The sequence below is a fragment of the Anomaloglossus baeobatrachus genome, chromosome 8 (assembly GCF_048569485.1).
Source record: "Anomaloglossus baeobatrachus isolate aAnoBae1 chromosome 8, aAnoBae1.hap1, whole genome shotgun sequence".
Lineage (NCBI taxonomy): Eukaryota > Metazoa > Chordata > Amphibia > Anura > Aromobatidae > Anomaloglossus > Anomaloglossus baeobatrachus.
The window spans coordinates 215,575,987-215,648,075 of record NC_134360.1 but is presented as its reverse complement, the minus strand read 5'-3'; positions in this window follow the sequence as shown (position 1 = coordinate 215,648,075).

Genomic DNA, 72,089 nt, shown 5'->3' with positions numbered 1-72,089 from the left:
TTCATTGATTACAGGTTAACGAGGGAGATGCCTTCAGAGTTAATTGCAGCCCTTAGAGTCCCTTGTCCAATTACTTTTGGTCCCTTGAAAAAGAGGAGGCTATGCATTACAGAGCTATGATTCCTAAACCCTTTCTCCGATTTGGATGTGAAAACTCTCATATTGCAGCTGGGAGTGTGCACTTTCAGCCCATATTATATATATGATTGTATTTCTGAACATGTTTTTGTAAACAGCTAAAATAACAAAACTTGTGTCACTGTCCAAATATTTCTGGACCTAACTGTATCAGCAGCCCATCGTTGTTGTGGTTATTTACATGTGTAGGTGTGGTACCTGGTTAACTTCCAATGTGTTTATGGGCACAGAGCTAAGAACCACCACAAGATGTCACCAGTTCCAGGTTCCTTAGTTGTTGGGGAAATATTAGCTTTCAGGGCAGGGGCAGGAGTGATGGTTAACCGTAGACGTCGTCCCACAGTGAGGGGAATATAGTGGAGGGTATTTCTTGCGTTTAGAAGTATTGTGTAGGGTAAGCCATGGAAGAAGTAATTTGTAGGAGTTAGCAGAGGTGACTGAAGTTGAATTGTAGCTTAAGCTCCATGGAGGTGTCTTGAGGGACAAGAGAGCAAGTGAGTGTGAATGGTGCGGACAGTGGTAGATCAGTTTGTCACAGGGACCCTTTAGAGAAGAGAAAGAGGCCACCAGGCTGAAGGCCACTGGCACATGGGAACAGAATCTAGGAGTGACCTTGGAGAAGTAACATAGCTGTGCAGGGTACTCGTATCACAGTGGTACACATTGACCCGTGTGGTTAGATACCCAGGGACAGAGATGAGCCGACCCCCCTTCCTTGGTAGCCGGTGTGAACATGTCTGCACCCGTAATGGACGAGCTGGTCTGTACTAAGATGTTAATGCCTTGTGAGAAACCAAGTTTGAAGCCTGTCACAAGCAAAGTAGTGCAATGTTTGAAACTGAAAACCTACATGAAAAAATGTGTGCTAAAGACCAAAATCAATATAAAAATATTTATTTATTGAATAAAATACAGAAAGAATGATGAACTAATATTGCAAATGGCCACAAGGTGGCACTGCAAACAAGACACTGGGATGATATATACAACAAATTGATATCGCAAACAGGATAACCTGTATTCAGAATAGTATCGACAAAAAAGTGACCTGTGCAGAATATCAAAAATTATTACCGCATAAAGATAGATAGTGATATGTGTAACAATAATAGTAGTAACAAGGTATCTATAGCCATAACACTATCTTTGAAGAAAAAAAAAAAAGGAAAAATTGATAAGGTGCAGAGGTGCTATTAGTAATATGACAATTGACGCCCCGGAAGAAGGCACAGCACCGAAACGTGCGTAGGGGTTGTAGTACTGTTCCTGACGCAGGTATTATGCTATAATTTTGCTAGTTTTGGTACCTTACAAACTCTCGTTGCCATTAATGATATATTGCTGTTTGTATACTCCAGCACCTTACTGCTAGCAAATGCTGTACTACCTTAAGCATTGATGCACTTTGTTAACCCTTGCTATTATGTAACTCTATTTCTATATGAGTGCTGCTAATATAGTGATCATTACCATTATATTATTATACACTATATTTTATATAATTTAATATATAATCAACTTTTGCTGCTATTTTTTTTTTATTTCAAAGATAGTATTATGGTTATAGATACCTTGTTACTACTATTATCTTTACACATATCACTATATATCTTTTGCGGTAATAATTTTTGATATTCTTCACAGGTCACTTTTTGGCAAAAGTATTCTGGAAACAGGCTATCCTTTTTGCAATATCAATTTGTTGTATATATCATCCTTGTGTCTTGTTTGCAGTGCCACCTTCTTGTGGCCATTTGCGATATTAGTTCATCATTCTTTCTGTATTTTATTTTAGTCAATAAAGAAATATTTTTATATTGATATTGGTCTTTAGTGCACATTTTTTCATGTAGGTTTTATTGTATGGTGCTTGGCCATTTATTTCAGTCCATCTATACATACAGCGTTTATGTATGTACAGTACAGACCAAAAGTTTGGACACACATGCAAACAGTTTTCTTTATTTTCATGACTCTGAAAATTGTAGATTCACATTGAAGGCATCAAAACTATGAATTAACACATGTGGAATGAAATACTTAACAAAAAAGTGGGAAACAACTGAAAATATGTCTTATATTCTAGGTTCTTCAAAGTAGCCACCTTTTGCTTTGATTACTGCTTTGCACACTCTTGGCATTCTTTTGATGAGCTTCAAGAGGTAGTCACCGGAAATGGTTTTCACTTCACAGGTGTGCCCTGTCAGGTTTAATAAGTGGGATTTCTTGCCTTATCAATGGGGTTGGGACCATCAGTTGTATTGTTGAGAAGTCTGGTGGATACACAGCTGATAGTCCTACTGAATAGACTGTTAGAATTTGTATTATGGCAAGAAAAAAGCAGCCAAGTAAAGAAAAATGAGTGGCTAGCATTACTTTAAGAAATGAAGGTCAGTCAGTCCGAAAAATTTGGAAAACTTTGAAAGTGTCCCCAAGTGCAGTGGCAAAAACCATCAAACGCTACAAAGAAACTGGCTCACATGAGGACCGCCCCAGGAAAGGAAGACCAAGCGTCACCTCTGCTGCTGAGGATAAGTTTATCCGAGTCTCCAGCCTCAGAAATCGCAGGTTAACAGCAGCTCAGATTAGAGACTAGGTCAATGCCACACAGAGTTCTAGCAGCAGACACATCTCTAGAACAACTGTTAAGAGGAGATTTTGTGCAGCGGGCCTTAATGGTAAAATAGCTGCTCGGAAACCACTGCTAAGGACAGGCAACAAGCAGAAGAGACTTGTTTGGGCTAAAGAACACAAGGAATGGACATTAGACCAGTGTAAATCTGTGCTTTGGTCTGATGAGTCCAAATTTGACATCTTTGGATCCAACCACCGTGTCTTTGTGCGACGCAGAAAAGGTGAACGGATGGACTCTACATGGCTGGTTCCCACCGTGAAGCATGGAGGAGGAGGTGTGATGGTTTGGGGGTTCTTTGTTGGTGACACTGTTGGGGATTTATTCAAAATTGAAGGCATACAGAACCAGCATGGCTACCACAGCATCTTGCATCGGCATGCTATTCCATTCAGTTTGCGTTTAGTTGGACCATCATTTATATTTCAACAGGACAATGACCCCAAACACACCTCCAGGCTGTGTAAGGGCTATTTGACTAAGAATGAGAGTGATGGGGTGCTACGCCAGATGACCTGGCCTGCACAGTCATCAGACCTGAACCCAATCGAGATGGTTTGGGGTGAGCTGGACCGCAGAGTGAAGGTAAAAGGGCCAACAAGTGCTAAGCATCTCTGGGAACTCCCTCAAGACTGTTGGAAAACCATTTCCGGTGACTACCTCTTGAAGCTCATCAAGAGAATGCCAAGAGTGTGCAAAGCAGTAATCAAAGCAAAAGGTGGCTACTTTGAAGAACCTAGAATATAATACATATTTTCAGTTGTTTCACACTTTTTTGTTAAGTATTTCATTCCACATGTGTTAATTCATAGTTTTGATGCCTTCATTGTGAACCTACATTTTTCAGAGTTATGAAAATAAAGAAAACTGTTTGAATGAGAAGGTGTGTCCAAACTTTTGGTCTGTACTGTATATGTATACAGTTAGGTCCAGAAATATTTGGACAGTGACACAAGTTTTGTTATTTTAGCTGTTTACAAACACATGTTCAGAAATACAATTATATATATAATATGGGCTGAAAGTGCACACTCCCAGCTGCAATATGAGAGTTTTCACATCCAAATCGGAGAAAGGGTTTAGGAATCATAGCTCTGTAATGCATAGCCACCTCTTTTTCAAGGGACCAAAAGTAATTGGACAAGGGACTCTAAGGGCTGCAATTAACTCTGAAGGCGTCTCCCTCGTTAACCTGTAATCAATGAAGTAGTTAAAAGGTCTGGGGTTGATTACAGGTGTGTGGTTTTGCATTTGGAAGTTGTTGCTGTGACCAGACAACATGCGGTCTAAGGAACTCTCAATTGAGGTGAAGCAGAACATCCTGAGGCTGAAAAAAAAGAAAAAATCCATCAGAGAGATAGCAGACATGCTTGGGGTAGCAAAATCAACAGTCGGGTACATTCTGAGAAAAAAGTAATTGACTGGTGAGCTTGGGAACTCAAAAAGGCCTGGGCGTCCACGGATGACAACAGTGGTGGATGATCGCTGCATACTTTCTTTGGTGAAGAAGAACCCGTTCACAACATCAACTGAAGTCCAGAACACTCTCAGTGAAGTAGGTGTATCTGTCTCTAAGTCAACAGTAAAGAGAAGACTCCATGAAAGTAAATACAAAGGGTTCACATCTAGATGCAAACCATTCATCAATTCCAAAAATAGACAGGCCAGAGTTAAATTTGCTGAAAAACACCTCATGAAGCCAGCTCAGTTCTGGAAAAGTATTCTATGGACAGATGAGACAAAGATTAACCTGTACCAGAATGATGGGAAGAAAAACGTTTGGAGAAGAAAGGGAACGGCACATGATCCAAGGCACACCACATCCTCTGTAAAACATGGTGGAGGCAATGTGATGGCATGGGCATGCATGGCTTTCAATGGCACTGGGTCACTTGTGTTTATTGATGACATAACAGCAGACAAGAGTAGCCGGATGAATTCTGAAGTGTACCGGGATATACTTTCAGCCCAGATTCAGCCAAATGCTACAAAGTTGATCGGACGGCGCTTCATAGTACAGATGGACAATGACCCCAAGCATACAGCCAAAGCTACCCAGGAGTTCATGAGTGCAAAAAAGTGGAACATTCTGCAATGGCCAAGTCAATCACCAGATCTTAACCCAATTGAGCATGCATTTCACTTGCTCAAATCCAGACTTAAGACGGAAAGACCCACAAACAAGCAAGACCTGAAGGCTGCGGCTGTAAAGGCCTGGCAAAGCATTAAGAAGGAGGAAACCCAGCGTTTGGTGATGTCCATGGGTTCCAGACTTAAGGCAGTGATTGCCTCCAAAGGATTCGCAACAAAATATTGAAAATAAAAATATTTTGTTTGGGTTTGGTTTATTTGTCCAATTACTTTTGATCTCCTAAAATGTGGAGTGTTTGTAAAGAAATGTGACAATTCCTACAATTTCTATCAGATATTTTTGTTCAAACCTTCAAATTAAACGTTACAATCTGCACTTGAATTCTGTTGTAGAGATTTAATTTCAAAGCCAATGTGGTGGCATGCAGAGTCCAACTCGCGAAAATTGTGTCACTGTCCAAATATTTCTGGACCTAACTGTATATACAGTATATACAGTATATACCCCTTAATGTTGTATTATCACTATGCATTTATTTATTTGAATATTTATCTGGGTCTGGGGTATTTTATATTAGTGTATATATACAGTGGCGTAACTACCGCGGTCGCAGCGGTCGCGATCGCGACCGGGCCCGGGCGGTTTGGGGCCCGCGGGGACCCGGCAGATCAGCAGCCAGCTCCTCTCAGTGAGAGAGAAGCTGCGCTGATCTATCACAGTGCACGCGCCCACTATATGACCCGTTGCCGCCCCCGACACCGGGCCCTCCTGCCCGATGTCAGCGGCGACACCGGGGCCCCCCTCCCCCGTCACCGCGCACAGTAATAATGAAGCAAAGAGCGGCCGGCGCCGCTCTGCATCATCATTCTGCCCCTGTGCCTGTGCGGTGACGTTACTCCTGTGCGACTGCTGTGCTGAGTGCACAGAGCGCAGGGAGGGAGGACGCCGCCGACCGCAGCACCGGGAGGACGAGCAGCAGTGGAAGGAGGAGAGCAGGGACTCGGGAGTACAGCATCAGTGGAACAAGGAGACGTCAGGACAGAGCAGCAGTGGAAGGAGGAGAGCGGTGAGTACTTGTTTTTTTTTTTTATATATATATATGAGTACACGGTGGTCAGAGGCCTGGAGTGGGGAGGCTGCATTATACTGTGCATGGAGGCCTGGGGTGGGGAGGCTGCATCTGTACATGGAGGCCTGGGGTGGGGAGGCTGCCTGATACTGTACAAGGAGGCCTGGGGTGGGGAGGCTGCCTGATACTGTACAAGGAGGCCTGGGGTGGGGAGGCTGCATGATACTGTACATGGAGGCCTGGGGTGGGGAGGCTGCCTGATACTGTACAAGGAGGCCTGGGGTGGGAAGGCTGGATGATACTGTACATGGAGGCCTGGGGTGGGGAGGCTGCATCTGTACATGGAGGCCTGGGGTGGGGAGGCTGCCTGATACTGTACAAGGAGGCCTGGGGTGGGGAGGCTGCCTGATACTGTACAAGGAGGCCTGGGGTGGGGAGGCTGCATGATACTGTACATGGAGGCCTGGGGTGGGGAGGCTGCCTGATACTGTACAAGGAGGCCTGGGGTGGGAAGGCTGGATGATACTGTACATGGAGGCCTGGGGTGGGGGGGCTGCATCTGTACATGGAGGCCTGGGGTGGGGAGGCTGCCTGATACTGTACAAGGAGGCCTGGGGTGGGAAGGCTGGATGATACTGTACATGGAGGCCTGGGGTGGGGAGGCTGCATCTGTACATGGAGGCCTGGGGTGGGGAGGCTGCCTGATACTGTACAAGGAGGCCTGGGGTGGGGAGGCTGCCTGATACTGTACAAGGAGGCCTGGGGTGGGGAGGCTGCATGATACTGTACATGGAGGCCTGGGGTGGGGAGGCTGCCTGATACTGTACAAGGAGGCCTGGGGTGGGAAGGCTGGATGATACTGTACATGGAGGCCTGGGGTGGGGGGGCTGCATCTGTACATGGAGGCCTGGGGTGGGGAGGCTGCCTGATACTGTACAAGGAGGCCTGGGGTGGGGAGGCTGCCTGATACTGTACAAGGAGGCCTTGGGTGGGGAGGCTGCATGATACTGTACATGGAGGCCTGGGGTGGGGAGGCTGCCTGATACTGTACATGGAGGCCTGGGGTGGGGAGGCTGCATGATACTGTACATGGAGGCCTGGGGTGGGGAGGCTGCCTGATACTGTACAAGGAGGCCTGGGGTGGGGAGGCTGCCTGATACTGTACATGGAGGCCTGGGGTGGGGAGGCTGCCTGATACTGTACATGGAGGCCTGGGGTGGGGAGGCTGCATGATACTGTACATGGAGGCCTGGGGTGGGGGGGCTGCCTGATACTGTACAAGGAGGCCTGGGGTGGGGAGGCTGCATGATACTGTGCATGGAGGCCTGGGGAGGCTGCATTATACTGTACATGGAGGCCTGGGGAGACTCCATTATACTGTACATGGAGGCCTGGGGAGGCTGGCAGCATTATTATACATGGAGGCCTGGGGAGGCTGGCTGCATTATTATACATGGAGGCCTGGGGAGGCTGGCTGCATTATTATACATGGAGGTCTGGGGAGGCTGGCTGCATTATTATACATGGAGGCCTAGGGAGGCTGGCTGCATTATTATACATGGAGGCCTGGGGAGGCTGGCTGCATTATTATACATGGAGGCCTGGGGAGGCTGGCTGCATTATTATACATGGAGGCCTGGGGAGGCTGGCTGCATTATTATACATGGAGGCCTGGGGAGGCTGGCTGCTATATTATACATGGAGGCCTGGGAGGCTGGCTGCTATATTATACATGGAGGCCTGGAGAGGTTGGCTGCATTATTATATACGGAGGCCTGGTGAGGCTGCATAATAAACATGAAGGACACCTTATACATTGAATATAGAGGTGTAATATATATAGAGGTCTATGAGGCTGCATTATACTGGAGGTCTATAGGGCTGCATTAAAATGGAGGTCGAGGGGGGGCTGTATAATACAAAATGAAGGGACACCTTATACATGGAATATAGGGGTGAATTATACATGGAGGAGTATGGGGCTGCATAATACCATCTGAAGTTTTATGGGGTTGTGTTATAATACATATAGGACTATGGGGGCTGCATTATAATATATGGAGGACTATGGAGGCTACCTTATACATGGACTATGGAAGTGCATTATAAAACATGGAGGACTATGTGGTGCAGTATAATATATGGAGAACTATGGGGTGAATTTTAATACATGGAGAACTATGGGAAATGCATTATAATTGAAGGGCTACTTTATACATGGAGGATTATGGGGGTGCATTATAATATATGGAGGGCTATGTATCTGCATTCTAATATATGAAGGGTTATGTGAGACCCTTTATACAATTATTTGGAAGGCTATGTGGGGGCTGTTATAGTATTTTGAGAACTTTATACAGGGGGGACAAAGATACAAGTATGGGATGGAAATGTTTTGTGCTGAGGGAAAAAGGCTCTTTCCCTCAGCAGCCAACTTTCCCATGCTCTGCTATACATCTCTCAGCACCCAGCTTTCCCATGTTCTGATATACATCTCTCAGCACCCAGCTTTCCCATGCTCTGCTATACATCTCTCAGCACCCAGCTTTCCCATGTTCTGATATACATCTCTCAGCACCCAGCTTTCCCATGTTCTGATATACATCTCTCAGCACCCAGCTTTCTCATGCTCTGATATGGGAAAGCTGGGTGCTGAGGACAAGATAAATATCAGAACATAGGAAAGCTGGGTGCTGATAGAGGGATTTCAGGGTGCTGTGGGTGAGAGCCAAGTGTCAGCGTCATTATCCTGTACCCCGAGTGTCAGTGTCATTATCCCTTACCCCATACCTCCCAACCGTCCCGGATACAGCGGGACTTTCCCGCTTTACGTTGTTTGTCCCGTTGCCACGATCGGGACGGCCGGCTCCCGGGCTCCGCCCACCCACTCTCTCTCCGCCTCCCTGCTTTTCCCTCCTACCATCCCAGTAGACGTGGCATAACAGAGAGGAGCGCTGCCTGTGCTGCTGCTGGTACAGTAAAATCTCCCCAGCGCTGATTTCCCTCCCTCCCCCCCCTCACCCCCGGCCGGAGCCTCTCTGTGCGGTCGGCCGGCCGCCTGTCTGTGCGGGCGCCCCCCGGCCGCCTGTCTGTGCGGGCGCCCCCCGGCCGCCTGTCTGTGCGGGCGCCCCCCGGCCGCCTGTCTGTGCGGGCGCCCCCCGGCCGCCTGTCTGTGCGGGCGCCCCCCTGCCGCCTGTCTGTGCAGGCGCCCCCCTGCCGCCTGTCTGTGCGGGCGCCCCCCTGCCGCCTGTCTGTGAAGGCGACCGGCCACCTCACTGTGTGGGCGACCGGCCGCCTCACTGTGGCTGCCTGCGTGTCCATGCTGGAGGCCCGCCGGCTGCCTGCGTGTCCATGCTGGAGGCCCGCCGGCTGCCTGCGTGTCCATGCTGGAGGCCCGCCGGCTGCCTGCGTGTCCATGCTGGAGGCCCGCCGGCTGCCTGCGTGTCCATGCTGGAGGCCCGCCGGCTGCCTGCGTGTCCATGCTGGAGGCCCGCCGGCTGCCTGCGTGTCCATGCTGGAGGCCCGCCGGCTGCCTGCGTGTCCATGCTGGAGGCCCGCCGGCTGCCTGCGTGTCCATGCTGGAGGCCCGCCGGCTGCCTGCGTGTCCATGCTGGAGGCCCGCCGGCTGCCTGCGTGTCCATGCTGGAGGCCCGCCGGCTGCCTGCGTGTCCATGCTGGAGGCCCGCCGGCTGCCTGCGTGTCCATGCTGGAGGCCCGCCGGCTGCCTGCGTGTCCATGCTGGAGGCCCGCCGGCTGCCTGCGTGTCCATGCTGGAGGCCCGCCGGCTGCCTGCGTGTCCATGCTGGAGGCCCGCCGGCTGCCTGCGTGTCCATGCTGGAGGCCCGCCGGCTGCCTGCGTGTCCATGCTGGAGGCCCGCCGGCTGCCTGCGTGTCCATGCTGGAGGCCCGCCGGCTGCCTGCGTGTCCATGCTGGAGGCCCGCCGGCTGCCTGCGTGTCCATGCTGGAGGCCCGCCGGCTGCCTGCGTGTCCATGCTGGAGGCCCGCCGGCTGCCTGCGTGTCCATGCTGAATGGGTGTGGATGGGGAGTGGATATGGGCGTGACTGTGAAATGGGTGTGGTTAGGGGGCGTGGCCTAAAAATTTGCCGCGGCGCGCTACGCACACCGCAAACTTTGTCCTTCTTTTCCTTCTTTAAAAGTTGGGAGGTAGGCCTTACCCCAAGTGTCTGTGTATGTGGAGGGGGGGCCCAGGTCTAGACTTTGCACCGGGGCCCATCCAACTCTAGTTACGCCACTGTATATATATATATATATATATATATATATATATATATATTTGTTTACAATGTTTGAAACTTGTTGCAAGAAAAGTGCATGCAGTTTTTAACCATTGTGGTCTCATCCTTAATAACTTTGAACACAGAACCGCAGTGTCCACCAGACGATGGGAAGGCTGGCCTGTGGCCAAAAAGTACCGGTGCAACAAGGTAAATGTCACATGATGTTTTGCTGTAAACTCACCGAGTGTCATGGCGGCATCAGACTCTGCTCAGACCACAGACTCTAAAGGCCATTTTACACGTTGCGACATCGCTAGCGATGTCACTAGTGCTCGCCCCCGTCGTGCGTGCGTCACGGGCAAATCGCTGCCCGTGGCAAACAATAATGCTCGTACGTGTCACACGCACATACCTTCCTAACGACGTCGCTGTGGCTGTCAAACAAACTCTATTTTAAGGGGGAGGTTCGTGCGGCATCACAGCGACATAACATGGTGGACCACCAATAGAAGTGGAGGGGCGGAGAGCAGCCGCATTAACGTCACTCCCACCTCATTGCCGGAGGACGCAGGAACGCTGTTGTTCGTCGTTCCCGGGGAGTTACACGTAGCGATGTGTGCTGCCTCAGGAACGACGAACAACCTGCGTCCCAAATGAGCAACGATATTTGGGAAAGGAACGACATGTCAACAATCAACGATTTTTGCCGTTTTTCGGATAGTTAGCGGTCGCTGGTAGGTGTCACACGCATCGACATTGCTAACGACGCCGGATGTGCGTCACGAATTCCGTGACCCCAGCGATATCTCGTTAGCGATATCTCTGAGTTGCGCAGGCAGACTCGAGCATCGACCAGCTGTGTTCTCATTAGTGATCGGACTGTCAGGAGTTAATTTCTGCTGGTTACCTTTTGGATCACATGTTACGGGAGACCTATCACAGGTAGTTGCCCACATTTTAAGATGGAGAAATTTGTCTCCCTGTGCCGACTATAGCTTCCTGCTAAACCGGTCCGTGTGCTGTTGTTTTCCAGTCTGGTGATTTACTGCGTGTTGTTTGGTGTGCAGTGGAATTCCTCCTGTCATCTGGTTATTTCCTCCCTGCTTAGTTTTCTTCATTATCTTTTGTTTTCTAATTACTCTGTGTGAGGCCTCTTTCACAGGTCCTTGAAAAACATGCACGTTTTTCATGGACGTGTCAAAGGTGCATATTGCCCTCGGTGTGCTGTGTGCATGGACTACGTGTGTTCTAGGTGTGTTATCCATGATAACACACGGAGAACGGGAACTTTCTACTCAACTGTCTCTGGTGTCGCTGTCCGTGGCGCTGATCTTCGGTCTCCGGTCCTGTCGACTCCTCACTGCTGCTGCTTCCGGCCGCAGTGAAGTGAATATTCAATGAGCATAATGAGCGGTGGTCGGAAGCAAGTGACAGCAGCGGCAGAGACTGCAGGGCTGGAGAAGGTGAGTAAAGTTTTGTTTTTTTTCTCACAGACACGTCTTTTCTCCGGTGCGTGTCACACGGAACACATCCATGTGGTCCGTGTGTGTTACGTGTGAAACGTTTGCGTTTCGTGTGATACCCGTGATGCCAGAGAAAAACGGATATGTCGGCGTGAGAAACACACGGACACACGCAAGTACGGAACGGACACACGTTCCGTTCAAAAATACTTACGTGTGTCCAAAACATTAGGAATACATAGGTCTACGTGTGTACGTGTCTCCGGTATGTGAGAAAACTGCCAAACACGTACCAGAGGCACGAACGTATGACAGAGGCCTGAACTGTTGTGTGATAGAGTTTTGTTTTCTCCTGTTTGTCTATCAATGATAGTGTTTATAAGCACCAGATTGGGTATTAAATGTATTATCCTGAGACTAATGGACAGACAGAGGGGATGAACCAAGAGATAGAGCTGTATTTGATATGTTGTGTTTCATCTAATCAGGAGGACTGGGTAGAATTTCTCCCCCTTGCTGAGTTTTCTCTAAATAACCATACATCTTCAGCTTACTGGGACCTCGCCTAATTTTGCTATGGGGGATTTCATCCAGTTTTCAAGAATTTTTCAAGTTTCCAGTCCTATGTACCAGAGGAGGAGAAATTTTCTTTCCAGTTGATTAAAGTGTGGAGGAAGGTCGAAAGGACTCTTTTGCTAACTAGTGACCGGGATGAGAAAACTGTGGACCGCAGACGTAGTAGTGCTCATATCTTTAAGATGGAGGAGTTTGTTTTGTTGTTCTAAAAAACTTTGCATCTGAAAGTGGCATCCAAGTTTGCTCCCAAATTTGTAGCTCCTTATATAAGACTAGAAGGTGGCCCGATTCTACGCATCGGGTATTCTAGAATTTACGTATTGTGTAGTTCATGTATGATTTTTGTTATATATATATATAGATGTTGTTGTGTGTAGTTACCAAGTGTTTGTGTAGGGCGCTGTACATGTTCTGGGTGTGGCGGGGGGTGAGAGCGGTGTTGTATGTGTGTTGCGTGTGTTGCGTTGTTTGTGGAGCGCTGTGTGTCTGTAGCGTTGTGTGTGTGTGTGTGTTGCGCGGTTTGTGTGGGTGTGGTGTGTTTTGGGGGGAGGTATGTTTTGTGCAATGTGTGTGTTGTGCGGTATGTGCGTATATTTATGTATGCCGCGGTGTTTGTGTGTTGGGTGTTGTGTGTGTGCGGCGTTGTCTGTGTGTGTGGGTGTCTGTGTATGGCGGTGTTTGTGGTTCCCAGTGTGTGTGTGGTGTGTTGTGTGTGTGTTGGGGGGAGGTGTGCACCTCCCATCGTGCTCCATCCCCCATGCTGCGCACCCCCCATCGTGCCCCATCCCCCATGCTGCGCACCCCCCATCGTGCTCCATCCCCCATGCTGCCCACCCCCTATCGTGCTCCATCCCCTATGCTGCGCATTCCCCATCGTGCTCCATCCCCGATGCTGCGCACCCCGCATCGTGCTCCATCCCCCATGCTGCGCACTCCCCATCGTGCTCCATCCCCCATGCTGCGCACTCCCCATCGTGCTCCATCCTCCATGCTGCGCACTTCCCATCGTGCTCCATCCCCCATGCTGTGCACTCCTCATCGTGCTACATCCCCCATGCTGCGCACCCCCCATCGTGCTACATCCCCCATGCTGCGCACCCCATCGTGCTCCATCCCCCATGCTATAATAGTTCTCCTATTATACTCAGAGAGGAGTATAATAGGAGGACTATAATAGGAGGAGTAGTCCTGGGGGGAGAGGAGTATAATGCCGGCTCCCTGCACATGTGTACCGGGAGCCGGTGTACGCTGGTAACTATGATACACATCGGGTAACTAAGGGACCTTAGTTACCCGATGTGTATAATGGTTACCAGCGTTCACCGGCTCCGTCACGATCCCAGCATCGCAAGGGTATGTCTGGCGCTGCTGGGATCGTGACGGAGCCGGTGTACACTGGTAACTATGATACACATCGGGTAACTAAGGGACCTTAGTTACCCGATGTGTATAATGGTTACCAGCGTTCACCGGCTCCGTCATGATCCCAGCATCGCAAGGGTATGTCTGGCGCTGCTGGGATCGTGACGGAGCCGGTGTACACTGGTAACTATGATACACATCGGGTAACTAAGGGACCTTAGTTACCCGATGTGTATAATGGTTACCAGCGTTCACCGGCTCCGTCAAGATCCCAGCATCGCAAGGTTATGTCTGGCGCTGCTGGGATCGTGGAAGGAGCCGGTGTACACTGGTAACTATGATACACAGCGGGTAACTAAGGGACCTTAGTTACCCGATGTGTATAATGGTTACCAGCGTACACCAGCTCCGTCACGATCCCAGCAGCGCAAGGTTATGTCTGGCGATGCGTGCGGAGGGCCGGGGCGAGCGGCCAATCCATGCGGAGGGCGGGGCCAGGCCGAGGCGAGCGACCAATCCGTGGGGGGCGGAGCCGAGGCGAGGCGAGCGGCCAATCCGTGCGGGGGGGCGGGGCCATGGCGAGCCCAGCGGCCAATCAGCTTTGTGTCACCGTAAGGACACAATTTTGGAGCAAGACAGACAGACAGAATAAGGCAATTATATATATAGATTATTTAAAATCCTGAATCCTGTGACTGTTAAACTTTAACTCCCTGTTGCTTGGAAGATCAATCACCTTCCATATTTTTCTTCTTAAGAGGCTTGAGTGGACACCCGGTCCTCAGGACATAAATGGAGTGAATTTGGAGGAGGATTAGGAGTATGAGGTGGAAGTAGTTCTGGGATCGAGATGTCAGGTGCCAGATGTACTATTTAGTCAAGTGGAAGGGCTATGGTCCGGAAGATAACTCCTGAGTTGATGGGGATCTTCATGCAGATCGCCTGGTGAGAGAGTTCCATCAGCAACGTCAGAGGATGGGGATCTCTGAGGGTCCAATGGTCCCTCATAGAAGGAGGTATACTGTCATGCCTTGAGTTTGGTACTTGATCCATACTCAATGCAGTGACATTGTGCTGCATGGTCAGATTCCTCCCCTCCTGAGCCACAGCCTGTCGAGTACCTGTCCAAGTGCTGATGGTCTTTTAGCTTTGTTTTTATCCTCTTGGTTTGTGGTTATCAGGTGTTTTTACTTGCTTATTTTCTCTGTTCTAGCATATCCTGGGTGGGGCTATTTATACTCTCCTGATACCAGCCTTCTCTGCTGGCTATATACTGTACATTTGTGGATTCTGCTAAAGAGTTCCAGTCCCACTGCTAGGAATTTATTGCCTGTTAGACAGAAATCAGTGTTGTATTTGCTCTATTCTTTCTTGTTTATCCAACCTATACCTTTCTCCTGTTAGTTGTTAGGTTGGTGGAGGCTACCATAGCTCGCATTCGCTATATCACTTTTTTCTACTTGTGCATGTGTTTTATGTTTCCTCACTTTGGTTACCCTGCCTATGTAGTGCGTATCAACCTCCCCTCTTTTAGGCCTCTGTCACACGTTCGTGCCTCCGGTACGTGTTTGGTAGTTTTCTCACGTATCGGAGACACGTACACACGTAGACCTATGTATTCCTAATGGTTTGGACACACGTAAGTATTTTGGAACGGAACGTGTGTCCGTTCCGTACTTACGTGTGTCTGTGTGTTTCTCATGCCGACATGTCCGTTTTTCTCCGGCATCATGGGTGTCACATGGCTTGCACCCGTACCAGACGGATGTAGTGTGGATGCGGTCCCGTGTGACACGCGCCGGAGAAACACGTGTCATTATTTTAAAATAAAAAAAAACACATACTCACCTCCATAAGTCCTGCAGAATCTTCCGCTGCAAGCAGATGCTGCCGACTGCCACTCATTATGAGCATGTTAAGGAGAGGTGGGCATGATGTCATGGGCGCTAATCTCCGCCTCTCCGCTCAGCCGGAAGCAACATCAGCGGGGAGTGGGCGGGGCTGGAGCCGAAGATCAGTACCCTGGACAGCAGCAAGGACCACGTGAGTATTCAAATTACTGGTTCTCCGTGTGTTATCGCGAATAGCACACGTACAACACACGTGGCCTGCACGTACCGGAGACACGTACTTACCAAACACAACACGCAGGGAAAATACGTGTCTCGCGGCATGTGCGTGATTTGCACGTATGTGTGAGAGAGGCCTTAGGCAAACAGGTCCAAGTTATAGGTTTCTAATGTTGGAACTAGGGTTGTTCCAGCCTATGCAGGAGCAAAAAGGGTCTGTTCAGCTAGGGATACTAGTCTGTACAGGAATCAGTAGGGTGCAGGTGCGGCTGTTGTGAGATAGGCTATATTTCCCCTTTTACCTGTGTTGGAATACCTATGACACACACACAAAATCTCCATTTTTCTGTAGTGTGGCGCTGTGTTAATAAACCAGAACTCGTCCATGGCTACCACCCCAATCAACATTGCAAATGGCGTAGTTGGCAGTATGTGAGTCCCTCGCATGAAGAAAACAGGGATGTGACCAGCAAAATGAACCATAAGTTGACGAGGAGAAAGTTATCCTATTGTAGGAGTGGACAGTGTCTATGAGGGTGAAAGTCTGCCTAGCCCACAGCAGTGTGAGCCCAGAAGAGGGTATGTTCTTGGCTAGGTCCTTCCCCGAGGGATATCTGGCTATTTTTCCATTTCAAGACTCCTAACAGAGGCTCCACAAACCTTTTTGATTTGCATACTTCCCAGGGGGCAATGCACCAAAGATTTCACTGTATTGAGCGCCTTCGCTGGCTGCCGGTAGTGTTTTCTCTGGCTGGTCTTCTTGAGATTAGTGATTGTTTTGTCTCCCTAGACTCTGTCTCCGTATGACCCCTTGTACCTCGTCAACCTCCTGGTTCTGACTTCGACCTGTATGACCATCCACTTCTTCCACTGGGGGACTTGTGCCCTCTAATGGAGGATTGCTGTCAGCACTCTCCTGGTACACCGGCTCCTCCTGCTGATTTGTTAAGTCTAGTGCCATGTTGTGGGGAATCCCTACCTAGCACTCTCCTGGTTTTCCAGCTCCCCCTGCTGGTTCATTACAGCAAGTCAATTGGGAATACTTGCAATGTAACGAGTAACCGGAATTCCGCACTATTCACTACTCACATGAAAAGTATGACATGTGGGTTACTCATTACATTGCAAGAATTCCCCATTGACTTGCATTGCACACACTATTCGGAACGAATACGCGAGTATTAGACACTACAGTACTGGTTATGAGCATAGTGAGTACGAATAGATAGGTACTCGCTCAACTCTAATCATGCATACTTGCTCTCCATTCAAAGTCTATGAGACTAATGTATTTAGCTGAACCCTGTAAACTTTGCAAGAAGAAGCAGCACACATTTTGTCCATTGCTCTGATCAAACCGGGAATATGGGACCCCCATTCTTATGATCTGTAGGGTACCCTTAGATTGTAAGTGTCTTATTGAAAAGGTGGTTAGGTGTACACTTGTGTCACCAAATTATTATTTTTTTAAGTAAAATCCATACAGTAGATGTGACAGCAGATGGCACCAAAGCCCTAATGCAACGTAGAAAGTCTCATTTCACAGTTTAGTAAAGTCAAATTAGCAATAACTGTAGCTGACTGTAGAAAATAGCAAATCCTGTCAAGTCTCATTTAACCCCTTCACGCCGGGGCGATTTTTCGTTTTCTTACTCCCCTTCTTCCGAGAGCCATAACTTTTTTTTATTTTTCCATCAATATAGCCATATGAGGGCTTTTTTTTATTGTGGATAGAGTTGTATTTTTGAATGACATCATTCATTTTACCATATAGTGTAGTGAAAATGGTTAAAAAAAATAAAAATCCAAGTGCGGTGAAATTGCAAAAAAATTGAAATTTCACAATTGTTTTTTTTTGTTCACCATGTTCAATATATGGTAAAACTTACATGTCCGTGTGATTCCCCAGGTCGGTACAAGTTCATAGATACCAGACATGTATACTTTTATTTTTATCTAAGTAGTAAAAAAAATATTCAGAAGTTTGTAAAAAAAAAAAAAGAAAGAATTGCGCTTTCGTCGCCATTTTTTGAGACCCGTAGTGTTCTCATTTATTGATGGCTTAATTTTTGCATCTTAAGCTGACTTTTTTAATGATACTATTTTTATATAAATTCAACGTTTTCATTCCTTGTTATTGCATTTTAATGCAATGTTGCGGTGACCAAAAAATTGTCATTTTGGTGTTTGGAATTTTTTTCTCATATACCAATCAGATTAATTCATTTTAGATTTTCATAGATCGAGCATTTCTGAAAGCGGTGATACCTAATATGTGTATTTTTTTATTGTTTTATTTTCAATGGGGCAAAAGAGGAGTGATTTAAACTTTTATTTTTTTAACTTTTTTTCATATTTTTTAAAACTGTTTATTTTTACATTTTTTACTTATTTTACTAGTCTCCTTACGGGACTTTTTATGCCTACACACTTCGATCACTTGTACTGATCATAGTGATGCTTTAGGCTATGTGCGCACGTTGCGTCATAGTACCTGCAGTTTATTCTGCACGTTTTCCTGCCCTTGGTTTTTGACCAAATGGCTTTTGACAAATTTTTAGAGCTAAAAACACATGCGTATTTTCCACGTTTTTAGTGCGTTTTCAGCACTTTTTACCTGCTTTTTCACATGCGTTTCTGCAGATGCATTTTGTCTATCAAGACACTGAGAAATAAAGTTGGAATAGTTGAAAAGAATGAAAAAAGAGAAAAAAAATGATTATATTCACTTTTAATATAACTATATTTAAAATCAACAATTATAATGAAATTATAGCGGTTATTCACATTTTAACCGAAAAATTGGTGAAATTTATTATTTTATAACATTTAAATTTTCGGTTATTGTGTGTGGGTAAAGGAACATTAGAACCCTTTAATTTTGTGCCGGAAAAGCATGCGGTTTTGGAGCCAAAAACGCAGTGGAAAAGCAGGTAACAAGCACGGAAAACGCAGGAATTGTGCTTTTGGTTGCATTTTGCCATTTCTCATTGACTCCAATGTTAGGCCCCTTTCACACGTCAGTGATTCTGGTACGTTTGTGCTTTTTTTTTAAACGTACCAGAATCACTGACATACGCAGACCCATTATAATGAATGGGTCTGCTCACACGTCAGTGATGTTTCACTGACCATGTCTCCGTGCAGTGTTCACGCGTGTCCGTGATTGCCGCACGGAGACATGTCCATTTTTTCCTGGCATCACTGATATCCCACGGACCACACAGTGGTGTGGTCCGTGAAACACGTGCCAGAAAAAAACGTGCATATAAAATAAAAAACATTTTTACTCACCCGGCTTCAGCGGCGCTCTCTGCAGCCCGTGCAGCTTGCTGCTTCTGAGCCGGCTCATTACTGTCGCGCATATTGATGATGCACGACACAGCCGACCCGGAAGCAGCTGCTGCGGGGGTCACCGCCGGCCGGATGCTGCACCGCGGGAGCGATCAGCACCATGGAGAGCGGGAGCAGGCGCAGGTGAGTTGATTTCTAAGTGCAATCACGGGCCACGGAGAACGGAGCCCGGATTGCACTTAGACAACCCACGTGTGTCGTAATTCACGGCACACGGAGGGACATGTGCGTGTTTTACACGCCAGTGAAAAACGTCAGTGTTTTTCACTGACGTGTGAAACGGGCCTTAAGGAAACGCTGCAGAAATTGCAAAAACAACTGACATGCTGCTTCTTTTTCAGCATGGCTTTTGACCCAAAATATGCAAATTAAACGCTGCAGAAAAAAAAGCAAAGTGCAGACAGGATTTCATCTTTTCCCATAGACTTTGCTGAAAAACAAAAACGCATGCGTTTTAGCGCAAAAACGCTGCCGCTAAAAACGCTGCGGAAACGCGGGAAAAAACCGCAATGTGCGCACATAGCCTTAGCATTGCTTTGATCAGCAGAAATGCAGAGTTCCTGTGAATTTTGGTGCTTTGCTTAGTTTTGGTATGTAGAGGCATCTACCAGACACCCCCATTACTAACCCAGTAATTAAAATAAAAAAATAAAAACAAACACAAAAATACTTTATTATAAAAAGACACTCTCAGACGTTTTCCCTGGTTGACTAATTTATTTTAATAAAACCTCATGCAGATCCATCATAGTCCAGGGAATCCAACATAGTTAACAAATGTGAACCTTAAAAAGAAAACAATAAAAACAAGACTGTCCCTTGTTCTCCAATGTATTAGAAAGGACAGTTCCCATGCAAGTTCAACTTAAGGGTAATTTACACGCTGCGATCTTGCTAGGGAGATCGCTAGTGAGCGTACCCGCCCCCGTCATTTGTGCGTCACAGGCAAATCGCTGCCCGTGGCGCACAATATCGCTAACACCCGTCACACGTACTTACCTGCCTAGCGACGTCGCTGTGGCCGGCAAACAACCTGTTTGTAAAGGGGGAGGTTCGCGCGCCGTCACAGTGATGTCACACAGCAGCCGACCAATAGAAGCAGAGGGGCGGAGACCAGCCGCATTAATGACACGCCCACCTCGTTGCCGGAGGACGCAGGTACGGTGTTGTTCGTTGTTCCCGGGGTATCACACGTAGCGGTGTGTGCTGCCTCAGGAATGACGAACAACCTACGTCCACAACGACCAACGAGATTTTGAAAATGAACGACGTGTCAACGATCAACGATTAGGTGAGTATTTTTGATTCTTAACACTCGCTCGGAGCTGTTACACGCAACGACGTCGCTAACGACGCCGGATGTGCGTCAGGAATACTGTGACCCCGACGATATCTTGTTAGCGATATCATTGTGTGTAAATGGGCCTTAAGTCCAGCGCTTCCCACGCCGTTCCACGACTCTGTCGATCAAAGCATATGAAGCCTCACTGTGAGGCTCCATAGGCTTTGAGCAGCAGCTACTAGTGGCTCACGGTGGGCTCTGTAAGATCCGGCAACTGTGATGAATGGTAATGTTACTGATGTCAAAGCTCTGCACAGTTGTCAGGTCTCACCCAGCATGAGTCGGGAGTGAATAGTGCTCAAAGCCTATGGAACCTCTCAACGAGGCGCCATAGCGGTTGATCAACGGAGTCGTGGAACATCGTGGGAAGTGCTGGACTCATCAGATCATCAGAGAGATGTTCTATAGCCTTTGATCTACAGAGTCAGGGAATGTTATGGGAAGTGCTGGACTACGTCAGACCTGCGTGGGAACTTTGCTTACTAAAAAACTGTTGAATAAGGGACAGTCTTTTGTTTTTATATGTCTCTTTTTATGTTCTTCAAGTTTCTATTTGTAAACTATGTCGGAATCCCTGGACTACATCAGAGTCCCTAGACTACGTCAGACCTGCATTTTTTTTAATAACTTGGTGAATCAGGGACAAAGTTGGGGAGTGTTTTTTTTAGAATTAAGAAATTATTTTTGTGTTTTCTTTTTACCTACTGGGTTAGTAATGGGGGTGTTTGATAGGTACCTCTCTATTACTAACATCAGCTGTGTTTATGGACAACTCACAGTTGACCCAACTTCCATTATCTCGATTGCCAATGCACATAGGGAAGAACAAAGGTGATGCGCCACTTCTGCGGGCTGGAATTTTTTTAGGTTGGGACGGGCCCAATAACCATGGACCTTCCCTGCCTGATAACATCAGCCCGCAGTTGTCTATTGATTACCAAACATAGGGGGGACTCCACATTGTTGGTTTTTTTTTAATTAGTTATTTATTATGTTTGTTAAGTTAGTCAAACCTAAATACCCGTTAGTACCACATGAAAAATACTAAAGCACCATGATGTTTGTGCCTCTAACATGTTTCCCAGATAAAGACTGGAAGTGTTCTATTTGCTATCTGCTGTAGAAAGTTTGTAACACCTAGCAAATAAGAGGCTATTTTAATATCAACGTCTGGCTTATTCTTCCAGAAACTGAACGGTTCCAACTTGTCCCAAGATGCGGCAGAAGGTAATCTGAGAGGGACAGTAATTTCGCCCAGTACAAATGCACACAACCAAGGACCCATGTACACGGTGCTTGAGAATGCAGAAGTCTTTACACACTGCGATATCGGTATCGATATCACTAGCGAGCGTACCCGCCCCGTCGGTTGTGCGTCACGGGAAAATTTAGATTGTGAGCCCCAATTGGGACAGTATTCTTGATGTATGTAAAGCGCTGCGGAATATGTTAGCGCTATATAAGAATAAAGATTTTTTTATTTTTTTTTTATTTTTATTAACTATTCTAGTGAATTTATAAAAAATGAAACAAGCCGCATTCGAATTTAAATTAAATCTATTTCTGCGTCATTATAAAATTAGGAGACGTGATAAAAAAATGAAATTATAAAATTAAAAGTAGACTTTCTGTATTTATTTACTGACTTTTATTCGTTAATGACTTTCCAGTTAGTTCTTCTGTAATACCATTAAAATTAATAGCAGTTCCAGTGAGTTAATTGTAAAGCCACACATGTTACAATTGATTTATTTAATCATGATTACATGGCTTCCAAGGACTTTTGTATTATTTAAATGGCCGGATACACAAGTTGTTCTTTTTTTTTTTTCGTACATAAATATTTCATTTTTATTACTTTCCTCTACAAAAGACAAGACTATGAAATTCTTGTTTGTATAAAACCACTTTGCATTTGCTCTAGAGCTATACAAGTAGCTTACAAATAAATGCAGATATATAAACATTAACCCCTTAATGACCTGTGATGTACATTTGTCACAGTTTGCTAAGGGCTGTATTGAAAGGGGTCAGTAACTTTTACAGAGACCGCATCTGTCTGTACCTGCAGAGACCAGAGCTGAGCTCTGATCATTGCTGTTAACCATTTAGATGCTGCTGTCAATAATAGACAGTGGCACTTAAATAGTATGATTCACTTTGTGCTCACACATCACAGGCTGAACTTCATAAGTGAAACACAAAAAGCAAAAAAATATAAAACATTTTTTTAGGTGTTTTGCATATCAAAATGGCCTTTTTCATACCGGCCCAGTAGCCAGGACTCATATTGTTCACTTGTCTCAACTGTTTGGGACAGTTTTACTTTTTTAGTTTTTGGAATTAACTTGCCCAATAGATGGTTGTTTTTTGGGCGCATTTTAAAAAACAGTCCTTAGTATAATGACTCTTAATAATTAACTCACACTGATCAGATATCTAATAGGTGAATTTATATATATAAAGCAGAAAATGTCTGTTCTCTAATTTATGAAAACTGTCTCACAGTCAGACTTATATAGTTGTACCATAGCAACCAATCAGAGCTCAGCTCTCACTTTACCTGAGCAGCTTCAATGCTGAAAGCTGGACTGTGGTTGCTATAGGCAACCAGAATGATCTTACTGTGAGACCATTTTCGTAAATGAGCCCCCAGTTACTTCTGCAATGGCTATAGGCAACCAGAACGATCTTACTTTGAGGCAATATTCATAAATTAGGCCCCAGTTACTTCTGCAGTGGCTATAGGCAACCAGAACGATCTTACTGTGAGGCAACATTCATAAATGAGGCCCCAGTTACTTCTGCAGTGGCTATAGACAACCAGAATAATCTTACTGTGAGGCAATTTTCATAAATGAGGCCCCAGGTACTTCTGCAGTGGCTATAAGCAACCAGAGTGATCTTACTTTGAGGCAATTTTCATAAATGAGACCCCAGTTACTTCTGCAGTGGCTATAAGCAACCAGAGTGATCTTACTTTGAGGCAATTTTCATAAATGAGACCCCAGTTACTTCTGCAGTGGCTATAGGCAAGCAGAACGATCTTACTCTGAGGCAATTTTCATAAATGAGGCCCCAGGTACTTCTGCAGTGGCTATAGGCAACCAGAGTAATCTTACTGTGAGGCAATTTTCATAAATGAGGCCCAAGTTACTTCTGCAGTGGCTATAAGCAACCAGAGTGATCTTACTGTGAGGCAATTTTCATAAATGAGGTCACAGTTACTTCTGCAGTAGCTATAGGCAACCAAAATGATCTTTCTGTTTAGACATTCTTATAACTAAGGCCCCAATTACTTGTGCACTAGTTATTGACAGCCGTTGCTATAGTAACAGACTTTAGAGCAAGTTATCCGTTTGCCCCACCTTAGCAACTTTATGGTTGCTGCCCCTTTATGAGTGACTCTTTGGGTGCCGTCTCTTTAAGTCTTTAAGACCCTTTGGGCAAAAACTGTGTCAGCAGCTTCAATGCTGAAAGCTCCACTCTAGTTGCTATAGGCAACCAGAACGATCTTACTGTGAAGCAATCTTCATAAATGAGGCCCCAGTTACTTCTGCAGTGGATATCCAAAACAATCTTAGGCCCCCTTCACACGTCCGTGAAAATCACGCATGTGTTTCTACTTTTAATGAATTTTTCAGGCCGCATGGCACAATGGAAATATTACATATAGCGTAGGAACCCCCTATTGAGATTTGCCGTGACCTGTATTATTCTGTATATATACACTGCACAGTACCACTTCTCCTGTCCTGTATACTGGATGTAATCCTCAGTATCTGTATTATTCTGTACATATACACTGCACAGTACCACTTATCCTGTCCTGTATACTGGGTGTAATTCTCAGTATCTGTATTATTCTGTATATATACACTGCACAGTACCACTTCTCCTGTCCTGTATACTGGGTGTAATCCTCAGCATCTGTATTATTCTGTATATATACACTGCACAGTACCACTTCTCCTGTCCTGTATACTGGGTGTAATCCTCAGTATCTGTATCATTCTGTATATATACACTGCACAGTACCTCTTCTCCTGTCCTGTATACTGGGTGTAATCCTCAGTATCTGTATTATTCTGTATATATACACTGCACAGTACCACTTCTCCTGTCCTGTATACTGGGTGTAATCCTCAGTATCTGTATCATTCTGTATATATACACTGCACAGTACCTCTTCTCCTGTCCTGTATACTGGGTGTAATCCTCAGTATCTGTATTATTCTGTATATATACTCTGCACAGTACCACTTCTCCTGACCTGTATACTGGGTGTAATCCTCAGTATCTGTATTATTCTGTATATATACACTGCGCAGTACCACTTCTTCTGTCCTGTATACTGGGTGTAATCCTCAGTATCTGTATTATTCTGTATATATACAGTCATGGACAAAAGTTTTGAGAATGACACCAAAATTATATTTTCTCATGATCTGTTGCCCTCTGGTTTTTAATAGTGTTTGTCTGATGTTTACATCACATACAGAAATATAATTGCAATCATATTATGAGGACCAAAAGGTTATATTGACAGTTAGAATGAGTTAATGCAGCAAGTCAATATTTGCAGTGTTGACCCTTCTTCTTCAGGACCTCTGCAATTCTCCCTGGCATGCTCTCAATCAACTTCTGGACCAAATCCTGACTGATAGCTGTCCATTCTTGCATAAGCAATGCTTGCATTTTGCCAGAATTTGTTGGTTTTTGTTTGTCCACCCGTCTCTTGATGATTACCCACAAGTTCTCAATGGGATTAAGATCTGGGGAGTTTCCAGGCCATGGACCCAAAATCTCTATGTTTTGTTCCATGAGCCATTTAGTGATCACCTTTGCTTTATGGCAAGGTGCTCCATCATGCTGGAAAAGGCATTGTTGGGCGCCAAACTGCTCTTGGACAGTTGGGAGAAGTTGCTCTTGGAGGACATTCTGGTACATTCTTTATTCATGGCTGTGTTTTTAGGCAAGACTGTGAGTGAGCCGATTCCCTTGGCTGAGAAGCAACCCCACACATGAATGGTTTCAGGATGCTTAACAGTTGGCATGAGACAAGACTGGTGGTAGCGCTCACCTCTTCTTCTCCTAATAAGCTGTTTTCCAGATGTCCCAAACAATCAAAAAGGGGATTCATCTGAGAAAATCACTTTACCCCAGTCCTCAGCAGTCCACTCCCTGTACCTTTTGCAGAATATCAGTCGGTCCCTGATGTTTTTTCTGGAGAGAAGTGGCTTCTTTGCTGCCCTCCTTGAAACCAGGCCTTGCTCAAGCAGTCTCCGCCTCACAGTGCGTGCAGAAGCACTCACACCAGCCTGCTGCCATTGCTGAGCTAGCTCGGCACTGCTGGTAGTCCGATCCCGCAGCTGAAACAGTTTTAAGATACGGTCCTGGCGTTTGCTGGTCCTTATTGGGCGCCCTGGAGCCTTTTTGGCAACAATGGAAGCTCTCTCCTTGAAGTTCTTGATGATGCGATAGATTGTTGACTGAGGTGCAATCTTTTTAGCTGCGATACTCTTCCCTGGTAGGCCATTTTTGTGCAGAGCAATGATGGCTGCACGTGTTTCTTTAGAGATAACCATGGTTAACTGAAGAGAAACAATGATACCAAGCACCAGCCTCCTTTTAAAGTGTCCAGTGGTGTCATTCTTACTTAATCATGACTGATTGATCGCCAGCCCTGTCCTCATCAACACCCACACCTGTGTTAATGGAGCAATCACTAAAACAATGTTAGCTGCTCCTTTTAAGGCAGGAATGCAATGATGTTGAAATGTGTTTTGGGGGTTAAAGTTCATTTTCTTAGCCAATATTGACTTTGCAAGTAATTGCTGTTAAGCTGGTCACTCTTTATGACATTCTGCAGTATATGCAAATTGCCATTAGAAAAACTTAAGCAGTAGACTTTGTAAAAATTAATATTTGTAGCATTCTCAAAACTTTTGGCCATGACTATACACTGCACAGTACCACTTCTTCTGTCCTGTATACTGGGTGTAATCCTCAGTATCTGTATTATTCTGTATGTATACACTGCACAGTACCACTTCTCCTGTCCTGTATACTGGGTGTAATCCTCAGTACCTGCATTATTTTGTGTATATATACACTGCACAGTACTACTTCTCCTGTCCTTATACTGGGTGTAATCCTCAGTATCTGTATTATTCTGTAAATATACACTGCACAGTACCACTTCTCCTGTCCTGTATACTGGCTGTAATCCTCAGTATCTGTATTATTCTGTATATATACACTGCACAGTACCACTTCTCCTGTCCAGTATACTGGGTGTAATCCTCAGTATTTGTATTATTCTGTAAATATACACTGCACAGTACCACTTCTCCTTTCCTGTATACTGGGTGTAATTCTCAGTATCTGTATTATTCTGTGTGTATACACTGCACAGTACCACTTCTCCTGTCCTGTATACTGGGTGTAAGCCTCAGTATCTATATTATTCTGTATATATACACTGCACAGTACCACTTCTCCTGTCCTGTATACTGGTTGTAATCCTCAGTATCTGTATTATTCTGTATATATACACTGCACAGTACCACTTGTCCTGTCCAGTATACTGGCTGTAATTCTCAGCATCTGTATTATTCTGTGTATACACTGCACAGTACCACTTCTCCTGTCCTGTATTCTGAGTGTAATTCTCAGTATCTGTATTATTCTGTATATATACACTGCACAGTACCACTTCTTCTGTCCTGTATAGTGGGTGTAATCCTCAGTATCTGTATTATTCTGTATGTACACACTGCACAGTACCACTTCTCCTGTCCTGTATACTGGGTGTAATCCTCAGTACCTGCATTATTTTGTATATATACACTGCACAGTACCACGCCTCCTGTCCTGTATACTGGGTGTTATTCTCAGTATCTGTATTATTCTGTGTATATACACTGCACAGTACCACTTCTCCTGTCCTGTATATTGGGTGTTATTCTCAGTATCTGTATTATTCTGTATATATACACTGCACAGTACCATTTCTCCTGTCCTGTATACTGGGTGTAATTCTGAATATCTGTATTATTCTGTATATATACACCGCACAGTACCACTTCTCCTGTCCTGTATATTGGGTTTTATTCTCAGTATCTGTATTATTCTGTATATATACACTGCACAGTACCACTTCTCCTGTCCTGTATACTGGGTGTAATCTTCAGTATCTGTATTATTCTGTATATATACACTGCACAGTACCATTTCTCCTGTCCTGTATACTGGGTGTAATTCTGAATATCTGTATTATTCTGTATATATACACTGCACAGTACCACTTCTCCTGTCCTGTATACTGGGTGTAATCCTCAGTATCTGTATTATTCTGTATATATACACTGAACAGTACCACTTCTTCTGTCCTGTATACTGGGTGTAATCCTCAGTATCTGTATTATTCTGTATATATACACTGCACAGTACAAAATTCTCCTGTCCTGTATACTGGGTGTAATTCTGAATATCTGTATAATTCTGTATATATACACCGCACAGTACCAATTCTCCTGTGCTTTATACTGGGGGATATTCTCAGTATCTGTATTATTTTTATATATTTTTCTATACATGTCTGCTGATGTTGACAATTCCCAGAAGGCGACACTATTAGGTTCAAAATTAATTGGAGGTTCAAGAGTAATTTATTAATACGGCTGCAGCGTCTACTTCCTGTGGATATCATCTTTGCACTTTGAAAAAATCCTTTCGTTAAGTCTGAGGCCAACTGTTCATATGACCTCCAAAACCATTCATCACCTAGAAGTATTTGTCATAAGCGGTTGACATACGTTATCTATATCAAACAAAGGTGTATAAATCCTTTAACATTCATATCCAATATAACCAGAACACTAAATACATACACAAAACACTTCTGGGGTATGTAGATGGTTTCCTGTTAGGGGTACTTTACATGTTGCGACATCGCTGCCGATATATCGTCGGTGTCACGGTTATTGTGACGCACATCCGGCGCCGGTAGCGACATCGCAATGTGTAAATCCTAGGAGTGATGATGAACGAGCACAAAACAGTCAAAAATTGCTGATCTGTGTTACGTCGTTCATTTTCATAATGTCGCTCCAGCTGCAGGTACGATGTTGTTTGTCGCTCCAGCGGCGTCACACATCGCTGTGTGTGAAGCCGCTGGAACGACAAACATCTCCTTGCCTGCATCCACCGGCAATGCGGAAGGAAGAAGGTGGGCCGGATGTTATGTCCCGCTCATCTCCGCCCCTCCGCCTCTATTGGGCGGCCACTTAGTGACGTCGCGGTGACGTCGCTGTGACGCTGAACGCACCTCCCCCTTGAAGGAGGGATTGTTCGGCAGTCACCGCGACGTCGCCGACCAGGTATGTGCGTGTGATGCTCCTGTAGCGATAATGTTCGGTACGGCAGCCATCACAAGATATCGCATGTGCGACGGGGGCGGGTGCTATCGCACTGGACATCGCTAGCCGATGATAACGATGTCGCAACGTGTAAAGTACCCCTTACTTTTAGATATCAAGCCTTTTGTTGACCATTAATGACCTTTACCACCATACTGTTAGTTTCGTTGATGTTCCACAATCTTTAACACCATTAGGAGTAAAGCGGGCTTTACACGCTGCAACATCGCTCAAGCAATCTCGTTGGGGTCACAGAATTTGTGACGCACATCCGGTCGCTTTAGCGATGCCGTTGCGTGTGACACCTATGAGCGATGTTGCATCGTCGCAAACACGTGCAAAATCGCTCATCAGTGACATGGGAGCTCTCCTTACCTGCCTCCCGGCCACAATTAGGAAGGAAGAAGGTGGGTGGGATGTTCGTCCCGTTCATCTTCGCCCCTCCGCTTCTATTGGGCGGCGGTTCAGTGACGCTGCTGTGACGTCGCTGTGACGCTGAACGAACCGCCCCCTTAGAAAGGAGGCGGTTTGCCGGTCACAGCGACGTCGCAGGGCAGGTAAGTAGTGTGACGGGTCTGGGCGATGTTGTGCGCCACGGGCAGCGATTTGCCCATGTCGCACAACCAATGGGGGCGGGTACCCACGCTAGCGATATCGGTACCGATATCGCAGCGTGTAAAGTGGCCTTAAGCCAGAGATCAATAGTCAAATTGTGTGTCCAGTGATCAATATTACCGGCATTGCCCATGTATGCTAGCCAGACCCTTATATTACACTATGTAACAAAATTGAATTTTTTGTTTGTCCTTGGGTACCAAAGGTGTTTTCCCAATCACTTATGACTAAAGTGAAAAGAAAATTGCAAAAATTCCCAAGAAAGTTTGCTTTTGTGGTCAGGACATTGATAATTTGAAATCTATGTTTTCTCGAACATTCGCAAAACGAGCAACGTTGTGTTGACCGCGAAAAGCTTCCGGAAATGCGAGAACTGTCGATAAAGTAGTATAAATACAGGATCGTTAATTGTCTATTTCTGTTTGTGTTCCAGTTGATACATACCTGCATTTAATTTAATTGCAAAACAAAAAAACCTACGGCACATTTTCATTAAAGGGAACCTGTCACCACTTTTTTGGCCTACAAGCTGCGGCCACCACCATCGGGCTCTTATATACAGTATTCTAACATGCTGTATATAAGAGCCCAGGCCGCTGTGAGAACATAAAAAACACTTTTTAATACTCACCAAACTTTCGCGTGGTTGGCCTTATGGGCGTCTCCGTTGTCCGGTGCCGGCGCCGCCTCTTTTGGCCATCTTTGTTTTCCTTCTTTAGCTGCGGTGCATGACGCATCCGACGTCATACACACTCGCCGGCCATACGGAGAAGGAGACTGTAACCCAAAAGGGACAGTCGGGCCCCAAACGCTCCACGCTATGGGGACCCAACCAACAGAGAGTGCCGGGGAAAGAGCATCCTGGGTCACAACATTGGCACTGATACTCCAAGGGACCTGTACCAGCAACTCCTGGGTCCAAGTGAGTAGAGAGTGTTAAAGACAACCTGGTATGATCTCCGTTATTATCCCTCATCACCTCCCAGGCATGGCCCTACCTGCGGATGGCCTAACACCATTGCTGCAATCACCACCAGCTCTGGGAGTACCCACATTTAGCAGCGGCGGTTCTCTATGTTTAACCACAACCCGCAGGTGGTGTCACATGACATACTTTACACGTTGCTACATCGCTACCACTATATCGTCGGGGTCACATCGTTAGTGACGCACATCCGGCGCCGGTAGCGACATCGCAACGTGTAAATCCTAGCTGGAACAATGAACGAGCACAGAAGCGTACAATCTCGCTGATCTGTGTAACGTCGTTCATTTCCATAATGTCGGTTCGACCGCAGGTACGATGTTGTTTGTCGCTCCAGCGGCAGCACACATCGCTGTGTGTAAACCCCCAGGAACGACAAACATCTCCTTACCTGCATCCCGACGGCAATGCGGAAGGGAGAAGGTGGGCGGGATGTTATGTCCCGCTCATCTCCGCCCCTTCGCTTCTATTGGCCGGCCGATTAGTGACGTTGCGGTGACGTCGCTGTGACGCCGAACGCACCTCCCCCTTGAAGGAGGGATAGTTCGGCAGTCACAGCGACGTCGCCGACCAGGTATGTGCGTGTGAAGCTGCCGTAGCGATAATGTTCGCTACGGCTGCAATCACCACATATCGCATGTGCGACGGGGGCGGGTGCTGTCGCGCTGGACATCGCTAGCCGATGCTAGCAATGTTGCAGTGTGTAAAGTACCCCTAACTCTATTCACCCCTGTAAATACCCCCTTTTACAAAAGAAGCCCCAGGACACGGGACCGGCAACGTCCACCAGAGTGACATTCCCGTTTGCAACTGCCCGGGATCGAGTACGCCCTTTCCTGGGCGCGACACTTGTATAAATGACAATTGTTTAGAATTTTGAATTTATTGTTCATTAATCTACTGCCGCCACAAAGCATCAATACTAAGGGTCGAACTCAGAAATGTAACTTGGTGTAAAGTTTAAAGGTACTTTCATCCAATTCCTACTTCACAGTAATTGACATTGGTAAATCCCTTGCAAACTCCAAAATGAAATCTCTGAATGGGCAACATAATAATAAAATGTATCTTCATGTCACAATATAAAGACTTCTGGAGACAGCGCATATCTTATTGAGGTTTTTCTGTTATGAAGTAACTTACAGAACGGGCGTCATTACTCCATCACCTTTTGTCTCACACATGTGAAGTATATCTGGCTTCTAATATAGTGAGAAGACGCAGGACACGTGCCCTTACCAGGAGGAAAATGCAGAATAGAAAGTCTAGGGGAACTTTAGATTTGATGTAGTTTAGATTCTACAGTGCATAAAAACTAAACGGGTCTATAGAACAGCAGTGAGATGACACCAACTATTAAAACAGCAAAAATGTTCATATTATTACAGTTGTGCTCAAAAGTTTATATACTCTGGCAGATTTTTTGCTTTCTTGGACATTTTTTAAAGAATATTAATGATGACACAAAATCTTTTTTTCCTCTCATGGTTAGTCGTCGGGTGAAGCCATTTATTGTCAAACTACTGTGTTTTCTCTTTTTAAATCTTAATGACAACCAAAAACATCCAAATGACCCCGATGAAAAGTTCACATACCCCAGTTATTAATACCGTGTATTGCCCCCTCTAACATCAATGACAGATTGAAGTCTTTTATGGTAGCTGAGGATGAGGCTCTTTATTTTCTAAGATGGTAAAAGCTGCCGCCCATTCTTCTTGGTCAGATGGTAAAGGTGCCTATTCTTCTTGGCAAAAAAGCCTCCAGTTTCTGTAAATTCCTGGGCTTTCTTGCATGAACTGTGTGCTTGATTTCTCCCCAGAGTGGATCAATGATATTGAGGTCAGGAAACTGAGATGGCTACTCCAGAACCTTCACTTTGTTCTCCTGTAGTCAATGACAGGTTGACTTGGTCTTGTGTTTTGGATCGTTGTTATGTTGCAACGTCCAAGTACGTCCCATGCACAGCTTCCGTGCTCATGAGTGCAAATTTGCCTCTAGTATATGCTGATAATGTGCTGCTTTCATCTTTCCTTCAACTTTGACCAAGTTTCATATGACTTTGTAGCTCACACATTACCACATCATCAGCAATCCACCTCCATGCTTTATAGTAGGAATGGTGTTCCTTTCATCATAGGCCTTGTTGACACCTCTCCAAATGTAACGTTTATGGTTGTAGCCAAAAAGTTCAATTTTGGTCTTATCACTTCAAAGTACCTTGTTCCAGATGTTTGGAGGCTTGTCTCTGTGCTGTTTGGCATATTGTAGGCGAGATACTTTGTGGTATTTGCACAGTAGTGGCTTTCATCTGGCAGCTCAACCATGCAGCCCATGTTTCTTGAAGTGCCTCCTTATTGTGCATCTTGAAACAGCCACACCACTAGTTTTCAGTGAGTCCTGTATTTCAGCTGATGTTACTTGTGGGTTTTTCTTTGCATCCCGAACAATTTTCCTGGCAGTTGTGGCCGAAATTCTTATTGTTCTACCTGATTGTGATTTGGTTTTTACAGAGCCCCTGATTTTCCATTTGTTAATCACAGTTTGAACACTGCTGACTGGCATTATCAATTCCTTGGATATCTTTTTGTATGCCTTTCCTGCTTTATACAGTTCAACTATCTTTTCCCGTAGACAATTGTTTTGCTTTCCCTATGACTCACAATCCAGAAATGTCAGTGGCTGGATGAAAGATGTAAGAGTCTGTCTGGATCCCAGAAACTCACTCAGCTTTTATGCACACACTGATTACAAGCAAATAGGTCACAGGTGAGGATGTTACCTTTATTAGCCATTCAATTCCATTTGTACCAACTTCTGTGCATGTTATCAGGCAAAAACCACTGGGTATGTAAACTTTTGATCAGGGTAATTTGGATGTTTTTGGTTGTCATTATGATTTAAAAAGCGATAACACAATAAATTGCTTCACCCGACCACTAACCGTGAGTGGAAAAAAAGATTTTGTGTTATCATTCATATTCTTTGAAAAAAGGCCAAGAAAGCAAAAAAAAAATCTTCCGGGGTATGTAAACTTTGGAGCACAACTGTATTTAGAAAGCTGATGAGATTGTAAACAGACATATGTCCATTGGTACAATCTATAACTTTAACATATCTATATATCAGCATTTATTCTGATCTGTTAAGTATACCTTTATTTTTTTCTAATATGTGACAAGCCTGAAATTCCCAGGAAGATTAATAGGGGTCCGAAGCCTAAGCTCCCACACCGATTGCTCAAAAGACTTGTCAGGTGTGTACTGCTCTGTAGGCTCATTCTAGTGAAGGATGTCACGGATGCAGGGCTATACGGGTGCCATTCTCCTTCACCAAAGAGACTCCGTCTACGGATGTAACTTCAGGTGGGGTGCATGTCACTTACTGGTTTCTTCAGGCTGGTGTCCATCACCCCGCTGCCGGTCTTCAACATAGATGAAATAGTAACAAGCGCAACTTGGCAACCATGCTTGTTCAGTTTATTCTTTACACTGATGTGGTAGACACGGCCTCAGCTTTTCCTAGTTCTGGTTCTACTATTTCTGGGGTACTCTTTTTCGACCTGTTCCCCACGATATTGGGTCTTTTCCTCAAGCTGCTGGATCTGTGTCTCCATCCCCCCTCTTCCTCACACCTTTGTCCACTTCTGGGCCCCAACGGTGCTCTTGTTGCGTGACTCCATAGCCCGCCAGGGTGAGGCGTAGGTTCCAGACCTCTCAAGGTTACCTAAGGTTTCCCTGACACTGTGGCCACATCTTCTCTTGTCTAACCATATCCAGAACTGGCACTCTTCGAAGCCTGTCCCGCTAACCATGCCTCTTGCCAACTGTCACTCTTCCCTTCCATTAACTCAACCCTGTCTGACTAAGGCGGGTTTACACACTGCGACATCGCTAGCGATTGCTAGCGATGTCGAGCGCGATAGCACCCGCCCCTGTCACACATGCGATACGTGGGGCTTGCTGCTGTAGCGAACATTATCGCTATGGCAGCTTCACACGCACATACCTGCTCTGTGACGTAGCTCTGACCGGCGAACTGCCTCCTTTCTAAGTCACAGCAGCGTCACTGAACCGCCGCCCAATAGAAAAGGAGGGAAGGAGATGAGCGGCCGGAACATGCCGCCCACCTCCTTCCTTCCTCCTTTTCCGGTGGACGTAGGTAAGGAGATGTTTGTCGTTCCAGTGGCGTCACACATAGCGATGTGTGCTGCCGCAGGAACGACAAACAACATCGTACCTGCAGCAGCACCGATATTATGGAAATGAACAACGTGTCAATGAGCGATTTTTCATGTTTTTGTGCTCGTTGATTGTCGCTCATTTGTGTTACATGCTGCGATGTCGCTACCGGCGCCAGATGTGCGTCACTAATGACGTGACCCCGACGATATATTAGCAGCGTGTAAAGTACCCCTAACATCTGCTCTGGGATGGTTCCACCTGTGACGCCCTGGCCTATCAGGTCGTCACAGGGTATTGTGCAATCTGTCCTTAAGCACAGTATCCAAGTCCTCCTTGGTTACGAATCCCTGTTCTTTGGTGTTGCTAAGATCAGAGCCAGTCAAAACCCTAGGAACACTTTGCACCACACCCACCAGACACACCATTGGGGGGCCTGAAGGGAATAGGGCCACCCATTTGGGGGGTTGGTTGGGGAAAGTGAAAAAGTGAGAAGAGAAGTGAAAAGGAGTGGAAGGAGTAGGAGGTAGCGTGTGACTCTCTGAGAGGGAGAGGTCACCGGTTCGGAGCAGGGCTCCTGAAGTCTACTAGGGGGCAGACGTTGGTCTGGGCCTGGTAGGAGCTGTAATCCCGGTCGCAGGGGATCGTGTCAAGGGACACGGATTGCCGAGGAGGGCAGCCGGCGGCTTTGAGCCATCTCCGGGCAGGGGCCAGGGCACGACGGGGTACGCGGACCCTAGGCCGGGAAGAAGCTTCAAGAGTCCTGGTAATTTACCTGACGGGGGTAAAGTCTTCAAGATTCATCCCTTACCCGCTCCAAAATCGGGGTACTAGTGCACTGATGGGATAGGACTTTTCCCACAAGCACAGTCCATCAAATCCCAAGCGAGAACCCTGAGAGCAAGCTCACTCCGTTAGCCATACGGGTGAGCGGGACCCGATTAGTTCCACACTATAGGGTCAAACACAGTGAACAAGGTGCCACGGAAAAGGTCACAGGCTAACAAGCAACACCAAGGGCATGGATCAAAGCGTGCTCCCTCCTTGCTGCAGTAGTGCTCAGAATTCTGGTTTACAAGCTGTCGGTGTCAGTATTCTTGGACTGAGTGAGTACGCAGAAAACCACTTCCTTTCCCAACGGCACCCCTCCACTGCTGTCACCGGGCCCCGGGTCACAACCCCCTACCCATGGAGGGGTTAAACACCTTGCTGCCATACCACCGCCACCGGGCTCCCCAACAGCAGTGGTGGTACTCCACCTTACCACGCACCGTGGGTGGCGTCACGAACTTCCTAATCCCCTGTATATAATCCCCCTATTTAAACTCAAGTGTCTGTGTCGCGGGCGGGGAGGGGACGCTGCGCTCACCACGCTCGGGTCAGGCACTGATGCTGCTGCTCGGTGGCTCGAGCGGTGGGTCGGATCCGGGGACTCGAGCGGCGCTCCTCGCCCGTGAGTGAAAGGGGGAATGGTTTTGGGGATTTATTGTCCGTGACGCCACCCACGGTTGTGGTGAGGTTGTGACACCACCGCTGCTCTGGACGGGAATCCCGGGAGCGATGACAGGGAGCAGCTTAGTTGTTGTTTTTCCCCTCCGTGGGTAGGGGGGATTGGTTGTCCCGGGGCCCGGTGAGGGAGGAATGTGGCAGGTGGGTTACGGGATCTGGTGAGGTGCAGGGTCGCGGGGGCAGCGCGGTGCCGCACGGCACAGTGGTACTCACTCAGCCAATGACGAATGCAAAGTCCTCGGTTAACACACGGCTGGATGGACGGGTCCCACTGACGGCTGCGGTGTTTTTCCCCTGACCCCAGGTTGGTAGTGTAAGTCCTTTCCTTCCCCTTCGTGTACGCTCCTCCTGCGCTCCGGTTTCCAGCTGGCTCCCCGGTTCGGTACCGGTGGGCCACCGCCCAGCCCCGGCTACCTACGGTTTCACCAAGACTGTCTTCCCGGCTCCCGCAGACGGCCACTACCGTCTGCCTCACTCTCTACATGAGGGCCCTAGGCTCCAACCTAGGCCCCAGTCTGCGTCTGCCTCCCTGCAGACCTCCTCTCTCTTCCTCTGCCTGGACTTCACTCTGTTGTTTCCTGCCTCAGACCAGCTAGACTCCTGGGTGGGCGTCTCCATCTCCCTGACTCCGCCCACCTGGCGTGTCTGTCTTAACCCGAGGGAGGAAATCAGGTCTCACTGGGGATGTCTGCTGTGAACTGCTGGGGGTGGGGGTGTGTGTGTGTAGTTACCTGTGGCCCCTGGCTTGTCCAGGGCGCCACATCTGCACGACCCCCGGGTCAGGAGACCCCTCGAGCCACCGCGGTTCCGGATTCGAGCGGCTCGGCCGCTGACAAGGGGGTGGTACATACCACTACTCTAACCCAACCACTAGATGTCCACCTAGCATAGCCCTGTGCACTAACCCAGGTCTGCTATTTACAACATCAGAATTCACATATATATTTACCATATTCAACAGCACATAAAACCTTTATATTTACATATGGGGAAACCCCCGTTCTACAGTTGCATGAGCAGAGAACACCTTCTGTGGTCTGCATATGTCTAGGTTGCTATGTGGAGCATCAGCATATTGGACATGAGCAGTGCCTCATGACAGCCGGATGCCTGGCGGTGTGTGCTATCTTAAGCCCTATACATTGTCTAGACAAACTGATCTGCTTGGTTAAGATGTGATCACATGTTGGGAGCAGAGAGCTATTTAGAACTATATTGATTAATATGTATTTGATCTCTGAGGAGCTAAACACATGAACTATCACACGCCTAGGGTTTTTTTTTGCAGGTAGGGTTGGCAGCATGTTAGTTTTTCCATCTTAGGCTAGTTTCACACTTGCGTTGAACGGTATCCGTTGCATTGCGTTGTGTAACGGATGCAACGGATGTGTTGCATATAGTGGCACGACGGATGCAACGGATGCTGCAAAACAACGCAATTCGTTTTGATTTTTTTTTTTTTTTACCAGCGGCAGACTATTGTGAATGATCAGCTGATCGCTCCCTGCAGCCGGCCGCCGGGTGATCAGCTGATCGCTCCCTGCAGCTGGCCGCCGGGTGATCAGCTGATTGCTCCCTGCAGCCGGCCGCCGGGTGATCAGCTGATCGCTCCCAGTAGCCGGCCGCCGGGTGATCAGCTGATCGCTCCCTGCAGCCGGCCGCCGGGTGATCAGCTGATCGCTCCCAGTAGCCGGCCGCCGGGTGATCAGCTGATCGCTCCCTGCAGCCGACTGCCGGTGATCAGCTGAGCGCTGTCACTTGCCGGTCGCCGGGTGATCAGCTGATCGCTCCCTGCAGCCAACCGCCGGGTGATCAGCTGAGCGCTGTCACTTGCCAGCGCCCGGGCATGCCGGCGGGCGGGCCCTCAGCTGAGCGCTGTCACTTGCCGGCGGCCGGGCATGCCGGCGGCCGGGCATGCCAGCGGGCAGGCGCTCAGCTGAGCGCTGTCACTTGCCGGCGGCCGGGCATGCTGGCAGCCGGTCGCTCAGCTGAGCGCGGTCGCTTGCCGACGGCCGGGCGCTCAGCTGAACGTTCGGCCACCGCGAGCCAAAATAAAGTTTGATTTAAAAAAAAAAAAAAAAAAAAAGCATGCGCAGGGAAATCCAGAGGATTCCGCTGCTCAAAATAACGTTACATGCTGCGTTCCTCCCGCTGGGCGGAAGCAACGGAGCGTTGGCCAGCGGAGGCAACGCAGGTCCTTTTGGTACGATCCGTCACCCATACAAGTCTATGGGAAACAGCGGAATCCATTAACGGATTCCGCTGTTTTCCAAAAGGGCGGATTGTAACGGAAGGAAATAAACGCAAGTGTGAAAGTACCCTTATGGATAGATTTTGTGTTAAAATGGGATTGATTGAAGCAATATTTATTCTATTTCCAAAATGAATGTGTAGAATTTGCTATTGTTGGATTTACCTGGTGTTTACCCGAAGGAACAGCACCAGCGGAATGTGGATCTTCATGTGTGGATTGAAGTGGAATTGTGGCGCGCTTTGCAATTTAATTAATCGCCAACATGTTGGACCAGTAGTGGATTGTTAGTGGAAGGCTAAAATAACATGATAAATGTGATCTACTGTAGGTAATTCACGCTCTATGGTGTTCTGTAGGGAAACATATGGATTACATATTCAATTACTTGCTGTGTTTATTTCCTCAGCGGTTTCTAAGGTTTGTTGTATTTTACCAATGTCCAAGTAATCACTGAAATCAGCTTCTATATTCGTTTTTTAGGTATATTTGTTGTGGATTTTTTTAAAGATACAAATAAAATGAAAGACCTTTTGTAAAACTGGTGGTTAGAGCACTGCCCCCTCAATGTTTGTGAATAAAGCTGGGTTCACACATAGCGACAGCGACATCGACGTCGCTGTTACGTCACCATTTTCTGTGACGCAACAGCGACCTTGTAAGTCGCTGTTATGATCGCTGCTTAGCTGTCAAACACAGCAGAAGCAGCAGCGATCATAACGACACGTGACGCTGTGCTGCAACATGTGCAGAGAGCAGGGAGCCGCGCACACTGCTTAGCGCTGGCTCCCTGCACTCCTAGCTATAGTACACATCGGGTTAATTACCCGATGTGTACTGCAGCTACATGTGCAGAGAGCAGTGAGCCGGCAATGGCCGCGAGAGCGGTGGACGCTGGTAACGAAGGTAAATATCGGGTAACCAGGGAAAGGTCTTCCCTTGGTTACCCGATGTTTACCCTGGTTACAGCTTACTGCAGCTGCCAGATGCCAGCTCCTGCTCCCTGCTCGCTTCATTTCATCGCTCTCTCGCTGTCACACACAGCGATGTGTGCTTCACAGCGGGAGAGCGACGACCAAAAAATGAAGCTGGACATTCAGCAACGACCTGCAACCTCACAGCAGGGGCCAGGTCGTTGCTGGATGTCACACACAGCGACAGCGACGGGACGTCGCTGCTACGTCACAGAAAATGGTGACATAGCAGCGACGTCGTTGTCGTCGTCGCTTTGTGTGACACCACCCTTACTCTATAACCCTAACCCTGTTGATTTAAAGGGAGTGACTCGTAAATGTTAATTGACTCAATTACATAGTGGTAAAACTATAAGGGCAAGGTGCCTGCATAAAAAATAAGAATATACTGGGCACAACTGAATACTTATAAAAACAGTTCATTTTTATCTTTCCATTTCTGCACCCGGTTTATTACCTGATTGTTTAAGTTATTAGGAACTTCTTTGACACAGGCCGTGCCGTCTCATCATATTGCCAGTTCTGGTAAGTGAGGTGTGATCCCCTTTGGAGAACATAAAACCAATTCATAGAGTCACTGTGAGCGAAATACCCTCCTATCGCCATTAGAACTCCAAATTAGTACGATTTGTTTTATGAGTGCTCTGGAAATCATTGTAGCACACACACTTTGTGGTGTACTGAAGATTTCTGCTTTATTACAGTGAAGGAAATAAGTATTTGATCCCTTGCTGATTTTGTAAGTTTGCCCACTGACAAAGACATGAACAGTCTGTAATTCTAAGGGTCAGTTAATTTTAACAGGGAGAGATAAAATATCAAAAATAAAATCCAGAAAATCACATTAGATAAATTATATAAATTTATTGGTATTTTGCAGAGAGAAATAAGTATTTGATCTCTATGGCAAACAAGACTTTATGCTTGGTGGCAAAAACCTTGTTGGCAAGCACAGCAGTGAGGTGTTTTTTGTAGTTGATGATGAGGTTTGCACACGTGTCAGGAATTTTGGTTCACTCTCTTTGCAGATCATCTCTAAATCATTAAGGTTTTGAGGCTGTCACTTGGCAACTTGGAACTTCAGCGCCTCCATAAGTTTTCTGTTGGATTAAGGTCTGGAGACTGGCTAGGCCACTGCATGACCTTAATGTGCTTCTTTTTGAGCCATTCCTTTGTTTCCTTGGCTGTATGTTTTGGGTCATTGTCGTGCTGGTAGACCCAGCCATGAACCATTTTTAATGTCCTGGTAGAGGGAAGGAGGTTGTCACTCAGGATTCATCTATTGTCCCATTGATTCAGTGAAGTAGTCCTGTGCTCTTAGCAGAGAAACGCCCACAAAACGTAATGTTTCCACCTCCATGCTTGACAGTAGAGACAGTGTTCTTTGGGTCATGGGCAGCATTTCTCTTCCTCCAAACACTGCAAGTTGAGTTCAGGCCAAAGACCTCCATTTTTATCTCATCTGACCACAGCACCTTCTCCCAATCACTCTCAGAATCATCCAAGTGTTCATTGGTAAACTTCAGATGGGCCGGCTGCACAATGGGCCTTCTTTAGACGGGCCGGTTGCACTTGGGCCTTCTTCAGACGGGCCGGCTGCACTTGGGCCTTCTTCAGACGGGCCGGTTGCACTTGGGCCTTCTTCAGATGGCCGGCTGCACTTGGGCCTTCTTCAGAAGGGCTGGCTTCACATGGGCCTTCTTCAGACTGGCCGGCTGCACATGGACGTTCTTCCAACAAGCCGGCTGCACATGTGTTTTTTTCAGCAGTGGAACATTTTGCCTGCACTGCAGGGTTTTTATCCTTTACAGCGTAATGTGTTACCCATGGTTTTCTTTCTGACAGTGGTCCCAGCTGCCTTGAGATCAGTAACAAGTTCTCCCATGTAGTTTTAGGCTGATCACTCACCTTCCTCATGATCCTGGATACCCCACGAGGTTTGAGATTTCTTATGGTGCCCCAGATCGATGTCAATTGACACTCATTTTGTATTTCATCCATTTTCATACTATTGCACCAACAGTCGTCTCCTTCTCACCCAGCGTCTTACTTATGGTTTTGCAGCCAAATCCAGCCTAGTGCAGGTCTATGATCTTGCCCCTGACATCCTTAGAAACCTCTTTGGTCTTGTCCATGTTGTAGAGGTTAGAATCTGACTGATTAATTGAGTCTATGGACAGGAGTCTTTATACAGGTGACAATGTAAAACAGCTGTCTTTAATGCAGGTAACGAGTTGATTAGGACATCTAACTGGTCTGTAGGAGCCAGAACTCTTAATGGTTGGTAGGGAATCAAATACTTATTTCTCTCTGCAAAATGCAAATATATTTATATAATTTATACAATGGGATTTTCTGGATTTTATTTTGGATATTTGTTTTCTCACTGTTCAAATTAACCTACCCTTAAAATATAAACTGTTCATGTCTTTGTCAGTGAGCAAACTTACAAAATCAGCAAGTGATCTAATACTTATTTCCTTCACTGTACATTATGTGAACAGTTTATATAGTATCCCAAACAAAGAAATAACTCCTCAGACCTATGCACCAATAAGAGCCGCAGGGGTGTGTATAGAAATGTGAAACTTCCCTGCCCATGACATGACACTGAGCCCATCATTTAGTTATAAGACAAGATGGTTTCTATAAGTACAAAATGGCTTGTATTCTCTCACATCACCATGGCCCATCCGAAGAGAATTATATTGTACATTTTCAGATTAAAATAAAAAATAGAATAAAGGTAATACTAGTTGAAATATATTTAGTGGATGACTAATAACAGAGTGAATTTAAAATAAATCCATCCATTGCTACTTGAATGCACAGAATGCTAAAGTATAAGTGTATGTAATCTGTTCTTAACTCCCTACAGGCATCTATTCCACCTATTCAGTTTGGATTCTTGGTCTATTTAAAGCCTTTGACTTAGATTGGAGTAAGTAAGTACTTTAGTAGTTTATATCAAAGTAATAAATTGCGACCAATTAAAATGATTCACTTACACGGATATCATTATTAGGTACATTAGATGGAAAGTGGCCAAATTGTATATTGATGAATTCAAAGCAGCATCAATATTTGTTAAAGCGACACTATCTGTGAAAAACAGCTGTGCATTCGGGAATTTTGCCAGCTCTGTTCTCTGCAGAAATAAACATGTTAAATATATCTTGATGCGTACAGAGAAGCATTGATCTTTGCTGTTACATTATGCATTTATATTAAAAAATAAATGGGTTCTCAGCTTGGAGAAAAAGGGATTCCAAGTTTTAGTGCAAAATTGTCTGTAAAATATAACTTCTAAATCACAAAAGCTAAGGAGCAACATTAATGATGTCTAAGGAAATAGGATATCTTGGCCAAAATCATTTTCATAATTGTTAAAGATTTGTCGGAAGAGAAAATTGTCATCCAAGGATAGCGTAAGTCATCGATCTTTTCTTAGACGGTTAAATGATTGCCACTAAATTATCCCCACGGTACTACAATCTAACTAAAACTCTGGTCTTCAAGAGGTTCAGTTACACAAACTTTAGTTAAAGTTCCTTAAGGAAGGCTAATGTACAATGCCTTGAAAAGGTATTCATTCCGATGTTTTGGCTACATTGAGTAAAATTAGAGAAGATCTGAAGCAACTCATTGACCAAAGATATATTTCAGCCCGGGAAAAAATGTATGGGCTTTTTCTATGAGTTCGCAGACAAATGCGGGGGACCCATGGCAAGACACGTACATCCAAGGGCACCTAAAGGCCCCGTCACACACAGAGATAAATCTTTGGCAGATCTGTGGTTGCAGTGAATAATGGACATATTGTTCGATTTGTCCACAGCCACAAACCTGGCACTGATTGTCCACAATTTCACCGCAACCACAGATCTGCCGCAGATTTATCTCTGTGTATGACAGGGCCTTTACACCTACATCCCAAAGATTAGAAACACTGGAGGGAATGAAGTTCATGAATCGGGTAAAATAGTTCAGGCAGTTAAAGAATATTATGAATCTCTTTACAATATCAAATGTAAATATGCAGATATCTCTCCGGCTCGACAGCAGTTGAAAATTAATCAATATATTCACAAAACAGTGTTACCTCAGCTATCGGAGGAAACTAGTGACGAATTGGACCAACCGATAACATTAGAAGAGGTAAATGAGGCAATCTCATTGGCTCCACTGAACAAATGCCCAGGCCCAGATGGGTTCTCGGCCAAATTTTATAAACTTCTGTCCCCGACCTTGGCACCCTTCCTGGTTAAAGTGTTTAATGAGGTCTCTTCAACTTGTACGTTCCCCAAACAAACATTAGAAGCACACATATCCCTTATTCCTAAAACGGGGAAGGATCCAAACTTATGCCCCAGCTATAGACCGATCTCTTTAATTAACCTGGATATAAAATTGTTTTTCAAAATTATAGCATTCAGATTAGCTACTCATTTGCCATACTTGATTCACAAAGACCAAATAGGTTTTATTCCAACAAGAGAGGCCAGAGAGAGTACTATAAAAACCCTTTTGCTTATGTCTCATGTTAAATCTAAACAAATAACTTCATGCATTTTATCTATCGATGCTGAAAAATTCGACCGTGTGAGTTGGTCTTTTCTACAGAGCGCCCTAAAGCAGATTAATATTGGCCCGAAGCTGCTTGATAAAATAATGGATCTATATCAGAACCCATCAGCAAGGGTTAGATGTATCGGGATGCACTCGAGCCCCTTCGGGATCGCAAATGGGACCAGACAGGGATGCCCCTTGTCCCCATTACTGTACGCTATAGTGATGGAGCATTTGGCGGTAGCCTTGAGAAATAATCCTGACATTGGGGGCATCTCTATCGGTCAGAACAGCTATAAGTTGTCACTATACGCAGATGACTTATTATTGTATGTCACAAATCCTAGAGTGTCTATGCCAGCGATCCTTAGGGAGTTCGACATGTGAGCAATTATAAAGTTAACCTAACGAAATCTGAAATTTTAAATATTAATTTACCATCCTCAGAACAGATTATTCTACAAAAAGTGTTTCCTTTTAAGTAGTGCTCTACGCTCTACTTCAATGCAGTATCTGGGGGTACGATTGACAGCAGACCCCACACAACTCTTCCGACTGAACTACAAACCGATTCTTGACAAAATTATGACTGACATCCAGAGGTACAAAGGGGCGAAATTATCGTGGTTCGGGAAGATTAATGCCATTAAGATGGATATCCTCCCGAAGCTGCTTTATATTTTCCAGGCGGTCCCAATAAAAATACCAAAAAATTTTTTTAAACAACTCAATACAGTATATTCCAGCTTTGCCTGGGGGCAAAAGAGACCACGATTGGCCCATAGATTTTTATGTAGACATAAAAGTAAAGGGGGGACGGGTCTCCTGGACTTTCAAGGCTATCACAGAGTGGCAGTATTGATAAGGATTGTAGACTGGTTCCATGGGGAAGCTGGAAAGGAGTGGTCTCCCTTGAGAAAGACATGTCAACAGTCTCCTTAACCTCACTACCTTGGATCTCTAAAAAACCCCGTCAAAATATCTCACTTACTGTTTCTTTAACTCGGGATGGGATAAAGATTTGGGATACCGTGAACAAAAACCAGACCTTGTCGTATGTACCAGGGCCCATGACACCATTATTCGACAATCCTGACTTTCCCCCAGGGATGAATGTCAACAAATTTTTAGTGTGGCCATCGACCCATGGTGTTAGACTGGGTCAAGTTGTGTCGGCTTCCCAACCCTTTCCTACCATCTCTAGCTTAAGAGATAACTTCCCGGACCAATCAGTACCTTGGTTTGCATACCTCCAATTACAGTCATTTGTGGCTGCCCTTCAGATGAGAGGGATGACAAGTGCCAAATTAACCCAATTTGACTCTTTTTTGCTCCAGGACACTACTCCTAAACACACATCTCAGGTGTATTCAACTCTTACTCAACACCAGAATGATGATGAGCCTTGGTTTAAAAAAGAATGGGAAAGGGAACTGGGCAATACCAAGGGATCAGTGGGAGAGAGCTTTCTTTTGTGCACACAAACTCCTGATGGCGTGTAAAGCACAGGAACAGAACTATAGAATAATTACTATATGGTACAAATGCCCAGAAAAAAAATCTACCCTTCAATATCGGAAGTGTGTTGGAGATGCGATGCGGCCCCGGGCAGTATGCCACATTTCTGGTGGGAGTGTCAGCCAATACAGCAATTGTGGTCCAAGATTTTGGAGGTCTATGCTCAGGTCACCGGAGTGAAGGTGCACTAAACCCCCCAGTTATGCTTGTTATCTATGATCCCAGGCTCAGTTAAGACAATTAAGCAAGGTCTTTTAAAACATTGTGTTACTGCAGCTCACGCTCCAGAAAATGGAGATCATCTGTTGCCCCCACTCTGAAGGATTGGGTGACAGAAATGGACGCCTTGAGTAGAATGGAACGGCTCACTTCCTACAATCAATTGTACATGGATAGATATTATTTGGTTTGGCAAAGCTGGATTATGTTCCGAGATTCGCCTTATCTCCAGAGGTGGATCTAGATTTACCTATCACAAAGAGGTTAGTCACCTTGGAATGGTTAAATGACATAATACGAGGTACATAAGCTCTCATATCCCTCCCCCCCAAGCCTTCCCTTAATCTGTCATTGTTTGTGTATATGTTTCCCCTGTCGTTGTCGTCTTTCTCTTAGTCTTTTTTCTTTCTCTGACTTTCTTTCCATTTTTCTCTTAATCTTGTTTTCCTTTTTTTTTCTCTCTATGATATGGTCTTGATGTAAGGACTCTGTTATGGGTTTATTAATATAGCATAAGGATTGTGTTTTACACGTGTTGTACTTGATGGTTTATCACATGCTCAATATCCTTTTGGGTATGATATGCAATGAGACTATTTACAATTGTTCTTTGATACATGTGTTGATTCACATTCTGATGTAACTTGCATTTCAATTTTCAATAAAATTTGTTTAAGAAAAAAAAAGTATTCATTCCCTGTGAATTTTTCCACGTTTTTTTTCAAGTTAGACCCACAAACTTAAAGCGCACCAATCACCAGGATTTTCCTATATAACCTAAAGCCAGTGCTATACTGGCACTTTGATGCTGATTCTATACATACATTTAGTTTTCAGCTGGGATATATAGGTTTTGAAACACAAGCAAGTAAAGTTTGTAAAATGTACAGCTTTTTGAATGGCAGCAGCTGATAGCTGGGGTGGGTTTTGATAGTGATTATCGCCCCCTTGCCTGTTGTTGAAAAATGTTGGCAATTTTCTTGGCCATCTTTCAGCCTGATGATGCTGTTTCTCTTTTGGGAAATTTTCATGGCTGCTCCTTGATTCAGATCAGTGATCTCTCTCATTGGAATCTACCTAATAACTCACTGAGATGTTAGGGAATGTTAGGGCAGGTTGTAATTTGAAGTATAAAGGAAGAAAAAGATTTTTCAAACATCAAGAGCAAAACAGTAACAATGCAGTGACATGACAGGATTCTCCTGATGAAGTCAGCTTGACTGGCGCAACACGTTGGGTCTTGTAGTGAGATTCCTGCACCTTGCATTGCTGCCCGGGTAATCCTGTATAGTCGTTATTGAGACTTATATCTGGCTATTTCACCTGTGATCTATATTGCCTGGTGGTAGGCTTATGGCTTCCCTTAACCAGTAGGTGCAATGCTTGATTGTATATGGGATGCATATCTAGAATACTTAGAGTTCCCTAGGGGACAGAGTCCATTTTTTATCTTGGATTGTGTGTTTTCCCAGAATTATTGAATATGTGCCAGGTTTGAATTATGCAGGAAACAGTATTTTGTATGTTTGTTTTTAAATGATTTTAAATGTTTTTTTTCACCCCATGTATAATAAAATCTATATTATTCGCACTAATCAAGGTCCATGCCAAGTTATTATCTATTATCCTGAACCCTGGTGCCTTTTTGTATCAATTGTTGTTCCAATGACAGGAATCTTAATCATTTATCATAGGCTAAATAGTTCCCACTGGTGAAATTCCCAGCATCTGCATTATATATATATATATATATATATATGCCTCTTCTGCTGTGATTGGTGGTCCCAACTGCGTTCTGTTTTGGCAGCCATGGTTGATACGTATACGCCTCTGTCGTTGCCGGAATCGTTGGGAGGAATGCTGTGTGACGGTGTCTTGGTCAAACAATATATCGCTGAACGATGTAGCGTCGTTTGTGAGATGGGTACGTGTGACTGCTACAAAATGACCTATGAGTGATCGCTACAAATCGTAGCAACGATCTGGGCATGTCACATCGATAACGAGATCGCTAGTGATATCGTTGTGTGTAAAGCGGCCTTAAGAGATGATGGGTCATATTCATGATCACATTGTTTCTAAAATATCTGCATGTATCGACATGATCCCTTCTGTTATCAGGACTCAGGACTTTACATATGATCCACTCTCTTTTTAGGCTTTGTTGGGTTGGTGGTGGTCTATTAATAGAGTTTATTATATGTAAAAGTCATAAAAGCTGTGACAAAGCCTCACGGCAAACAAGGGGCAGTTGTTCAGAGATCTGTAATCTGGGGCTGATGTAAAGCGAGCCACTTATCGACTAGATTTATGAGTGCTATGTCTCATAGTCATGCGCAATACACCTTATATTCCTTTAAATATTCTACTTCAAAGAAAATCTGTACAAAGATTTGTAGTGTCTAATATATATGAGTGCTTTTTATGTCTAGATGTTCCTGTCTCTTTAATCACCTGTTAATCATTAGAGGTTAATGAGTGTAACTAATGGGCAATGCGCAGCATTTCTAGCATCGGGACCATGGCATAAATGTTGCAATTGACTCTGGCTTGGAGCCCAGTTTTAATAAATGTAATGAGTTTCTTATGACCAAGATCAACTACTAGAAAATGTTACAAGGCAACCTGGAAGGTATCCAAGGCATTAGAGCCTAAAAGACTGTAAAAAATAAAATAGCTAGGTAGATAAATACAATGTAGTTAATTCTGTGTAATCCAAGTCATAAATAGATAATTCCAGTATACAGTGGAACCTTGGATTACGAGCATAATTGGTTCCGGGACTGTGCTCTTAAACCAAGTTACTCTTATATCAAAGCAAATTTTCCCATAGGAAATAATTGAAACGCAGACAATTCGTTCCACAACGCAAAAATATTTACTGAATTTATACAAATTTATTACAGTAATACAAAATAATGTAAAGTATGCAAATAAAAATATTACAGTACACTAATACAAAATACTGTACAGTAAAACACATATAAAACAGATTAAACTGGACATTAGCTTACAATAGAATTGTTGGTGTTCGAGAGGTACAGTATAAGCAATGTGCTGCACTGGTTATCAATAAGAAAGTATAATACTGTATCCACAAATGATAATTAATAGACATGCTACTGTACTCTACAATGGTATACTGTATACAGTAAACAGGACATATGGACAGAAAGTTACCTCCAGAGCGGGTCAGAGCGCGGTGAAAGGACAGAACCGGAAGTGTACACGGTGAGTATTTGCTCTTATTGCAAAGCATTGCTCTTAAACCAAGTTACAAATTTTTAGAAAGCTTTACTTGTCTTGCAAAACGCTCTCAAACCAAGTTACTCTTAAACCAAGGTTCCACTGTATTAGGTTCCTCTCTATGGCCTCGATTCATCAAAGCAATTTTACCAAATTCTGGGCTAATTTGCTTTGAAAATTAGCAAAATTTTGTTGTAACTTGGAGTTGAGGAAAAATGTTGCAAGTTTTGGTGTTTTCACGCTAGTTTCTCCCAGCTACGCCAAAGTGCATGTAGCTATTATGTAATGGGAGTGCGATGTCTAAATCATGATGAGCTGTACCCCAAAAATCATACTCTGGTTAGAGGCTGGTGTAAGAGTTCTGGCATGATGCCTAGAGGAGCATGCCGCTTGTCAGATGCTGCTGATTCATAAAGAGGAGTGCACCTCTTCATGAATTAGGAAAGTCTGACACCACCAATGACTTTCTCGCCGGTTTTGCTGAATTAGGGCATATGGCAATAGAACTGAACGTACAGAGATGGCCAAGCGCAGTGTTGTATGGAGACGCACAGCACATCTATAACCACCTGCCTTATTCAGTTCCTTCTGACTTTGGTTTTGTAACCAGAGTATCACAATGTGACTGCAGGATAGTAAAGGACTGGGTACTCTTAAGCTGGGGTCACACTAAGCGACAGCGACAACGACGTCGCTGTTACGTCACCATTTTCTGTGACGTAACAGCGACCTTGTAAGTCGCTGTTATGATCGCTGCTTAGCTGTCAAACACAGCAGAAGCAGCGATCATAACGTCGCTGTGCTACATGTGCAGAGAGCAGGGAGCCGCGCTTAGCGCTGGCTCCTTGCTCTCCTAGGTACAGTACACATCGGGTTAATTACCCGATGTGTGCTGCAGCTACATGTCACACTGCAGAGAGCAGGGAGCCGTGCGCACTGCTTAGCGCTGGCTCCTTGCTCTCCTTGCTACAGTATACATCGGGTTAATTACCCGATGTGTACTGCAGCCACATGTGCACAGAGCAGGAGCCAGCGCTGGCAGCAAGACCGGAGGCTGGTAACGAAGGTAAATATCGGGTAACCAGGGAAAGGGCTTCCCTTGGTTACCCGATGTTTACGCTGGTTACAGCTTACCGCAGGCTGCCAGACGCCGGCTCCTGCTCCCTGCTCGCTTCATTTCGTCGCTCTCCCGCTGTCACACACAGCGATGTGTGAGTCACAGCGGGAGAGTGACGACCAAAAAATGAAGCTGGACATTCAGCAACGACCGGCGACCTCACAGCAGGGGCCAGGTCGTTGCTGGATGTCACACACAGCGACAGCGACGGGACGTCGCTGCAACGTCACAGAAAATGGTGACGTAGCAGCGACGTCGTTGTCGTTGTCGCTGTGTGTGACACCAGCTTTATACTGTCCCTCACAGTAGGGGACCCTAGTCTATCCCTGACTTCTGGATTACCTCTGAAGGTGTAGATGCCAGAGTCTCGTGTCGTACTGTCATACTTACCAGATCTAATCTCTACCCCCAGGGAAGGAAGGGGCAGGAGTGTGATAAAAACACAGATTAAGTCAGAGAAGGGGGAAAAAAACCCAGACACACTGTAAACATACAGGAATAAACAGTAAAAGAATAAAGAGAAAAAAAGAGCAGGAAGGTAGCAACAAAAAACAAAAAGGGTTAACACAGCAACCACTCACAGCAATAAAACACAACAACCACCAGTAAGTTTGGGTCACAACACCTCACTAGACCTGAATAGGTAAGCTATAGCTGGCATCAATGGAATAGTCCAGCTAGCATACATAGAAAGGGAGCAAATGTGACTGGCTCCCCACATCATGTGATCAAAGCAACTAACAAGCAGCCTAGCAGACATTAATTCTTGCTAGCCTGCCTACATATGTGGGCCAACGTCTGTGGCTCCCTGCGCTGATCACAGACATCAGAGAAGTTAGCAGGCAGAGTGACGGAATCTGTAGTTTCCACAGATCCTGACACCACCATGACAGCTGGCGATGCATGCAAAAATCTCCTTGTGACACAGAGGGATTCAAGGGAGAATAATGGACACAAATCCCCCATTGTTGCGGTCACTTTTTATACATTCTTGACCAAGCATCTTCAAGAGAAGAGAACATGGACTACTACAAATAGGTGAGAGAGAAAAGCAAGAAACCCGGGAATAGAAAGAATGTAAATGAAATCTAAATACTTCCGACTTTGATTTTCCAGTATCTATAGTGTCATCAAGAGATTTGAGGCATATTGTACATTATTAACAAATATCTCTGTAGAAGAACAAACTGGAGAGGTGTTGAAATGAAGATCAAGACACTCGTCGTCTCTCTAGGGTTTAAAGAGATAAACATTGCTGGACGGGTTGATTTACAAGCAGATTTATTAGTATGTGCTCACCTTCTGCTCTGTGCATGCCGACATAGTGAATGTGTGTGGATGATTTCTGCCTCCTCTTTATCTGATCACGTTTTTTGATATGGGTTCATCAGACAAAAAGAAGGCGTGGAATTCATTCATTCATTTATTCATTCAGCGTTGTTCTTCCGAACAAATTGCTTCATTTCTGCTTCAATTTGAAAAATAAAATAATTTTATGGGAGAAATACAATTAAAAGTGTGCTACAAAAAAACTTGTTTTCAGTCCTGAACAGGGACCTATATCAGCTAAAGGCCCCATCACACGCAGCGATATATCGCCGGAGTCACGGAATCCGTGACGCACATCTGGCATCGTTAGCGACGTCGTTGCGTGTGACAGCAAGGAACGACCGTTAATGATGGAAAATACTCACCTTATCGTCCATTGTTGACACGTCGTTCCTTTTTAAAAAATCGTTGATTGTTGAGGACGTTGGTTGTTCATCGTTTCCAAGGCAGCACACATCGCTATGTGTGACACCCCGGGAACGACAAACAACAGCTTACCTGCGGCCGCCGGCAATGCGGAAGGAAGAAGGTGGGCGGGATGTTACGTCCCACTCACCTCCGCCCCTCCGCTTCTATTGGGCGACCGCTTAGTGACGTCGCTGTGACGCCGCACAACCCGCCTGTTAGAAAGGAGGCGTTTCGCCGGCAACAGCGACGTCGCTAAGCAGGTAAGTCTGTGCGACAGCTCCAAACGATTTTGTGCGCCACGGGCGCACAAACAACGGGGGCGGGTGCTTTCACCAACGATATCGCTAGCGATATTGCTGCGTTTAACACCCCCTTTACATCTCAATCTTTCCAGGTTTGATCACATTACAAGAAAGACAACAATCTAGCAGTGGATACACCGTCAACTTCCTAAAATATCACAATTCCATACCATACACCTTATCGCCATTAACCATGTTCTACAGATTCATCAGGATCAGGAACCCCGTGTTCACAATAGTTCCATGGTAATCCTGTTTTGTCCAACTACTAATGATGAGTGAAGGTCACTTCTCATCTCTACCTCCGAATGGCTACATAGCATTTTGCATAGAGTGGCTGTCGAGCATGTGCATTGCCACTGACAGTAACAAGCCTTTTGCTATGTAATCTGAGAGCATCATGATGTAGGGTTAGAGATCCTGATTCCAGAAATGTGTCACTTATTGATTTGCTTGATGTACTTTTCTATAAAATCACAGTTTTCTCATTTCTACCTGTTTCTAAATCCAGAGATCTGTGTAACCCTGCCCATACCACTGATTTGCAGCTTTCTGTGTACACTGTCTATTGAAAGAAAACTGTTAATTAGTCGTAGGTAGTGATGGGCGGATTCACAGATAACTGGGATCGTCAGGTCCCGTCGGATTTAAAAAAAAAAAAAAACGGTACCGAGCCAGATGCCGGTCCCCATATAAGTTGATTAAAAATGGTGGTAGACTTGATAGGGGAACAAGAGCAAGCGCTTCATACTCACTGAGGCTCCAGCATGGCTGTACACTGCTCCCACGGCCTCTCATTTTCATTCTACGGAGCCACTCATTACCTTCATTGAATATGCACTGCTTTCACAGCCCACTGGCATCTGTGATTGGTTGCAGTTAGACGTGCCTCCAACCTGAGTGTCAGCGTGTCAGCTGACTGCTTCCAATTACAGACGCTGTGTATGTCTATCGTGGTATAAAACTAAAAATAAATAAAAAATTTGCATAGAGTACCCCGTATTATGACACCCAGCACAGATAAAAGCACGGCTACAGGCTGCAGCCCCCAGCAGTGCGCTTAGCTTGGTTGTGTATCAAAATAAGAGGAACCGCATGTGGCTTTTTTTTAATTATTTAAATAAATAATTTTAAAAAACAGTGTGGGACCTCCCCAATTTTTATATCTAGCTAAGATAAAGCCCGGCAGCTAGGGACTGGAATTCTCAGGCTGGGGAGACCCATGCTTATTGGGCCACCTGCAGCTTAAAAATAGCAGCCTGCAGCCGTCCAGGATTGTTACAGCCATTAGATGTGACAATCCTTACACTTTACCCAGCTCTTCTCGATTGCCCTGGTGGCAATCAGGGTAATAAGGGGTTAATAACAGCTCACAGCTGCCACTAAGCCCGAAAAAAGCACTGGCTTTAGGTTATATACGAAAATCCTGGTGACTGGTTCTCTTTAAGATGACTAATAAAATCAATAAAAGAATTTTAAATTTTTTTTTAAAAAATAGGAACCCCCCCAAAAAAACTATAAGTTCAAATCATCCCCCTTTTGCTCTATTGAAAATAAAACAATAAAAAAATGCACATATTTGGTATCGATGTGTTCAGAAATTCAATCTATCAAAACCTAAAATTAATTAATCTGATCGGTAACGGGCGTAGCAAAAAAAAAATATCAAAGTGCCAGAATGCTGATTTTTTTTTGGTCGCCACAACATTGTAATAAAATGCAATAACAGTTGATCAAAAATATCACATGTACCCAAATATGGTATCATTAAAAACGTCAGCTCAAGAACTAAAAAATAAGTCGTCACTGAGCCAGAGATCCCGAAAAATGAGAAGGCTACGGGTCTTGGTAAATGGAGACAAAATCGCAATTTTTTTTTTTTTAACAAATATCTGATTTATTTTTACCACTTAGATAAAAGTAAAAACAAACATATTTGGTATCTGTGAACTCGTACTGACCCGAGGAATCAGTTTATCATATAGTGAAGAGGTATAAAAAAAAAAAGAAAGAAATATCGTGGAATTGCAATTTTACCGCACTTGAAATTTGTTTTCCATTTTCCAGTACAACATGGGGCAGAATAATTGGTGTTGCTCAAAAATACAACACGTCCCACAAAAAACAAGCCCATATGGCTATATGGACGGAAAAATGAAAGAATTAAAGGCCACTTTACACACAGCGACATCGCTAGCTATGTCGCTGGTGAAGGCACCCGCCCCCGTCGGTTGTGCGTCACGGGCAAATCGCTGCCTGTGGCGCACAATATCGCTTACACCCGTCACACATACCTACCTGCCTAGCGACGTCGCTGTGACCGGCGTACCGCCTCCTATCTAAGAGGGCGGTTCGTTCGGCGTCACTGCGGCATCACTAAGCGGCCGTCCAATAGAAGCGGAGGGGCGGAGATGAGCGGGCCGAACATCCCGCCCACCTCCTTCCATCCTCATTGCGGGCGGCCGCAGGTAAGGTGAGGTTCCTTGTTCCTGCGGTGTCACACGTAGCGATGTGTGCTGCCGCAGGAACAACGAACAACCTGCGTCTCGCAACAGCAACGATAATCGGGAATAGAGCGACCGGACAATGATCAACGATATGGTGAGTAATTTTGATCGTTAGCGGTCGTTTGTGCGTTTCACACGCAATGACGTCGCTAACGAGGCCGGATGTGCGTCACGAATTCAGTGACCCCCAACGACATCTTGTTAGCGATGTCGTTGCATGTAAAGCGGTCTTTAGGTTCTTGGAAGAAGGGGAGGAAAAAAAGAAAGCAAAAAATGGAAAATGGCCCAGAGAACTTCAGTGCTCTTGTTCTTTTATTTGTCTTTTTCGCACTCTTCTAATTTACACTCTACACTGGAGAAAAGTAAATAATAAGTACGGTAGTGAGGTTGATGAGGACAAGTAACGTTAGGTATGTGCTAGGAGTAAGTGTGTGTTTAATGTGGTTGAAGCACTAGAACGAGGAGGTTACACCTTTACTGACTCATTGTCCTCTGAAATCCAGAGGATAGATCAGTCATTATCACTTATTGGATGCCCTCACCTCTCATTTCTAACACTTCTCCCCTCAATGATAGTTTAGTCTAACTTTCTGAGAGCTCTACTTTTTTTTCTTACCTTTTGTAAGAAAGTATTAAGAAGTTGTAACTCTGACACTCACCCAGAATAAACCCATGGCGTCTTATAAGAACATGTTGCCTCCCAGGTCTTGTATCATCGGAGCCCTGGTCGTCTTCATACTCTTTATAGTGGGATTTTGGTAAGTAATTTCTATGTATTGTATTTGTTTTTGTGAGCTTCCATGTATTTTCTAAAAAAAAACCCCAGAATGATAGATATATAGATGTATATATATATATATATATATATATATATATATATATACATATATACATATATATATATATATATATATATATATATATATATATGTATATATATATATATATATATATATATATACACATATACATATATATATTTATTTATATATATATACACATATATATATATATATACAGATATATATATATATATATATATATACAGATATATATTTATATATATATATATATATATATATATATATATATATATATACACATATATATATCTCTTGTATGGGATTCTGTTTCCCCCTAACCTCCTATTCTGTTTTCTTGTATATCTTTTCATTTTTATGGATTTTTAATCCACTAGCCATCTTTGTGTGGCTGTACTTATGTGCACTTTATAATAAAAGCAGCTTAAAAGACTACATGGCACGCTATCTATGTGTTATTACTTTCTTCATGTATGCCATCAGGCTCCCCATTTCTTCATTGTTTAAACTTTCATGATGGAATTCAAAGGGCAGACAAAATTAAGGTTTACTGTTACAGTGGAACCTTGGATTACGAGCATAATTGGTTCCGGGAGTGTGCTCTTAAATCAAGTCACTCTTATATCAAAGCAAATTTTCCCATAGGAAATAATGGAAATGCAGACAATTCGTTCCACAACCCAAAAATATTTATTGTATTTATACAAGCTTATAACCGTAATACAATATAATGTACTGTATTCATATAAAATTATTACAGTACACTAATACAAAATACTGCACAGTAAAAAACATAGAACGTCTTCTCCCTCCCTGAAGAAGCCATACTTGGGAACACACATTTCCTCAAGCGAAACGTACGTTAGTGGGTGTTGGGGGAGCCCTCTTCCTACAGGACACGTGCACTGGTCACTTTAGGAGCACTTGGTACTTTACTGGGTATGCGACTCATTTTTCTAATGGCATGAAGTATCTGATTATGTCATCTACCATCATGGGCAGCCTAATGGGTATTGATTTAATTCCTCCTCCCTCTGTTATTGCATGTTTAATATTGAAAAAGAAAATTCTTTTTGCATATAGAACTTTATAAAGCAATTAATGATGCAATTTTTGGGATGCTATGTATATATTTGAATGGTTTGGTGCAGATATGCCATTTGTGATATTTATTGCTGTTTACTACTTCATACCCTTTAAAAATGAAGAACCTTTTTTACTGCCAAAAATTGTTTCTGCTATTGATTGTCTGGTCATTTTGCCTGTCTTTCCGCTTTTATGTGTGTCACTATTATTTGAATAAATCTAACCTTTTGCACATTGGACTCTTGTCCTCCTGTACAGTATATACATGTATTTTCATGTGTTTGTGCTGGTGGTTGGGTGACTATACTCAAGCACCCTCCCACAATTATGTTAAAACCAGTCCATAGGAGTTTTTTTGCTTCTAACAGTAAATAACATATAAAACAAATTAAACTTAACGTTAGTGTACAATAGAAATTTGTGTGAGAGATACACTATAGAGAGAAAAAATGATGTATAAATATGACACCTTTATTCTAGTACAGTACACAAAAAAACACCCCAAATCTATTCTCCCCAAAATAAGGGCAGAACTAAGCCAAATGTGGGGTAGGAATAATGCCCAGGAAATTAGATTACAGTACAAGCAATGAGCTGTACTGATTAGCAGAAAGAAAGTACAATACTGTATCCACAAATGCAAATTGATAGACATGCTATATAGTATACAGTGTGTCCACCCATATCCTGTCCACCGCCATTAACTTGAGAATGACGGCAGCTATAGGCATAGAAGTGGTGTCTAGGTATAGTAAAGTATTCATGCGCTACGCAATGAAACCACCTATAGCACCACCTGGTGGAAAACAACTGAGTTAGATTTTTTATCTCGAAAATGGAAAAAGATAGAGAAAAAAAGTGAATTACAAAGTTGTAGGGAATCATCAATTCAATACGAATCGACACCTTGCATACAGAAATGCTATGATTAGAACGTGTAAAACTCACAAGGCTGCGGACGTGAAGCGATGCCTCATGGAGACCTTCCTACAAGTCATTGGGTATGCTGGCTGCATGGAGTAGCCTTCACGCTCACCTGACCTTACCCCATTGGACTTCTTTCTGTGAGGTCACATCAAACAGCAGGTGTATGTGATCCCTCCACCAACATTGCAGGACCTACGACGACGTATCACAGATGCTTGTGCAAACGTGTCACCTACCATATTGCACAACGTGCAGCGAGATACAGTATGCTGTCCAGAGTCCAGATGTGCATTGCAGCTGACGGTGGCCACTTTGAGCATCAAAGTTAAATGAGCGCCATATGCGTGACCAGCATTCAATGTTTTGGGGGGTCATGCTATCATAGCATTTCTGTATGCAAGGTGTCGATTCGTATTGATCTGATGGTGCCCTACAACTTTGTAATTCTCTTTTTTTCTCTATCTCGTTCCCTTTTTCGAGATACAAATGCTAACTCCGTTGTTTTCCACCAGGTGGCGCTATAGGTGGTTTCATTGTGTAGCGCATGGCTACCTTACTATACCTAGACACCACTTCTATGCCTATAGCTGCCGTCATTCTCAAGTTAATGGCGGTGGACAGGATATGGGTGGACACACTGTATACTGTACTGTACAATGAAGAGGGGGAGAGCCAGCACTGCCCGAGAATGGTATGCAAAAAAACATTTTTTAGTGTAAATTCACAATGATTCCAACTGTACAATAATGCAAATTGAGATTTTTAGCAAATGATTGCATACAGCTGCACATGCTGGGACGTGGACTGTCTTTATTCGCAGTTTAGCCTGTCTTTGCAGAATGGGAGCGGTTCTGACATGTATCAGGTATCTGTGTGCTCTCTAATATGGTTCTGCTTTTAATAGAATTAGTTAGCCGTATGGCACATTGAAAATATAAATATAGGTAGGACCCCCCTATAGAGATTTGCCTTGACGTTGGCAGGGGTGGCTCAAATTATTGATCAATCATTTGCTAAAAATCTCAATTTGCATTATAGTACAGTTGGAATAATTGTGAATTTACACTAGAAAATATTTTTTTGCATGCCATTCTCAGGCAGTGCTAGCTCTCCCCCTCTCTCTGTTGTACTGTACAATGGTATACTGTATACCAGTGATGGCGAACTTATGGCACGCGTGCCACCAGGGGCACGCAGAGCCCATTCTGCTGGCACGCGTGCTGTCGCCTGATCCTGCAGGTTTGATCTGCTGGTGTGATCGCTCCAGCAGATCAAATCTGTGTTGGAGCGGAGGAGACATTTCTCCTCGCTCTGACATTCCTCCTCCCCCAGGCCGCAGGTGTGTTGCCTAGGAGACGGAGGAGCGTCAGTGAGCTGCGCCGGCGTAATGACGTCTTCTGGCCGCGTGAGAACTGAGAACCCAGCGGCGCGCAGCGGGGGAGCGTGTGCAGGAAGGTAAGTTGTGTGTTGCTTTTTTTTTTTTTTATATATAACTCGTGTGCGGCTGTGCCAAGGTGGGGATGGGGGGGGGGGGGGCGGCCAGCACCAGCATGGGGTGGGGGAACGCATATGGCAGCGTGGGGTGGGGGAACGCACATGGCAGCGTGGGGTGGGGGAACGCACATGGCAGCGTGGGGTGGGGGAACGCACATGCCAGCGTGGGGTGGGGGAGGGGGAACACACATGCCAGCATGGGGGGGGGACATGCATTCCAGGATGGGGAAAACATACATGCCAGGATGGGGAAACATACATGCCAGGATGGAGGAAACATGCATGCCAGGATGGAGGAAACATGCAAGCAAGGATGGAGGAAACATGCATGCAAGGATGGAGGAAACATGCATGCCAGGATGGAGGAAACATGCATGCCAGGATGGAGGAAGTGTCGCGGGCGAAGGAGGGGACGATGCGCTCTCCCACTGCTCTGGTCCGGCTGCTGCTGCTGCTCGGTGGCTCGAGCGATGGGCCGGATCCCGGGGACTCGAGCGACGCTCCTCGCCCATGAGTGAAAAGGGGTGGTTTGGTTTTAGGGATATTGTCCGTGACGCCACCCACGGTTGTGGTGATATTGGTGACACCACCGCTGCTCTGGACGGGGATCCCGGGAGCGGTGACCGGGAGCAGCTTTGTTGTTAGTTCTCCCCTCCGTGGTTAGGGGGTTGGTTGTCCCGGGGCCCGGTGATGGGGTAGGGAAGGATGACAGGCGGGTTGCGGGGCCTGATGAGGTGCAGGGTTGCGGGGGCAGCGCTGTGCCGCACGGCACGGTGGTACTCACTCAGCCCAATGATGAGGACACAGTTCACAGTAAAACAAGCGGCTGGGTGGACGGGTCCCTCGGACGGCTGCGGTGTTGTTGCTCCCGGCAGGTTAGCGGTGACTGTCTTTCCCTGTACCTACGTTGTCTGTACGGTTTCAATGGGTTCCCACCGGTAACCCGCTCCCCGGTTTGAATGTGAGCTGGGGGAGCCCCTTTTGCCCGCAGGCGCTGGCCCTGAGAAATGGTTGCCTTGGCGGTGGCGGTGTCTCCCTCACTTGGTTGGACTGTTGCCTTCTGTCGGGACTTGACTAACGGATTCGGCAAATTCACGGCGATTCCTAGCCTTGCCGGGGTCCGAAAAGCCCCTGCCACTGGTGCTGGCTTCTCTTTGCGTACCGGTCCGGTACCGCCGGGCCACCACCCGTCCACGGTCCTTACGGTAGACTCCAATCGGCCACTCCTGCAGACGGTCACACACCCGGACCACTTCAGGCTCTTTTGCTGTCACTTCTCTCTTTCCACTTTCACTACTCAAACTGTCCTCTCTCCTCTCCAAACTCTATCTCACCACTCCTCAAAACTGCTCTGCCTGGTTTTTCCCACCTCCAGGACTGTGAACTCCTCGGTGGGTGGGGCCAACAGCCTGGTCCACCGCCTGGTGTAATCATCAGCCCCTGGAGGAAGGCAACAAGGGTTTTTTGTCTGACTTCGGTGTGCCTGCTGGGAGTGTGGGGTGTTGTGGTGTTGTTCTCTGTGTCCCCTGGCTTGTCCAGGGCACCACAGAAACATACATGCCAGGATGGACGAAACATGCATGCCAGGATGGAGGAAATGTCGCGGGCGGAGGAGGGGACGCTGCGCTCTCCCACTGCTCGGGTCCGGCTGCCGCGGCCTGCTGCTGCTCGGTGGCTCGAGCGATGGGCCGGATCCCGGGGACTCTAGTGGCGCTCCTCGTCCGTGAGTGAAAGGGGGGTTTGGGTGTGGGGATTGTTTATTGTCCGTGACGCCACCCACGGTTGTGGTGATTGAGTGAACACCACCGCTGCTCTGGCTGGGGATCCCGGGAGTGATGGTGTGGAGCAGCCAGTTGTTGTGTTGCCCCTCCGTGGGTAGGGGTTGGTGATCCCGGGGCCCAGTGATGGGGTTGGGATGGTGGACAGGCGGGTATGGGGCCTGTGGAGGTGCAGGGGTGCAGGGACAGCGCTGTGCCGCACGGCACGGAGGTACTCACTCAGCCAGTAAACACGACACAGTTCTCGGTAAACAAACGGCTGGTTGGACGGGTCCCTCGGATGGTTCACGGTGCTGCGGTTCCCTGTAGTTAGCGGTGACGGTCTCTTCCCTGCACCTATGTAAAGTCCTTTTTGGTAGCGATGGGTTCCCACCGGTTACCCACTCCTCGGCTTCAAGCTGGGCCGAAGGAGCTCTACTGTTGCCCGCAGGCGCTGGCCCTGGGAAACTGGTGCCCTGGCGGTGGCGGTGTCTCCCCTTCACGGTTGGACTGTTGCCTTCAATCGGGACTTGGTTGTTGGGAGACAGTCGTCCCCTTCACTGACGGATTTGGCAAATTATGGCGACTCCTAGCCTTGCCGGGATCCGAAAGGCCCCTGCCCTGGTGCTGACTGTTCTTTGTATACTGCTCCAGACCGCCGGGTCACCACCCGTCCGCGGTCCTTCCAGCAACCTCCGAGCAGTCCCCCTGCAGACTATCACCGCCGTCTGCTGACCTTGCTGTCACTGTCCGGGGCACACACCCGGACCAACTTCAGGCTTTGCAAACTGTCACTACTCCTACTTTCCTCTTTTACCACTTCACTTAACTCCACTGTTTACTCAAGCTCTCCCTGAGCTAAACTTCACTCTAGCCCTCAGCTAGACTTCAACTGCCTGGTTTTCCCACCTCCAGAGCTGTGAACTCCTTTGGTGGGTGGAGCCAACCGCCTGGCCCACCCCCTGGTGTGGACACCAGCCCCTGGAGGAAGGCAACAAGGATTTTTGGTTAGCCTTGGTCTACCTGCAGGGAATGTGGGGTGCATGTGGTGTTGTGACCTGTGACCCCTGGCTTGCCCAGGGCGTCACATTCCCCCTTAGCAAAACGCAGACCGTCCTCGGGCTGCCCGTCCAACACCGGTTTTGTTTTCCTTTTGTTTTCTGTGAAAATATGAAAAACGGTAACATATATACAATTTATGGCATCATCCCACATCGGAAGGTTCAATTCTTAAACGTTACAAACGGTTTACGGTTACGGTCTCCGCTCTCTCCCACCCAAGTAACCTGGCCCTGATGCTGCCCCTAAAACCCAGGCAGCACGCCTTGACCCAAGTCCAGCACAAGTTACCCGAGCGGGATCTGTCCTTCACCTCCAGAGGGTAGCCACCGGTTCCTGTGGTGGCTGGGCCCCAGCCGGCTCTACTGCGGGCCCTCCCTCCAACCTGCCTCTCCGGAGGCGGCACTGCGGAAACGGTAACGGTAAACAACTTATTTACATTCCACTTAACGTTTGTGGTTGCCCTGCAAGTTCACGGGCTTGTCCATAAGGAGTCCCTTATGCAACTTTTTAAACGGTCCCCACGGGGACAACAGTGCCGGCAACGGCCGGTTTTCCTAATCACGGTTGATCAGGTGAACTTCACGGCTTCATTTTACTTATCATTTGCAACTTTTTCCAAACAAACACACTGGTGGTCCCAACGGGGACTGGACAACGGTGCTCCGCTGCCCTACTCAGAGTCCTCAACATCACCTGAGGGAGGGGGCGCGGCGCTCACTCGGGACTCCTGGCTGCCCCTTAGCTTAGCGTCCAGCGCGAACCACCCCCTCTCCCCACAGTGCCGGGTGTACTGCACGATGTCGCCCGGCATTAGGTTACGGCTGGGATGCTCCTCAGGCAGGTGGGCATTCACATCCCGCCGGGGTACAAACACTTCGGCCTCCAGGCCCGGTTCATATATAAACCCATAGCCCTGGCGGACATCAAACCGCCTCACCTGCCCTTCGTAGAGCGGGCCCCGGACACGGAACGTTGCTTGACGGAGGTTCTCTTTTTCTCTAATTGCTCGGGCCACCAGCTCCGCTTTCTTCCTCTCTCTTTCACCGATTTCCAGGCCCAGCGGTACCGGCTCCCTGTCCCAATATGGCGCTGCTGCGAGCTCCGGCGCATGGGTCGGGCCCCGCGCGACATTCTGGACGCTGCCCACTGTCAGAGATCTGGGCGGCGGGTCCCGCGGCGTCTTGGCCTTGGGCGCCGCCTTGCAGCGACAACCCGGCGCTACTTCAGCCGAGGTGTGGGGGATGGGCACAGGGGCTTTCCGCAGCTGGGCCTCCGGCTCGGAACGGGTCATCAGCTCCGGCTCGGGGACTTTCTCTGGAGACGCCTCCGGTGCGGTTTTCGGAGCCTTCCAGGGCAACACCTCCGGTCGACTACGGGCTCCGGCTGCAGGTCGGCCCGCCTGGGCGGGGATGCTGGGTATTGCTACCGGTTGCGGTGGTAGCGGGCCTAGTGGCGGGGTCACGGCTTCCAAGACGGGTGGCGAGGGAGGCAGTGGGGGGAGAGGGCTTGGACCGGGTCCCGCAGCCGCGATGACCGGCCCTTCAAGGGCATCGGGGCTTGGGTCACTCACCCTCCCTTCCTCCGCTTCCTCCTCGCGTCTCCGCACGGCTGCTATAACGTCCGCCATGTCGGTCTCCCACTCCTCCATGAGGAGCTGCATCCTGACCTGCAGCCGTTGTTAGAGCTGCGTGGTCCGGATCTCCACCCACGCCTCGGTTCCAGGCGCGGGGGCTACGGTGTCGCGGGACGGCATCCACATGTTGCTGGCGGCTTCTCCCAGGAACAAGATGTCCGCAGAGTCCTGGCGTCCCTGCTTTTATAGCTGCGCTCACATGCAGCCAGCCGCCATCGCGTCCCCCCTTAGCTTCTTTCCGGCCCCTCCTCTATTGGGGCGGGGGTTTTGGCCTTCTCGCCTCTGCTACTCGAGAAGACGCTCGAGCGGGAACTTTTCGCGCCAAAGATGGCGACTTCTGAAATTTTTCAGCCGGATACCTCCGGCGGTCACAAGGCGCACCTCTACCCAACGTCAGAGCGGTAAGATCCTGTTCGTGATGCCAAGTTGTCGCGGGCGGAGGTGGGGACGCCGCGCTCTCCCACTGCTCGGGTCCGGCTGCCGCGGCTCCCGCGGCCTGCTGCTGCTCAGTGGCTCGAGCGATGGGCCGGATCCCGGGGACTCTAGTGGCGCTCCTCGTCCGTGAGTGAAAGGGGGGTTTGGGTGTGGGGATTGTTTAATGTCCGTGACGCCACCCACGGTTGTGGTGATTGAGTGAACACCACCGCTGCTCTGGCTGGGGATCCCGGGAGTGATGGTGTGGAGCAGCCAGTTGTTGTGTTGCCCCTCCGTGGGTAGGGGTTGGTGATCCCGGGGCCCAGTGATGGGGTTGGGATGGTGGACAGGCGGGTATGGGGCCTGTGGAGGTGCAGGGGTGCAGGGACAGCGCTGTGCCGCACGGCACGGAGGTACTCACTCAGCCAGTAAACACGACACAGTTCTCGGTAAACAAACGGCTGGTTGGACGGGTCCCTCGGATGGTTCACGGTGCTGCGGTTCCCTGTAGTTAGCGGTGACGGTCTCTTCCCTGCACCTATGTAAAGTCTTTTGGTAGCGATGGGTTCCCACCGGTTACCCACTCCTCGGCTTCAAGCTGGGCCGAAGGAGCTCTACTGTTGCCCGCAGGCGCTGGCCCTGGGAAACTGGTGCCCTGGCGGTGGCGGTGTCTCCCCTTCACGGTTGGACTGTTGCCTTCAATCGGGACTTGGTTGTTGGGAGACAGTCGTCCCCTTCACTGACGGATTTGGCAAATTATGGCGACTCCTAGCCTTGCCGGGATCTGAAAGGCCCCTGCCCTGGTGCTGACTGTTCTTCGTATACTGCCCAAGACCGCCGGGTCGCCACCCGTCCGCGGTCCTTCCAGCAACCTCCGAGCAGTCCCCCTGCAGACTATCACCGCCGTCTGCTGACCTTGCTGTCACTGTCCGGGGCACACACCCGGACCAACTTCAGGCTTTGCAAACTGTCACTACTCCTACTTTCCTCTTTTACCACTTCACTTAACTCCACTGTTTACTCAAGCTCTCCCTGAGCTAAACTTCACTCTAGCCCTCAGCTAGACTTCAACTGCCTGGTTTTCCCACCTCCAGAGCTGTGAACTCCTCGGTGGGTGGAGCCAACCGCCTGGCCCACCCCCTGGTGTGGACACCAGCCCCTGGAGGAAGGCAACAAGGATTTTTGGTTAGCCTTGGTGTACCTGCAGGGAATGTGGGGTGCATGTGGTGTTTTGACCTGTGACCCCTGGCTTGCCCAGGGCGTCACAAAAACATGCATGGCAGGATGGAGGAAACATACATGCCAGGATGGAGGAAACATGCATGCAAGGATGGAGGAAACATACATGCCAGGATGGAGGAAACATGCATGCCAGGATGGAGGAAACATGCATGCAAGGATGGAGGAAACATACATGCCAGGATGGAGGAAACATGCATGCCAGGATGGAGGAAACATGCATGCCAGGATGGAGGAAACATACATGCCAGGATGGAGGAAACATGCATGCAAGGATGGAGGAAACATACATGCCAGGATGGGGAAATATGCATGCATGCCAGGATGGGGAATCATATGCCAGGATGGAGGAAACATACATGCCAGGATGGAGGAAACATACATGCCAGGATGGAGGAAACATGCATGCCAGGATGGGGAAACATGCATGCCAGGATGGGGAAACATATGCCAGGATGGAGGAAACATGCATGCCAGGATGGGGAAACATGCATGCATGCCAGGATGGGGAAACATATGCCAGGATGGAGGAAACATGCATGCCAGGATGGAGGAAACATACATGCCAGGATGGAGGAAACATGCATGCCAGGATGGAGGAAACATGCATGCCAGGATGGAGGAAACATACATGCCAGGATGGAGGAAACATGCATGGCAGGATGGAGGAAAAATACATGCCAGGATGGGGAAACATGCATGGCAGGATGGAGGAAACATGCATGCAAGGATGGAGGAAACATACATGCCAGGATGGAGGAAACATACATGCCAGGATGGAGGAAACATGCATGCAAGGATGGAGGAAACATACATGCCAGGATGGGGAAACATACATGCCAGGATGGAGGAAACATGCATGCCAGGATGGAGGAAACATGCATGCCAGGATGGGGAAACATGCATGCCAAGATGGGGAAACATATGCCAGGATGGAGGAAACATGCATGCCAGGATGGGGAAACATGCATGCATGCCAGGATGGGGAAACATATGCCAGGATGGAGGAAACATGCATGCCAGGATGGAGGAAACATGCATGCCAGGATGGAGGAAACATGCATGCAAGGATGGAGGAAACATACATGCCAGGATGGAGGAAACATGCATGCCAGGATGGAGGAAACATGCATGCCAGGATGGGGCAAACATACATGCCAGGATGGAGGAAACATACATGCCAGGATGGAGGAAACATGCATGCCAGGATGGAGGAAACATGCATGCCAGGATGGGGGAAACATACATGCCAGGATGCAGGAAACATGCATGCCAGGATGGAGGAAACATGCATGCCAGGATGGAGGAAACATGCATGCCAGGATGGGGAAACATGCATGCCAGGATGGGGAAACATGCATGCCAGGATGGAGGAAACATGCATGCCAGGATGGAGGAAACATACATGCCAGGATGGAGGAAACATGCATGCCAGGATGGAGGAAACATGCATGCCAGGATGGAGGAAACATGCATGCCAGGATGGAGGAAACATGCATGGCAGGATGGAGGAAAAATACATGCCAGGATGGGGAAACATACATGCCAGGATGGAGGAAACATACATACCAGGATGGAGGAAACATGCATGCAAGGATGGAGGAAACATACATGCCAGGATGGAGGAAACATGCATGCCAGGATAGAGGAAACATGCATGCCAGGATGGAGGAAACATGCATGCCAGGATGGGGAAACATGCATGCATGCCAGGATGGGGAAACATATGCCAGGATGGAGGAAACATGCATGCAAGGATGGAGGAAACATACATGCCAGGATGGAGGAAACATGCATGCCAGGATGGAGGAAACATACATGCCAGGATGGAGGAAACATACATGCCAGGATGGAGGAAACATGCATGCCAGGATGGAGGAAACATGCATGGCAGGATGGAGGAAACATGCATGGCAGGATGGAGGAAACATGCATGGCAGGATGGGGAAACATGCATGCATGCCAGGATGGAGGAAACATGCATGCCAGGATGGAGGAAACATGCATGCAAGGATGGAGGAAACATGCATGAAAAGGATGGGGCAAACATACATGCCAGGATGGAGGAAACATACATGCCAGGATGGAGGAAACATGCATGCCAGGATGGAGGAAACATGCATGCCAGGATGGGGAAACATGCATGTCAGGATGGGGAAACATGCATGTCAGGATGGAGGAAACATGCATGTCAGGATGGAGGAAACATGCATGTCAGGATGGAGGAAACATGCATGCCAGGATGGAGGAAACATGCATGCCAGGATATAGGAAACATGCATGCCAGGATGGAGGAAACATACATGCCAGGATGGAGGAAACATGCCTGCCAGGATGGGGAAACATGCATGCCAGGATGGGGAAACATATGCCAGGATGGAGGAAACATGCATGCCAGGATGGGGAAACATACATGCCAGGATGGAGGAAACATACATGCCAGGATGGAGGAAACATACATGCCAGGATGGAGGAAACATACATGCCAGGATGGAGGAAACATGCCTGCCAGGATGGGGAAACATGCATGCCAGGATAGGGAAACATATGCCAGGATGGAGGAAACATGCATGCCAGGATGGGGAAACATGCATGCATGCCAGGATGGGGAAACATATGCCAGGATGGAGGAAACATGCATGCAAGGATGGAGGAAACATGCATGAAAAGGATGGGGCAAACATACATGCCAGGATGGAGGAAACATGCATGCCAGGATGGAGGAAACATGCATGCCAGGATGGAGGAAACATGCATGCCAGGATGGGGGAAACATACATGCCAGGATGGAGGAAACATGCATGCCAGGATGGAGGAAACATACATGCCAGGATGGAGGAAACATGCATGCCAGGATGGAGGAAACATGCATGCCAGGATGGAGGAAACATGCATGCCAGGATGGAGGAAACATGCATGCCAGGATGGAGGAAACATGCATGCCAGGATGGAGGAAACATGCATGCCAGGATGGAGGAAACATGCATGCCAGGATGGAGGAAACATACATGCCAGGATGGAGGAAACATACATGCCAGGATGGAGGAAACATGCATGCCAGGATGGAGGAAACATGCATGCCAGGATGGAGGAAACATACATGCCAGGATGGAGGAAACATGCATGCCAGGATGGAGGAAACATGCATGCCAGGATGGAGGAAACATGCATGCCAGGATGGAGGAAACATGCATGCCAGGATAGGGTACATTTGCCAGGAAGGGGAACATTTGCCAGGAAGGGGAACATTTACCAGAAGGGGGTACATGCTAGGAAGGGGGACATTTACCTGAATGGGGGAACATTTACTAGGAAGGAGGTAAATTAACCAGGATTGGGAACATTTACCAGGATGAAGGACATTTAACAGGAATGGGGTACATGCTGGGATGGGGGAACATTTACAAGGATGGGCAGTGTGTCAGGATGGGGTACATTTGCCAGCATGGGGGGAACATGTCAGAATAAGGTACATATACCAGGATGGAGGACATTTACCAGGATGAGGTATATTTACCAGGATGAGGTATATTTACCAGGATGAGGTATATTTACCAGGATGGGGCCATGATGGGGACAAATATACCAGAATGTAGGAAATATATATCAGGATGGGGGACATGTTTACCAAGAAGTGGCCAGGAAGGGGGACAGAACTACACAATGAAAGGGGAGGGGAGCAACTCATACGTTTTTATGGGATTTCAAGATGTTCAGACTTTGAAATGTAGATGTAGATTACAGGGTGACATCTGATTGCATTCCAGGCTAAAATCTCTGTCTAATATGCTGCAATTTTTTCCAGAAAGATCAATCCAACTGCTGTGTCTGGAAAGGGGCAGGGGCTCAGCTGCAATGCGTGGTAAGCATGAGTGTGATGCCCCCTGCTGAAGAGAAGACGGCAAAGGTAAGATTAAAATCAATTATTTACATAATAGGATTGGTTGGCACTTCGGATAAAAAAATGGGTTTAGGGCTACAGTTTGGGCACTCTGCCTGTAAAAGGTTCGCCATGACTGCTGTATACAGTACATATGTACAGACAGTTACCTCCAGAGCACAGTGAAAGGACGGAACCGGAAGTGTGCACGATGAGTATTTGCTCTTATTGCAAATCATTGCTCTTAAACCAAGTTAAAAATTTGTAAAAAGCTTTGCTTGTCTTGCAAAACGCTCTCAAACCAAGTTACTCTTAGGGCTTATGTGCACGTTGCTTATTTTTTGCGCTTCTGTGCGTTTTAAGCTGCAGAGCGTCACATTGTCAAAGTACATGCGTTCTGGTTCCCCAGCAAAGTCTATGAGAATCATGTAAAATCCGTGCGTATGATGCTTTTTGAAACGGAACGTTTTGATTGTCAAAAATTTGTCAAAATCTCTGTGTTTAGAAAAGCAGCATGTCACTTCTTTTGAGTGTTTTGGCAGTGTTTTACACCTATTGAAATCAATGAGTTGTAGAAAAACGCTACCAAAATGCTAAGCAGTGCAGAATAAATGTTGTAAAATGCTACAAAGAATTGACGTGCTCATTCTTTGCAATCTGCAGTAAAAACGCAGGTACTGACAAACCAGTCAAGAAAAAAATCTGCAGGTGTTTGTGTATGAGATTTCAGAAATTTCACAGACTTTGCTGGGACTGTAAAAAGCAGCTTTTTTTATTAGCATGGATTTGCATAAAACCAAGGCAAATTCGTAGCTAAAAAACGCAGCAAAAACTTACCAAAAAAGCCTTACAGAACCAGCAAAATCTTTGAGATTTCAGATATACAGTGGAACCTTGGATTAAGAGTAACTTGGTTTGAGAGCGTTTTGCAAGACAAGCAAAGCTTTTTACAAATTTGTAACTTGGTTTAAGGAGGGTAAAAAAAAATGTTAAAAAATAAATACAAAAAAATGGGTGTTACAAGATGCCAGGCAAAAAAATGCTGCTGTTGTGAAATTATTGATCACAATGCAGATACTGGTTTTTTTGCAACAATACGGGGGAACAAATTCCAATCAAGCAGAAGCTATCTTGTGACGGCCAATTTGTAGTGTATGTAATCACATGTGTCTGTGGCATTCAGTACGTGGGACGCACCATGCAGTCGCTCAGAACACGTATGAATGGCCACAGGCACAATGCCAAAACTGGATTTATGAAACGTAGTACCGTATATCTAGACATTTATGCCTGAAACATAATAAAAAAAAATTAACATAAAAGTAACATCAGTGGAACAAATTCCTGAGGATTGTCCAACCGTGTTGAGAGATTGAACCGCATAGAATCCTTTTGGATATTTAAAATGGGGACTCTATACCTAGATGGGCTGAACAACATAATTGAGGGAATATAGAACAAAAAAGGGTAACACATCTCAGGGTTGAAAAGTTACTTCATTTTTATAACAAAATGTATTACCTGTATATATATTTATTATGAGCATTTTAATGTGTGTATTTTTGAAATTGCTTTTTATGAGTGTTTTCTATGGTGTTTTTTTCCAGTGTTTTATGAGTGTTTGATAAACTCTTTTATACTAATATGTTTTTAAACCTAACAAAGGTAGTAGATAGTTACATGTACGGTAATTATATATATCACATCTTAATGTTTTTTATATATTATTTTTTTCTGTTCAGTTCATTTAATGGTATGGTGTAAGGATTTCTACAAACTACCGACCTGCTGTGCAATTTCTAATGGGTGTGTCAAAAACTGACCAGACTTGGTCCCCACCCAAATGGACGTGTTAGTACTTCCTATAAAATTTAATATAAAAACTAGTCAGAAATGTAGTGCATCTAGACAATATATCTGAGGAAGACATTTGTTTGTCGAAACGCGTTGTTTGTTCATGTAAAAATAATAAATTGTACAGGAAATAATCACAGCTTGTATGATCAAATTGTTTTGGAGCGCACACAGCCTGGAGGATTTGACATTGAACTTGGTGTAAGAGCAATGCTTTGCAATAAGAGCAAATACTCATCGTGCATGCATCCGGTTCTGTCCTTTCACCGCGCTCTGGAGTAGAGTTGAGCGTGGTTCGCGGTTCGAGGTTCTCCAGTTCTAGGCTCGAGTGATTTTGGGGCCTGTTCTAGATCGAACTAGAACTCGAGCTTTTTGCAAAAGCTCGATAGTTCTAGAAACGTTCGAGAACGGTTCTAGCAGCAAAAAAACAGCTAATTCCTAGCTTGGTTTCCGCTGTAATAGTGTAAGTCACTCTGTGACTCACACTATTATGATATTTCAGTGTATAGTGTGCGTGAACAGCGCCTTCAGATCACTGCTGTTTCTATAATGGCGATCGCCATTTTTTTTTTTTTCCTTGTCTTCCTTCCCTAAGCGCGCGCGTGTAGTGGGGCGGGCCAGCATGTCAGCCAATCCCAGACACACACACAGCTAAGTGGACTTTTAGCCAGAGAAGCAACGGCATGTGTGATAGGATGTCCATGTCACATGTCCCTGCATTATAAAACCGGACATTTTCCTCCAGGACGCCATTATCTCTTCTGCGTCTTTGGTGTCAGACATCACTGTCGCAGCTCCGTCCTTTGTCCTATCGCTGATACAGCTGTATGCGCTCCATACACAGCGCTGGACAGCATAGGGATAGCACTTTCCATCAGTCCTTTTAAGGGCTCAAACCGGCAGGGTCAGAGCCATAGGTGACAGGTCCTGAAAACAGCGACAGCGTCTGTGTAGCCAAGGTCAGGGATTTCCTCCCTGCATTTCCCTATTAGGAGGGAATAGAAAGGCAGGCTTCCATTCCTCTACCCAGAGCCCCACAATCCTGGCACTGTACCCTCCTGTCCTCTGCACACTCCAACTCATTATAACTAAGCCATTATACTAGCAAAGACTCAGTGTACCTAGTGGCATCCTAAACGTGGCTATTGGACATTTGTCTAGTCACACTAGTGCAAAGACATTTGCAGCACCTCTGCCTGCATTGCACACTACAGCTCATTATAACTAAGCCATTATAATAGCAATTTTTGCTGCCAGTTTAAGGGCCGTAGTTGCATTGTCAGGGATATTTATTCTTTATTATTCTGCTGTTAATAAAGCTAGACCACCACTGCAATCTACACCACCTCTCAATTTTTACTACCACATTTTCAGTGCACAATCTTGTCGCAATCAACATGAGTGGCAAAATGACAGATGCTGGTGGAAAGGGGAA